Raw genomic sequence first — 71,863 nt, 5'->3', positions numbered from 1 at the left:
AGTTTGAAGGGATGTTGTTTGGTAGAGGTGGAGTAAAAGGTGTAAAACCAGGTTCAAGATCAGTGTTATCATGATATATGGTTGGGAGAGGGGGTAAGGAGTGGTGGTAATGAGTTTGTATGAAAGGGGAGGAAGTTTCTTGAAAGGTTACATTTCTATATACAAGAAAAGAATTAGTGGTAAGACCATATAAAATATAACATTTAGTACCTTCTCTGTAACCTAGAAAAACATAATTGTGAGACCTGGGTTCAAACTTAGTGTGATTGTAGGAAGGGTGGAAACATAGTCAAGACAACCAAAGCATTTGAAAATATTGTAGATGGGGGATTTGTTAGATAATAGAAAATGACGATCATTGTTATTGAGGAGACTAGAAGGTAATTTATTTATGAGATGAATAGCATGGGCAATGGAAAGGTGCCAAAAAAATTGCTTGAAAGAAAAAGATCTTGCAACATTGACTATATGTTTATGTTTTCTCTCAACAATGTCATTTTGTTGAGGACATTCAACACATGATCATTGATGCAATATGCTTTTGGATTTGTAGAAACCATTCATTAATAATTTGGGTCCATTATCAGTAAAAATGAATTTTTAAGTAGAGGAAAACTGAGTTTGAATGAAAGCAATAAAGTTTATTAGGTATTTTCTAGTTTAACTTTTGTGGATCATAAAGATAATTCAAGTAAATTTTTATTGATATTATAAAGAACACTAGGACATTGTGAAGCTAAAAGTTTGTGAACATAATGTGAGGGATGACTTAGGCATATATGCCCAAGAATAAAGTGAGTGTGAGAAATAGTATTACAGTTATGGGAGATAGGGAGTGAGGGAATGGCTTGACATGTGATGACATAGAGGTTTTCATATTGTTCCATTAAACCAATCACTTTCATAGAGTTTTTGGCAAGATTAAGCATTGTTTGTTAGTAAAAGTAAGAGTATAAGAAGAAGAATTAATAGATTTTGTAGTAGAGATTAAGTTAACATGAAATGCGAGAAGGCAATAAACATTATAAATAATTAAGGAGTTGGAAATATGTATTATGCTAGCAATGTAGTTACAATAGTAGTTCCATTAGAGAGTCTCATGTGTATGGGTGTCACAAAGAAATGAGAATGAAAATTATGTAAATTAGGAGTAATATGATGAGTAACACCTATATCGATTGCCTAATATAAATGTGGCTTACCATCGATGAAAGTAGAAACATAATTAACATGAGGAATAGAAACACCATTAAAAGGAGTGAGAGTAATGGAGGTAAATTGTTGATGTTGAAGAATTTGAAGGATTTGAATGTATTGGTTCTGAATGGTGGCAATGGAATGTTGAGAATCAACAGGAGAATCAGTGGGAACCTCAATATGGGTGGAAGAAGTGGCATTATTGATGAAAGGCTTTTGACTCTTATAGTGGTAACCTAGTAGATTTTCGTGTTTCATGAAGCAAGTCTCCACTGTGTGATTAGTGCGACCACAGTGGGTGCAAACACGATGAGAGGTAGAACCATGACCACTGTTTGAGTGCCCACAACCACGAGCACGGAAAGAATTGTGTCCTCTGGCTCCCCTAGAATTTTTGGATGGTTGAAAGTGCATGACTAGAGAATGTTCATGATAATTAGAAATGGGAATGGTGGAGGGACGTTCTTGACCTAGAACCATTGAAAAGGTTATGTCCAAAGGTGGGAGAGGATCAAGCAACAATATTTGGGAGTGAACGGTTAAAAATTGATTTGTGAGTCCCTTACGGAACTTGATGACATTGTCTTTATATTTGTATTCATGAAGATCAAAGGTAGCACCGCTTGTACAAGGCATTACACAGGTGCAATCACGAGTGGGAAGAAAGGAATCAATATGTTCCCAAATATAATTAAGATTTGTAAAGTAGGTAGAGACATCCAAAGTTACTTGGTTGAGGTTGGTGAGAACATTTTGAAAATCGGGAATTTTGAAGATATCACCTTGAAAAAAAGCGGGTCTCCATATTCTTCCAAATGCATGTGCATGATCAATCCATAAAAAAGATTGAGATATGTTGTCGGAGATGGAACGTTGGATCCATGATACCACCATGGTGTTGTGGCGAAGCCAAGGATAGTACAAGGTATGGTCGGTATGAGGTTGAGTGAAGTTCCATCAATTGAAGTTTATTTTTGTGGATCAGGGCAACTTTCATGGCATGTGACCATGAGATTTAAATGTTGTGATCAAGTGGAGAGGTGACAAGGACGAGTGAGGGATTCTCGTTTGGGTGAAGAAAATAAGGGTTTAGAGAATTTGTGGAAAAATATGTGTAGGTAGTTTTAGCCATTAACAGGGATGTAGATTTAGGGCTTTGGTATGGAAGGGGGATGGAGAATTTGAATTTGAATATTGGATGTATGAGGAAGCGGGAGGTGAGGGTGAGTTAGGGTTAGGGTTTTCTTGGTGTGAAACGATGGTAGATTTTAGTTTGGAGATGATGGTGTTGGTAATATGAATTTGGCTTAAAACAGATCATTCGTTGCATTCATGGTACTGTTGATTTTGGCTTCCACATGTATTCTTCCTCCATCGACAAGATCGTATCTTGCAAAGACGCTAGTTGGGTTGGTTGTCCAGACACAAGAAGATCTACCTCTGGCTATTGTATGTATCTTGATGACAATTTGTTGTCTTGGTCAGCAAAACGTCAACATACCTTGTCTCGATCGAATTCAGAGGCCGAATACCGAGGAGTGGCTAATGTAATGTCTGAATCATGTTGGATTCAAAATCTACTTCTAGAACTACATTGCCCTGTTATAAAAGCAACTTTAGTCTATTGTGACAACGTCTGCGCTGTGTACCTTTCTGACAATCCAGTTCAACATCAATGCACCAAACACATCGAAATGGATATACACTTTGTGCGGGAAAAAATTGTTTGCGGTCAAGTGTGTGTATTACATGTTCCCTTTCGTTACCAAATTGTCGATATATCCACGAAGGGTCTTCCAATACAACTTTTTTACGATTTTAGGAATAGTTTCAACATTCGTTCACCTTCAATTTCGACTACGAGAGTGTATTAGACTATGTAAATATAAAAAGGATATAATTAGATTTCATTAGAGTTTATTGTAAATAATTACTTAACATTTTGTTTAGAATTATTAGGGATACATTTGATATATGATACTCATATCAATGAAAAAGGCACGGTCAATACTCATCCATCTATCAGTATCCCCAAGTGTTTTCCAGTTTATCCATCTCTATGTATGAATGACACAAGTCAAAATGTTTAGAAGTGTTTCTCAATCCCCTTAGATATCTTCAAGAATTTTTCAAATTTCAAGAACACACGGTTAGAAATTTACTCTTGACTCTCTAAGATTACTATTAGAATTCTTAAACTCTTCTCTATGTCTTTAACTCTAAAATTTTAAAAATTATAAAGATAAAAATGATAGAGATACATATTTATAATTGTTGAAATCCAACGAATTTATAACAAACTTAAAACATAACTCATTAACGAATCAAAACAACAAAATCAAATACACACCAATCAAAAAAAATTAAACTCGGCCACCGACCAACTGTCGATCTCAGACCCAATGTCACACTGCGACCGCGACCATCAGTTCCACCTCCACCTCCAGGTTGGTTAATATAGAAGAATCTAAATGAAACACCACAAATATTTTGGTGTTAAAAGATAGTCTATAAATTTCTAGCTATCATCATCAGTTGGTATAGGTAGCAGCAGCCTCACATGGGGCATCATTGCTTTTGCGTAGATAATGAGTTCCTATTATTCTGCTGCCAGGTGTGTGAACTGCATTTTTCTCTATATCATCTTGATTCCTTTTTCTTCTTTTGGTAAATCAAACATGTGCTTGTCCAAGGTAATATGTGGAATGTACTTCAAATTTGGGAAATGTTGGGATTCATAAAAATTGTGTATTGGATATGTTTATGTTGAAATGTGATTATAATCTATAGTAACTTTTTTCCAACATTAATTTTGATGACATTCATTATAATAATGCAACACTGGTCAAACATTTTAGAGCTAAGTTAAACATGATTGAACTTAATTTTAAAATAGTGGTTAGTGGAAAAATTAGAAAAGAATGGATAAGATTCAAACATGTAACATGGGTGTATCTAATTTAGAAAAAACATTAGTGGAGTAACTTTATGAGGTTGAATTATTCTTGTCTTTGTGTTATTATATATTTGCATGTTCTAACAAGTTGAGGAAAATGACATGTCATGTGTGAGAGAATGAGAAGTAGACACATTAATATGTGAGCATGAGAAGGACCCCATTATGTTTCATGTTTGAGTTGAGAATCACATCATCTACATTCAAGGCCAAGTACCAACTTCAACACATTTCACTTGTCTTGGTGCAAAACACACTTCATAATTAAGAAGGGCCACATTTGTTTTAGCCTTTTAGGATGACACTAAGTATTTCTTTGATAAAAAAAAAAACAGATGGTCTAAAACATGCTACACATGATGAAGAGCTTTTTAGGATGCCATGAGCAACAACAAACAAATACAACACACCTCGTGAGTACAATGTTAGCAAGACTTTTGATACAATAACTAGAATCATGTGTTTGTAAGTATATTTATTTGTAGATGATTTTGATGGTAGATGATTCTAAAAGTTTTGATGATGATAATACGTAATGAGTTTGTCAAGTGTCTTGTGAGTAAAAAATAGTTGTGAGAGATTGATTGTACCGTTGTTCATGTTTAAGTGTTCTTCATCAAGTGTGTGATTTTCTTATTTGATTTCTTTGGTTCATGAATTTGTCATGATAAAATCTTTGTTTGACTATTGATTTTCCTCGTAAAATATCGATTTGGTTCTTGAGATTTTCAATCAAAATCTTTGTTCGATTATTGAGATTGTTTTGGTAAAATCTCTCTTTGATGATGTCATGTCCCATCCATGTCATATCCTCTATGAATTGTCAATTAATGTGTGCACATGTAAAAGCACCTGATTCTTGTGTTTTCCTCATTTCACATAAAGCTTTCTTGTATAATAAGACACATCCTATACAGCAAATCAGCACATATTTTTTCATAGTTTCAAACCACCCTCCACATATAGTCCCACCAAATCAAATAAACTTAGTGCAACCTAATATTCTACCTCCCTTGTCCTTTTCCCTTTTTCCTCTAAAATCCACATTAGTATTCCTATACTATATACTATCTTAGTGTCATTTGACTCATTTTTCTTATATACATTGTCACCTCCACTCACTCCTTTCCCCTCACATAGCCAAACAGGTTATAGTTATACAACACCCTCTTCAAATAAACACTAAAACAATGTTGTCTCTCAAAATGACAGAGATGTGGACAACCATTGGGTCAACCTTAGCAAGCTTCATGTTCATTTGGGCTATCATAAGACAATACTGTCCATACCAACTCCTACGTTTCTTCGAGAAATACAGCCATAGAATCATGGACTACTTCTACCCTTACATAAGAATCTCATTCCATGAATTCCTAGGTGACAGACTCAAAAGAAGTGATGCTTATGGAGCTGTTGAAGCATATCTCAGTGCCAACACATCAAAGAGTGCAAAGAGACTCAAAGCTGAGATAGGAAAAGACAGCACCAACTTGGTTTTAACAATGGATGAATACGAAAGAGTGACCGATGATTACAACGGCGTAAAAGTCTATTGGGTTTGCAGCAAAGTTATGGCAGCTTCAAGATCCATGCCTTATTATCAAGAACAAGAGAAGAGATTCTACAAACTCACTTTTCATAAAAAGTATAGAGACATGATAACAGGTTGTTATTTGGATCATGTGATGAAAGAAGGGAAAGAGATTCGTCTGAGGAATCGACAGAGGAAATTGTACACAAATAGTCCTGGTTATAAATGGCCTAGCTATAAGCAAACTATGTGGAGTCACATTGTTTTTGAACACCCTGCAACTTTTGAAACAATGGCTATGGAGCCAGAGAAAAAGAAAGAGATCATTGAAGATTTGGTTACTTTTAGCAAAAGTAAAGATTTTTATGCTAGGATTGGTAAAGCTTGGAAAAGGGGTTATTTGCTTTTTGGTCCTCCAGGGACTGGTAAATCAACAATGATTGCTGCTATGGCAAATTTGTTGGGCTATGATGTTTATGATTTGGAGTTAACAGCAGTGAAAGACAACACTGAATTAAGGAAGCTTTTGATTGAAACAACAAGTAAGTCAATTATTGTTATTGAAGACATAGATTGTTCACTTGATCTAACAGGTCAGAGAAAGAAAAAAGGCGAAAGTAAGTTTTTTTCTGATGATGAGAATGATAACAAGGGGAAGGAGGTGAAGGAAGAAGGAAGTGGGGGTGGGGGTGGGGGTGGGAATAGCAAGGTTACACTTTCAGGGCTATTGAATTTCATTGATGGGATATGGTCAGCATGTGGAGGTGAAAGGTTGATAGTTTTCACTACAAATTATGTGGAGAAGCTTGATCCTGCACTTATAAGGAGGGGTAGAATGGACAAACATATAGAACTTTCTTATTGTAGTTATAATGGTTTTAAAGTGCTTGCTAATAACTACTTAAGAGTTGAGAAACATGCATTGTTTGAGAGTGTTGAGAGGTTAATTGGTGAAGTGAAGATTACACCTGCTGATGTTGCTGAGAATCTTATGCCTAAGTCACCAATGGATGATGCTGATAAGTGTCTTTTGAATTTGATTGAGGCTCTTGAGGAAGTGAGAGGGAGGAGTGGTTTAGTTAAGGAACAAGTTATTAAGGAAAATGGTGAGTTTGTTGATGATGATGAGAGGTAGCAAAATTGTTTGTTATAAGGGCAAAATGTTAGGCACATGAATTGTCATTATAGTAAGTAGTATAATGTGTTTTATAGCATTTGGAATCTCTGATTTTGTACTATTTATGAGACTAGTTTTGAACTTTATTGTATGAGTAACTTGTTAAGTTTTACTCTTTTATTTTATGAAAACAATATGTAGTAGTGATACACAAATGTCCAGGGCTAAGTTCATTTTTTATTATGAGGTGAAGAAAAATAAAATAATTTTACTTAAAAGTGAGTTAAAGGTATATTAGTTTCATATATTTATGTTTATTTAAAGTGAGTTAAACAATAAATTTAAACATAAAAATTATATTTAAAATGCAAATTTTAGAATTAATTATGATCCCTTATTTTTTTACAAAGTGATATTTATTTTCTTTTTAATTTTGTTTAAGTGATATTTATTTGCTTTAGTCTCAAGTTCGGCTAAAAGAAGAGGATTGTGTTAGGCAGTTGGCAGTCAACGTAAAATTTTGTTGAATCTCTATAATATAGATCAACAACGAAATAATATAATATTATGTCGTTTCTCGTAAGCAATGTGTTGTATGGCTCGAGTACAATGTCAAAAGAGAAATGGTCGTTGCATCGCCACTTGGATGCAGTGAAAAATAAACAAGGGTTCTCAAATTTTCCCGAAGAGGTGTGGATAAAGAAGTTAGTTCATGAGATTATGATTTGTTTTGGATCATGGAATATATGGGCTTATTGAAATCTATGAAAATAGTGGACATTATGGTTATGAGGAAGATCAATTTCATGTGCCTACAAGAAAGTAAGTGGACAGGTGAAAAGGCGAAAGAATTAGAATGCTCGGGATTTAAGCCTTGGTAAGTCGGACAAATTAGATCAAAAAATGGGGTGTGGATTATTCTGGACAAGGAGTAGAAGGAGGATATTGTGAATGTGAAAAGAACATCAAATAGAATCATAGTCTTAAAATTTGTACTGAATCAAGATACATTTAATGTTATCGGTGCTTACGCGCCTCCAGTTAGGTTAGCATAACACCTTAAGATAAATTTTTGGGAGGATTTAAAAGGCTTACTTCAGAATAAGAGAGAAGTTTTTTCTTGGAGGAAATTTAAATGGGCATATAGGAAGCGTAGCAAGAGGTTCTGAGGACATGAAAGGGATATGGTCTTGGGGAGGTAAATTTGTAGAGTAAATTCATCTTGGAGTTTTCGTCAGCTTTTGATCTTATTATAGCTAATATCTGATTTAGAAAAAGATATTAGCATCTTATTTTATATAAGAGTGGGGTGACATATCAATAAAAAAAATTCTTATTAGGAAGACATGTATGAAGATTTGCTTGGATTGTAAAGTTATTTTGGGAGAGAGCTTAACTATTCAACATAGATCAAGAGGAGAGCAAAGAGAATAAGTCGCATGAGAGCGCCTTGGATCAAGTGGTGGCCTTTGAAAGATGAAAAACAAGAAAGCTTCCAACACAAGATATTGGAGGGAAGGTTTGCATAACCTTAAGAAAATGCAAATGATGTGTGAAATAAGATAGCCCAAGAGATTAAAAGGTAGGTAATGAGACATTGGGAGAATCAAGAGGTTTTGGGTCTAGAGGTAAAGAATTGTGGTCGTAGAATGTAAGTGCTCAAAGTAAAGTTAGAGTAAAAAACTTATTGTTTTAAAGAATGGTCTAAGTGTAAAAATGTTGAAACTTAAAAAAAATATAAGAAAGATAAGACCGAAACCAAGAAGATGGTGAGTGAAGGAAGAATCCAGATTTTTGATGTAATATACCAATCTTTAAAAGCAGGGGCGGTCCTGTGGGGGTGCGAGGAGTGCTACCGCACAGGGCCTCCGACTTTTTAGGGCCCCGAATTTGATAGATATGGTCAATATAAATATAAGACTAACGAATATATATCACTAATTTCATTTTAATATATAATTGTAGTGTAGCCTAGCGGTGGCCATACTATTTTGGTAGTAATACAACCTAGGTTCAATTCCTTGTTCTTACATTTTATGTATATTTTTACTTTTATAAAAAAATGTCACCATATTGTTTTTAAATTTAATTTAGTGTTGCAATTAATTTAATAAATATTTTCTTTTATTAATATATTGAAGTATATCCTATCCAGCCGCCTATAATCTAAATAAATTACATTTAAATTTATTTAAAATTTAATATCGCAATTAACCTAATTAATTTGTTTTCTTTTATTAATATATTTTATAGATCTATGAAAAATTTTAAGATGTAATTTTGAAAATATTTATATTTTTGTATCATTGTGAATCGCTATATTTATATCATATCTAGCGTGCGTGTGTATGTATGTGTGTGTGTGTGTGGGCGTGTGTGTGTGTGTGGGCGCGTGTGTGTGTGTGTGTGCATGCGCGTGTGCATGTGCGTGTGTGTGTGCGTGGGTGTGTGTGTGTGAGTGCGTGTATGTGTGCCTGTGTGTGTGTGTGTACGTGTGTGTGCGCGCGTACGTGTGTGAGGGAGATAAGAGAGAGAGAGAGAGAGAGAGAGAGAGAGAGTGTGTGTGTGTATGTATGTGTATGTTTGTGTATGGGGGTGGGGGTGGGGAGGGAGTGCGTGTTTGTGTGTGGGGGGTGTATGTGAGGGAGGGAGTGTGTGTGTGTGTGAGTGAGAGAGAGAGAGAGAGAGAGAGAGAGAAAGAGAGAGAGGGAGTGAGTGTGTGTGTGTGTGCGTGTGGGAGAGAGAGAGAGAGAGAGAGAGAGAGAGAGAGAGAGGCTCATCAAACTCTTTAACGAAATTATGAGGTCAAAGTAAATTTCGGATGAATAAAGAATAAGCATTTTAGTTTCAATCTATAAGAACAATAATAATATATAAAATTGTGCAAATTATAGGGGAATTAAAATTATGAGTCATACCATAAAGTTATGTGATAGAGTGATTAAATAGAGACTAAGAAAAATAGACTCAAGTCAGATAGAATCAATTTGATTTTATGCCTGAAAGATAGACCATGGAAGTAGTCTATCTACTATATAGTGTGATTGAGCAGTATTGAATAGACCAACAAGACTTGCACTTAACTTTCATTGACTATAAAAAGGTGTATGACGGAGTATCTATAGATATTTTATGGAAAGCCCTAGAAAAGAAAGGGTTATGAATGCATATATTAGAACTTTCAAAGATATGTATGAAGGAGTATCCGTTAATGTGCGGACACTGGATAGAGAGACTGGCGATTTCCCCATTATAATAGGTTTGTATCATGGTTCAATCCTAATCTCCTACCTTTTTACTTTAATTTGGAATGTGCTCACGGAACACATCAAATAGCTAGTACCGAGATGCATGTTTTTTAAAGATTATATAGTCTTATTTTAGAGTCGAAAGAGGATTTAAATGAGAGGTTGGAGACTACAAGACGAACTTTAGAAACGCATGATTTTCGCCTAAGCAAAAGTAAAAAGGTGTATATGTAATGCAAGTTCAGTGAAAGGAGAAGTGTTTCTAACCTAGAAGTGAAATTTGGTGATCATTTCATTCCACAAGTCACACATTTTAAATATTTTGGATCTATAATACAAAATGATGGAGAAATAGAAGTGGTTGTAAACCATCAAATTCAAGCAGGGTGGGTGAAGTGGAGGATGGCATCAGGGATTTTATGTGACACAAAGATACCGGTAAAGTTGAAGGAAAATTTTATCGGGTTACAGTAAGACATGCACTATTGTACAAGACAAAATATTGAGTAGTTAAAAATCAACACGAGAATAAACTCAATGTAGTAGAGATGAGTAAGGATGTAAATAAATATTCATCAGGGTAGATAGTATGATAATTGTGTCTGCCCCTTTGGATAAATATGATATTTGTATTCGCCCCATATATGTGCGAGTATTCGCTAAGCGGGTAGTCCGTAGGTTTTAAGATACCCACGAATATTTAAAGATATCCATGGATTACATTTTTTAATAATTAATTTTTGAAAGAAAAAAAATTAGTTTCTTTTAAAGTCCCAAAATTTATTATCAAATAACATTCATACAATTCGCTCTCAATTTAATAACAAATTTTCATCACATTAGTTTTCTTTTTGTTCACTAAAACATAATACTCCCTCCGATCTTATTTATAAGCAAAAGTCTTCTAATTTTTTTGACCTTAAATATAAACAAATGTCAACAAATCTATTTGCATTTAATGCCTTTATTCCAAAAATAACCCTACATTAATTACTTAATATTGTTAGTGAAAACAATTTAATTGAGGGTATACTAGTAATTGTGTTATCTCTCTCAAATGAAATCAAGAAAATTAAATACACTTAATTATATTTCTTAATAAGCGTGAAATTTGTCTTTTTTTTCTTATATATTAGACCGGAGTAGTAACATTCAAACAAAATATTTATACATTTAATTTTTAACAAAAACAAATGAAAGATATTGTGACCGTGAGTTATGATTGAAGAGTTGGCGATAAAAGAGTAGTAAGGGAAGCATTGGTTGGACGGAGGAACGACGATATTGGTTGGTTGGACGGTGAAATTGTGGAAGTAAGGTGGTGTGGAGTATCGAATAAGCTTAATTATGAAATTATCAAATAGGATTTGTATGGACTTTGAGATATTTTCTTCATTGACGGATACGGGTAATCGTTGGTATAATAAACAAATTATATTTAAATAATTTTTAGAATTTATTAACGAATACGGATAATCGTGGGTATAGGTATTATTAAACATGCATCCATATCCATTAAAAATGGATATTTAAATATTTATTTATTTTTATCCATAGATATTCATTAAGTTATATTATTTTATCCGCTGATACCTGCGGGAACGGATTTTTTTGTCATCCCTAAAGATGAAGATGTTGTGTTGGATACGTGGTAAGACTAAACATGATCAGATTAAAAATGACATTATTGTAGAGTGTTATGCTAGCACCTAAAGTAGAAAAAATTGTGGAAAATAGACTTAATTGGTTTGAAGAGAGAGAGAGAGAGAGAAGACTTGAAAATTTTGTGGTAAGGAAAATAGATGAGATGGAGAGCAGTCAAAGAGATAAAGGTATAGAAAGACTTTAAAAAAACATCAATAGAAGTTATTAAGAAAGATCTAAATCTTAACAATTTGAAGAGAAACATGGTCCTAGATAGAACATTATGACAAAAGTCGATTCGTATAACCACTCCATTTAGTGAGATAAGATTTAATTGTTGTTGTTATTATATATACACTCTTATGTGATCAAAGTGCATTCGAAAATGCATGTTCGAATTATGTCTAAGGTGAATCCGAAGATGAGTGTCTCGATTAAGAATATATGGGATTTTATATGAATCTGAAGATGCATCTTTAGACTAAATCTTGAAGAAAAAAAATGGGATGAGACTCATTTTAAATATATTTGGTGTGCAATTTGTTATTTATATATACATTATGACACACTAAAACACATTCAAAGTGAATCTCACCCTTTTTTTTCTTCAAAAATGTATCTTTAGAAACACCATGTCAATGGTTTCCTCCTCTTTACTTTTAGTGTTTATCTTACTAAAATAAAATAACAAGTGAAAATTGATTTCTCAACCTTATGCATAGTGAAAATGATAATTAAAATCACATTTTTTTCAAGTTGTAATATACCATTAAATTGGTTACATTTCAAAAAAATTAAGTTCAAATGCTATACAATAATTATGACAAGCTACTAGATGTTTTTTATTCAACTTAAAATATGTTTTATCTCAAAATACTAAGTATTTTTAATTTTTAATTTTTAATTTTATAAAAAAAAAATCATTTGCAAAGATTATAACATAAGTTTATTTTATTTTATTTTTGATTTAGAAGATTCCGAAAATACATTTCTGAAAATTCTCCGAAAATACATTTCTGAAAATTTATTCATAAAATTGAGACGGGACTCAAACAAATCAATTGTGAGTGGATAGAATGCAACCGGAGATGAATTTATGAATTTTAAAGATATTTTTAATTTTTCACAAGAATGGAAAAGCAATTCCCTTTTAATATACATTTGAAAGAATACAACATCAACTCTTGTTTTCTTTTCTAGTCAATACCAAATCAACTCATTGGGCATACATGATTATCACTATCATCCATCATTTCTTACTAATGTTGAGTTTTTAATAGAAACTAAAAGATCCTCAGTCCTCCCTAGCAGTTTCATTAACCAGATCAAAATATGCAGAGAAAAAATGTCAACTGAAATGTGCTTATGTTCATGCTGATCAGAGTTCAAGAAAGAGAACTACAGGGTTTTATAATCTGAAAGCCGCTTCTCTTTAAAGTTACAGTACCTGTTAACAACTATTGTACATAGATTGGATGAGCTAAATAAATAACCCGAAACAATTTCTCATTCATTTTGATGGACCCTCTGGAAGAAGAAGAAAAAAATAACTAACTAACTAATCTACATAGCTTATCATACTCACTGTTTCTGGCGGTAAATCATGCACCGGCGGCTGCTCAGATTATGCCATAGGAGGAGACCTGCTAATAACTTCCTCTGGGGCTTATAACAAAATTTATAATTCTATTATCACACACATAGGCTTCTTCCCTGATAGATAGAAAACTATAATCCCTGCACTCATACAGAAGAGGGAGAAGCTTCAGTAATCATTGTCTTCGTCTTTCATTATTGTATTTGGACCATCATCAAATCCAGGACTAGGGGCAAGCTCGTTCAAATCAAGGAAGCGTCTCTTTCCCGTGCCCTCGACTTCATCTTGACCGGGAGGACTACTTGACTTTTCAGGAGGCTGATTTGGTTCATTCTCTTCTACTGCAGGGTAAGGAACACTGACAGGCTCGTCTACTTTCATTTCCTGATCTTCGTCTTCAACGCTATCTGAATCTTCACTTTCCACCATATATTCCCCATTCTCATTATCATTCTCGTTTGCATTCTCATTTTCATTCTCACTGGGATCTGAATGATCAGCTGATGCATTAGATTTCTCGGGTTTGATGAACTCGGTTTCTGAATCTGACAACTCGTATTGTTTGTAATTTATACGATTTCTAGTTGCCCTCTTACTGCGTCTTGGACTTGATTGAATCTCACCCACAGACCTGAGTTTAGTTTCCCTCCTAGTTCGGCCAGGCAATCGTTTGGCTTTGCGGGGTTTGTCACTATCCTCACTCATGCTTGCCGAGTCGTCGTCTTCATCCTCTTCCTCTTCTTCTTCATCTTCTAAATTATCATCATCCCACTGATATTCTTCATCTCCTTCAGAGCTGCTAGAATGCTTCCTTTTCTGCTTACGTTTCTTGAGATATTCTTCATCATATACAACCTCTCCAACAATATCATCATCACTTTCAAACTCTGCCTCATAATCTGATACTTCTTCAACAAACTCATTCTCTGAATACCGCTTAGGTTTCCTTCTTCGACGACCACTGTTGTTAAAAATAAACTATTTGTCAAAATTTTGATAGAAGGCATCACAACAGATTTTGAAGAAACAAATACTACACACCTTCGGTCCAAATTGTCAGTATTATCATATTCATCATCATCATCATCATCATCATCATCAGAGTCAAGTGATTCTGGAGATGAGATAGTAAAATTCTGCTCTTGTGCAGCATGTGAAGGACCATGGTTCCCATTAGTCAAAACTTCAGGCTTTGGTACTGGTTCTCTCCTGGGCATAGGCTCTGGGGATGACTGTTTCCGCCTGACAATGGAGGAAACAAATACATATGCCATGAGTACACAATATGAGTGAATGAGTGACTGATCGACACACACACAAATACAGAGAGAAAGGGTATTAGCATATTACTTGGTTACTTTTATTGCCTCATTGATGGACCGATCATAATCATCTGCAACGACAATAGTGGCAAAAGTTAGGTTAGTGTAAACAAGCACATAGTAGATGATTCACATCCAAACAAAAACAAAAATGACACTAAATTTATTCATTTTTAATTGCCTCGCCACATATCACCACCATGATGGTAGGATGCAATCAATGTTACGTTTTTTTGTTGGATATTTAACCATCAATGTTGCGTGTTTTCTTTGTTGGATATTTAACCAACAAGATTTAAAAAAGAAAAAGGTAGCCCAACTCATTAGTCTAAGACCATTGTGATATCGTGGAGGGCAAGGCAGCACCGGAGAAGTTGTTTCTTCTACAACTAAAATCAGTGAACACCATGTCATAGGGTATCAAGTGCAACCTTACCATTACACTAAATTTCACCTTATATTACCCAAAACCAAGTATAATATAAAAAATTTATTTTTGTTTAGAAAACCTACAATGTTGAAAAGGGCTGACCGTCGTGGATAGGAAAAATTCAAGACATTTATCACATAGGCCGGTATAACCAGAAAGTTTCAGTAGATTAACCCAAAAGACATGATGTAGATATGGATTAATGGATCCAGCTCAGGTCCTTTCAAACAATATAAGGAAATGGACCCAACAACAGTAATAAAATCCAACTTTTAGGTAGGAAAAAGAGGAAATAAGGACTCCAGTCAAGACTACTATTCTATTATTTTATGGTAATGCATTACAAAAAACTGATCCAATCATCCTATTATCCTAGTAATGAGGCCATGTACTAGGCTATCATTTCCAGAACAAACCTAAAATATCAAAGATATAATTAAGATATTATGATTTTTTTAGAGACATTCCAACATTTTAAAGGAGGAGTGCAGACTAGTTTAAATGGTAAAACTGGTATAAAGAATATGAGAAAAAAAGGGAAAAGTCCCCAGTCAAATCCAAATCCTCGTGTAATATAGGCATCAACTACTACCAATACCATGAAAATGTTGGTTCAAGTTAAAATCAAACTGTTTGCTCTTACCGAAAGTGTAAGTCACAGGTTTCCTGTCACGAAGTGCACGCCCAGAAGAAAGCGCGTCAGCAACCAGGTAATTATCAAGAAGAAGAGCTTCTCTGTGCTGCTTTTTCAGCAACCTTTCTTTTTTCTGTGAGAAGATATTTTGTATCAGTTAAAAATGTGACTAAGATCCTTTAAAGAAGCACGAATCAAGAATCTTTTAATTTTCAAAAAAAACAGCACACTTTTGAGTTAAATTCTTGGAATACCAATTCTAGTTAGATTTCTCAACCCTAGAGTACCTTGTGAACTTTCTCAATTTCAGGAAGCATGTCTATCTTCAGCTTTTTCCCCACAGAAGTCTCTGTTCTGTTTTTACTTGAGAAAAGCTTCTCCTGCATAAACAGGTGAAAGAATTGATTAATTCATATAGAAAAAGCATACGCAATTTGAAATAAAAGCTGCGGAAAGGGTATCCAATTCTTTTCTTTGGTTTTTTATCCTAAGACAACAAAAAATGAAGAGAAAAAAGGGCGAAACACCATTCATCTGGATGCAAACAAATATCAGCGTGTTGAAATGTTACGTATAAAATAAAATAACAATGATCAAGTCTAGAATATCAAATAAACGAACATGACAATTGCTTCCCCATTAAACATCTGAGTTAGGTATTAGTTATGAAACATGCTGAACAAAGTTGTACAGATTTATTGTTTTTATGAGAGCAAAATATCCCAAAATTGCAAAAGATTTTGCAAGCCCTTGTTTAGAACCACTAAAACCGATAATTTTCCAGAAATCAAGCTGGCATTTATTAGGTGAGATTCTCTGATAATTTTCACAAGGTATTTTTCCCCCACAATATCAAAAAGGATAGCATCCAAAAGGGTATGCCGTCATTTTTCTTGAACTTGCCTTACTTCTGAAAGCTTTAGTAAATTTCTCTTTCTAGAGAAATATAGTTTTTTTGAGCACATAAGAAAAAGGTTTCAATCAATAATGCGAACCCATGAACAATTCTTGCAGATAATTTCTTTAATCAGGTTAAGTCAAATTCTATTCAGCCACTTTTTTCAGCATGTCCATAATAGTTTCAGTATGCTAGTAGTTTATTTGCAGCCTTGTGAAATGGCATTGACTAATGATTTATTAGCTAGCAGTTTTGAAAAATTGAATAATGAAATGAAACAAATATTAATACTACAATCTTTAAGAATCTAGGGTGATTATAAACACGATGTTGTGATTTATTAAGCAGAGTCTGACAAATAATTATGAATTTAACATATTTGTAATTCATAGACAATTCGCAATTTGGAATTCCTACTATATTACAGTTATATATTTTAATAAAGTTTGCTTTTAACATAAGTTGGGATTCCTAATAATAAAATTAGGAATAATTATGTGGTTCCCAACAAAACGAGACTAATATGTATTTACCATTAAACTTTTTAAGTGATTCATTATCTGGCTCAACAATCTATAACACCAACACCAAGCAATCAACCCAACAATTACTACATGTTCACTGTCCCATGGAAAGTTGTAACTAAGAAGAATATAGATCAACCACCTAAAGCAGCAACTTACAGAAACATCTTGAAACTCATCAAAATTGGTTGCAACTGCTTCCCACTGATATGACGTACTAGAAAGAACCTGGGAACCTCTTGATCTCCCTTTCCTTGGTTGAATCACTTCAGTTTTCCTTATTTCTCTATACAACCTATGACCAATCACGGGGTCATCTTCATACCTGCACTAATCAAATTTCAAATGAATAAAACTATAAAGACTTACAAGTACAATAACTTCATAATATAATATTCCAAATCTTGACCATGATGAAGGGAAAGCAAAAGTATATTACCAATAAGAGATTCCGTTTGAATCACCTCCAATACGCTCTTTACGGAATGTTGAAAGTGGAGCGCCATGTTTAATTGAGTTGTCAATATAATTTCGGATATCTTCTTGCTGCAAGATATTATCCAGATTTGATCATTACATCATTGGTACAGTGAAAAGGGGACAACCAGAGTAAGACCGTGTCAGGCTATGTTTCCTAAACCCTCAACCGAAAGGAAAAAAAAAGATCCTTGGAGAATAAGAAGGGCTAAACAGACAGAGACGTCATCAGCCCTTGAAAAATAAATATCACATGTCATAAGTATATGTGGATTGTATGTAATACATGACATGACATTATATTAATGCTAATCAACCTTGTTAAGTGTTAAGAGTCCCACATCGGACAATATATGGTCTGAACATGAGTTTATAAATGAGGGCAATCCTCACTCTATCAACCGGTTTTGTAGGGTTGAGTTAGGCCCAATCACACATTCTTAACATGGTATCAGAGCCTCGTCTAAGATCCGGTGGGCCACCTACTATGGTTTCCGCTATCGGGCCACCCACCATTTATTTCCACGCTCCAGATGTCCAGTCCTGGGCGTGAGGGGGTGTGTTAAGAGTCCCACATCGGACAATATATGGTCTGAACATGAGTTTATAAATGAGGGCAATCCTCACTCTATCAACCGGTTTTGTAGGGTTGAGTTAGGCCCAATCACACATTCTTAACATTAAGTATACAAGTAAGAAGAACTGCTTTAAGTGAAAGATAAGAGGAATGAAAAATAAGCCAAGACAGAGTTGTTGTAACAACAAAACAAAAACAGAGGGAAAAATAGCTAATGTCAAGCACAGAACAAAATAGCAGTTAATTCAGGGTATGGCACGAATATGCATAATCTTTCAAGGTTCACCCATTTAAGATAAAAAGATGTAATATACAGATAAATCAACATTAACAGTACCTCAACACGAATGTCACATAATGCTTTTAAGATGATAATACGGACAGCTGGATCAAGTGATTTATAAACTTCAATCTCCGTCCTGTCAAGATACGCATAATTTGAGACTTGGGAATTATAGAGTGACATTATAGGAATTTAAATATTGCAAGAATATTTACCCATGTGAAGCAACAATCGGAAGATCCCCCTCGGCAACCTGCATTTGATTTCATCCTCTTATTAGTTCTAGAAAATTTTAAACAAACTACACATTATTATTATTATTAAATATAAGCACACAGTAAAAGTATCTACTTACCCAATGCCACCAATCTCTCAATTTTCTGCATAATACAGTTATCCAAGTATCACGTGTGAGTGCCATTCGTGTAATAGGAGGGATTGCCTACCAAAAAGTATAATAAACGTTAAAATCCAACTAGTAATAGCTTTGCAAACACAAGAGAAAAAAGTACAACTTTGTAAAAGTAATAGACATTGAGAGAGATCATTGCAGTAGAAACAAATTCAAACAAGCAACCTTGACTTTACCCTACTCTAACTTAATTTTTGTCTCAACAACACAATCACCCCATTGTTATTGATAGCAGATGGCTGACCATGGCAGAAGGCCACTAAATCCACCATCCACCATCATATACAAATTGGCCATAGCGAAGCGGGGAAATTGCCACCACAATCTACCATGGCCGATATTTGATAACACTAAGAGACCAATGCCACCAATCTCTCAATTTTCTGCATAATACGGTTATCCAAGCATCAAACGTAAGTGTCAATTAATAGGAGAGATTGCCTACCAAAAGGTATATAATAGATGTTAATATCAGCAGCTTTGCATACACGGGAGAAGAAAGTGCAACTTTCTAAAGTAATATATATTGAGAGTTTATTGCAATAGAATGATAGCTGAAACAACTTCAGACACCACTTGCAAGATTTGAAAGTAAAATGAGTTTAAACATACATCCCTGACTTTACCTTCCTCTAACTCAATGTTTGCTACTCAACAGCGTATCCACCCCCTTACAAGAGACCAATATTATTGATTGCGGATGGCTGATCATGGCAGAAAGCCGAAAAATCTGTCATTTTAAGCCACTATCCTTGAAAAATTGGTCATAGAGGCTGGGGAAAAAACAGTCCCGCAATCTGCCATGGCCGCTATTTGACAAAACTAAGAGACCAATGCTAGAAAGCTGTGGTTATAATGTTCAAACTAAAAACAAACTTCTATAAAAAAAAAGGTCAGGCATCATTTGTACTGATAGGTTCATCTCGGGAAGACCAATTAAATATCCTGCCTCCATTATAATCATTTTGACACTGAAATGCAAGAATTTCATTGAAGTGCTAAATCTTCAAACATTTCAATGTATACTTTTACGTTATAGTTGAATCTTCTAGTGACAATAGTTCATGTGAAAAACCTTTAGATAATAATTCGGTATAAAGAAGACGCATGTAGCCAAAGTTTCAAGAATTTTTAAATCTTAGCCTTTTCTTTATACACTCATGATGACGAAGCATACATTTTAACCTTTGCAAGATTAATGTTGGTTACCACTGAGATAGATTTGCATCCGGAATATTAGGAACAAAGCCAAAGCCAGTCTATGGATAAAAACAGACTAAGCTTTAAAACAAGAGCAGATTGTTCACAAAATTGTAACCATTTAATACAGGCAGCACATCATTATTGTTCTTACTTCTTACAAGTTCAAACATCAAGGAATGAACGTGATAACCTCCTACTTCTCAAAGGCAAATTGGGCATTTAGATCAGAGTATCACAAACAAACCAACAAGTCCCCAACTTAACACTCACATGGATAAAAGGAATGGTGCAAGTTCATACTTATCGCTTTTACCAAATAAGTAAAGGTCTACATATAATTAATAATGAAAACCTCCCAATCAAGTACCTTATCTTGACTTATTAATTTCTTTCAAGCGTGTAATTCAGTCACAAGCAGTTAGTACCATCTCAGAATATTGTATTTGTCAAGTTCAATGCTATATCAACAATCAGTAATGTAATTAGAAGTCAATCAGCCCAACGAACAAAGCTACATCCCAAATCCCAACCGTTGGGCATTCCTTATGTTTATCGCCGGCCTTTAACCCACTCATGTAGAAAATTTAGACAAACCGTCGCCTTAGTAATAAACACGTCCTCAAACCACATGGCTGCATTTATGCTTGGAACAATAATTACCAAGAGCAATGCAAAATGTGTGTTATCCACTTGCCAACATCCAATCAATGAGCATATAAAAAAACCCACTTCACAACTCCAAAATTTCTCATATAGTCAAGTATACAATAAAACCATCTTATGAAACTAGAGCTTGCAATTCAATATGACAAAATTTAGAAAGCAGAAAAATTGCAAAGTGGCAAAACTCAACAAAGAAAGCAAAGAAGCATCCCCATAGAACATTAACAATAAGTAGTAGTACACAAACTAAATTTACAAAGTGTAAAAGCAACATTCATAGAAAAAGCACCACCAACCTTTAGCAGAGGCATGTGAATGTAAAACAAAGTGTCATTGGGATTAAGAAGAGCAGTCTCAAATTCTTCGGCAGAGAATTCAAGTGAGATATTCAACAGAGGCCTAAACAACTGCAACAACAAAGTACACCATAAAAAAAAAACCTTTTCAAAACAAACGCACACAAAAAGAAATCATGTCTTTGAAGCTCACATTCAAGAAATTGAGTACGGAAGCTAACTCCCACATGGACCGCAAGTTCCACCGCGAGAGCTGTGACTCAGACGGCGTTTCCACAAGCGGCGTAACAATCTTACTGTTACTGCATTGCGGCGGAGGAGGAGACTCCTCCGGCTCCTCCCGTCGCTGCTCTTTCTTCGGCTTCCGTTCGATTACCGGCTGGGAGGAATAGTTTCTGGAAGCGGCGCGAATCGTGCAAGCTCGGGAAGGGCGGTTGCTTCTGGTGGTCGGCGGAAGAGGAGCAACGGATGTTTCCTGTTTAGGTACATCGGCGATGTGAGTTTTGGAATCTGGTTCAGGTGACGGTGATGATCGGTGGTCGGCGGGAAGGGAGGAGGGAGATCCGTTAGACATGATGTGAAAAAGAGGGTTTATGGAAGTTATGGTGAGATCACATGTAGAGGATCACGGGGTTGTTAGCATTTGGATTGGATTAGAGAGAGAAAGAAAGAGGAAGAAGATTGGAAAAGGAAGGGACCAAAGGGTCCAATTTCATTCAAACCCTGAAATACAAAGGGAAAAAATAAAACCCTATCTATGAATAATAATAATAATAATAATAATAATAATAATATTAAAAATAATAAAAATAATAATAAAAATGAAATTGAAAAGAAAAAAAAGAAAATCTGGGAAGAGAATGGTGGTGATTGTTGAAAGAGAGAGGACAGTGGCACAACCTGAAGTTAAGTTAGATTTGCCTTCACTGGGTAAAGTTTCTCCTTTTGCTGGATCTTATGTTTTTGTTTTTGTGTTTTTTTTACCACAAAGATTTTTGACCGTTTGTGTGTATGTAATGTAAGTAAGATGTTGTGTGTATGTGGTGGGGCATAACAAAAGGCTACTTCTCATCTCATGAATCATCATGATGGGTTATGTGTTTCGATGATCATTAGTACTTGTATTATATTGAATGTTGGAAAGACAAGTTTTATTAGCAACATGAATGTGTATGTATGTGTGTTTCCTTCCACACACAGACACAAAATATGAATGTGTGTTTCAGCTTATGTATGTTTTGACAATGGAGTGTACGTGTCAGTACATGTTGAGGTTATCAGCAGCTTAATACCCTAACCGTGTCTCGTCTTTGTAAACAGGGGTTTTAAAATTCTAAATTCATTTATTCATAAGCAATAAATACTTGTACTTTCTTTTGTAGGACTACTATTTATAGATGTTTTTCAACCCCTCCTCTAGTGCTTATATATATCTCCACAAGGTAAACATGGCAACATATATAGCTCATAAGTTCACTCATAATTCATAATGGATGTCAATATTCACAAACATTCTATCTTCAAATTGGACATTTCACTAAAATAACTTTTTTTTTATTAATAAAGAGTAATTTAAGAAGTTGCTTCATATCTTACAATATTTTAAATTTAATTTATGTTTTATCAACATTTCTAATGAGCTTTTGAAATTCACCTCAACTCAAAAAACAAATCAAAAAATATATTTATACTTAAATTTGAATTGATAACGAAATTATGTATCTTGCCCTAACTTTCATTAAATGCAATGTTGACATCTTATTTTAATCCATTTGTAATTTAGATTCTCTCTTTTTAAAATGTTTGATTTTGGTTCTTCTCTTTTTAAAACTTCAAACATTTGATCTCATATTTCAATCTACCTTACTATTTTAATGATTTGGTAAAATATTTTGATGAATAGGGATTAGTTATAATCCAATCAGGATTTTCTTTAAACTTATTTTAAAAATAAATTATTAATTTAATTTTTTTTTAATAATATTTTCATGCTTCATTTGAGATCTGTAGAAATTTAAATCTAATGATTTGTTTAGTTCGAGGTAGATGGAGTAGGGTAGAAGGAATATTTTAAATCTATATGTTTGATTTAAATTTTATGAAAGAATAAGAAAGGACGGAGGGGGAATGAATGAAATTTTTTATGTTTAAAAAATTATTATATTTATAAAATTATCTTCAGTTTTATTTTAATATTTCTAAATTATTATTTTTCTTGGGTTAAATATGTTTTTAGTCCCTATAATTAGACCACAATTCAATTTTAGTCCTTATAAAAATTTCTTTCGACGAATGGTCCTCTAAATATTTTTCGTCCATATATTTGGTATATTCCATTAGTTTCCACTAATGGAGACTGACTTTGAAGAACATGTGACATAATTTTGTGACATGATTTTTATACTTTGGCAGATGATTATTTGGCCAACATAGATTTTGATGGAATAAAATTAATTTATTATTAAGTAATCAAATGTTATTTCTTAAAGGGTCATAAGAGCTCAACCATTTAAAACTCTCTTATTTCATATATGAATCTTCTATCTCTTCTTCTAGCTATACTTCATTGGTGTCTCATTTGTTTAGCTTGTTCGAATCGTTGCATCAGCAAACATTTAGTGTCTTGTGGTTTGTAGTTGTTTACGAAGAAAAGGGAAAAATGATGCTTTATTGGTACAGTGGTCCCATTGAGGTTACTGAAAGCTTGTGTTTGTCTCATTGAGACATTTTCAAATTGTATCTTATGGTCTTGTTGTGGTCTTTCACATTGCAATTCATGTTGTTCTGCTTATTTACTCAATTTGTTATTTTTTGTTGAATATTATTTCAGGGCTTCTTTATTCATCACTTTTATGTGTGTGTTGTACCACATGTTTCCCATTAGGAATGTTTGATATATAGCAATTTAAGTCATGATTGTTTAATGTGGGGCATATTTTAATTGTGTGTTAAGTGTATTTATACTGCATACCGTATAATATGGGTCGTGTTTTATCTATATTTTGACTGTATGTTTGAATATACCGTGTTTGACTTAATTTGAACAAATTTGACCTTAAGTGTAATGTACAAGACATGGGTTTATTTAAGGTGGTGTTCTACACCGTGGTTTTTGTAAAAGACTCTAACTTAAGATATGAGGGTGGGAAAGTTTGTGTATATAGTGGACAAGATCCAAATTATTGGTCATATCTTGAAGCATGTGATTTGATCAAGGGGATTGACTCTGAGTTTGATGTTGAGATTGTGATGGTATAAACATGATGGTGGTAGTTTAGACGGAGATTTAAAACACTTTAAGAATGATGGAGATGCAATTGAGTTATTTGTGTTTGCATTTGAAAATGATTATGAAGTTGAAATATTTATTAAGCTAAAACCAATTACAGGATATGACACATTTAGAGATAGGATTAGAAAGAAAATAAAGGGAAAAATATGATGAAAAGTTTGATAATTCTAGTGAATCAAGTGATGAATTTATGGAAGGGTATACGTTTTGACTATAATGAAGAGGATAGGATGAGTGGTTTTTATGAAAGCTTTGATGAAGGTTTTGGTGAAGGTGTTAATGAAGGTCAACCTAGAGTTACACATGTTGTTTATAGTGATGCCACAAGTAAACCATGCAACAATGTCTTTATCATACAAGAGATGGATATGGAACATATCATTGAAGAAAAATATATGACTATGAACTTGACAGCAGCGCAGATGACGACAGTTGTGATGATAAACCTAGTGTAATTGGGTTCAATGAAGAAGATGCTCTTTAATTTTAGGGTTGGAATGAAACTTTTCTCATTGAAATAGTTCAATAATGTTATACTAGAGCATAATATCTTGAATGATAGGGATGTCAGATTTGAAAAAATGATGCAAATAGGTGTATGGTGGTCTATAAGCACACAAAATATTGTAACTACATTGTCTTGTGCATTGGAATTTTAACCTCCAAAACATTTAGGATTGAGAAAGTGTTTCACAAACACAAATGTGGAAGACAATTCTTCAATAAAAGTGTCAAAGCATATTAGGTTATAAAAGTGATTTTTGATAGGTTAAAGAACAATACCAAGGTGAAGTTAAATGAGGTCGTAGTAAATGTGGGGCTATGGTATGCAATTGAAATCTCTGGTTGTAGAGATTTTAAGGTAAAGTATCTTACTAGACAAATTATTGAAGGGGGCTCTAGCAAGAAATATAGCTTTGTTATGGTCATATGGTGTTGAATTAAGGAGGGCTTCATCATGAAACACTTTTAAGCTCAGCATTGGTTGTCCAACACCAAGGTTGCAACCAAGGTTTGAAAGGTGTTACATATGTTTTGATGTGACAAAAAAGGCTTTGACAAAAGCATGCAAATCACTTATAGGTTTAGATGGATGTCATCTAAAGCAAAAATAAGGTAGAATATTACTAATTGATGTTGGGATAGATCCTAATAATTAATATTTGTTTGTTGCTTTTTGAGTTGTTGAGAATAATATCAAGGACTCTGAAGCTGGTTTATTAAGTTGTTTATTTGAATACATTAGCGAAACTAGATGGTGTTTCATTTCTGACTAGAAAAAGGTAAGTCTTGCTTGTACTAACTATGTTATTTACCTCATTTATTATGTTCTTAAGCTAAATGACTTTCTTATTATTAAAAGGGTTTGGTTCAAGTTTTTTAGGAGTAGTATCCAAAATTTGAACACATATTTTGTCTTAGGCATTTGTATGCTAACTTCAAGAAGGAGTTTGGGGGAGGAACTTTGTTTAAAGTGTTGGAATAAAATTGGTTGACACCATATCCCTTAAGTTTTGATGATAAAAAAGTATTTAAAGAACAATTGGGTCGTCTAACACTTGTTATAGGATGCAGGATTATATGATTAAGAATATATAAAAAGAAGATTAAGGAATTTGCATCTAAAGATCAGGCTCTGACTCTGAAGATCCCTATTGAAGACTCTGGCTCTGATGGAAGATACAGACTATGAAGAAGTCAACTCTGAAGAAAGTCAGTCTCTGGTGATCCAAACTCTGAAGCTTTAGGAGCCAAGAAGTGGATTTTGATGTGATCACCCTCTAAAGAGTGAAGTCTGAATATAGTCAATTTATAAAGTGGAGTCTCTTCAATCAAGGAAACTCTAACATACTCAGAGCCTTTTGATCATGTGAGGACCTAAGGAAAAATCTCTCTCTTGGTTGTCTGAGCTTCAACGGATAATTCCTCTTGCATAAAGGTGTTTGTTTAATGTGTATAATCAAGTACAAAGGTTATCCAATCTTTTGGTGAAAGTCTTCAACGTCTCTTTTCTCCTTCTATGTATAAGGAGCAGAAGGTCAGAAGAAGAAGACTACCAAGTTATAATACAACACATTGCTACAGACTCTGAACATTGACATTCAAAGAGAAACTACTCTGTCAAAATTGCAAGACTTAGAACATATTAACATTGTGTATATTTTAGAAGTTCTTAAGTCTTAGCGTCTTTCTAAGTTTTATTTTGTCTAGACCTATGATTGTATATCAAGTGTAGTATTTATCCAAATCTCTTAACAAATTGTTATAGATTCAGAAGTCTCTTGATTGTGTGCTTGAGCATTTGAATTATCTTACTTGTGTATTTAAGAAAAGGAACTTTTTAGCTTGAGTTCTAGAGCAATGAAGTATTAAGCTTGTTTGTTTGAGCAAGTAAGTCTTATACTTGTATGTATGAACAAAAAAGTCTATTGCTTATATGCTTGAGCATTTGTAATTAGTTTGGTTATAATGGACATTCCTTGGAAGTACAAGGGGACTGAACTACTCTCAAGTTGTAAGAGGAACCAGGATAACTGATTATGTTTCTTGTTTTACTTTACTTGTTTATGAACTATATTCTGCTGCTATCATTTGTTTACCTTTGAGTTAGATTTTGTTGTAGAGTCTGATAAAGATGGTCAAGAGTTCAGACTCTGAGTGACTCTGATTCATATTCTGAACTGAGTGTTCAGAATATGATTAAGATCAATTATAAGTAAAAGAAGAAAAAGTTTAAGAAAATCCAACACAATTCAACTCCTCTTCTTGTGTTTTTCTCACAATTAGTTGACATCAAAACAAGGTCTGTGGTACCAATATATTTTTGGTTCCTTTGTGGTTCATTCTCCCCAAGGTCTTATCAACTCAAGGTTTGTCACTCTTGATTTTTAGGGCAGAGGTTTCTTTTTCTAAACTACCGACTCTTTCTTTTAAAATGGAGTTTTTTTTCAACAGTTCATTATGGGCTTCAAAATCGACTACATGAACCTGTTTCAGATTCTTGTATCTTTGTTGAAGCTTCTGACTCTTTTCAAGAATCTCAGCTAAGGATAACTCCATAGATCATTGAATCCATATTGCTTTTATCTATGTTCTTTGCTAGGAATTTTGAAAAGATGTTTCATATCTCTTGGAAACACATTCAAAGTCCATATGAGTTTATGAAAGAATTTCTTTTTCAAGTTTTTCACTCTTACTTTTAAGGATAGAGGTTTCTTTTTCTAAACTACTGACACTTTCTTTTTAAATGGAGTTTTTTTCAACAATTCACTATGAGCTTCATAATCGACTACATGAACCTGTTTCAGATTCTTGTATTTTTGTTGAAGCTTCTGACTCTTTTTAAAAATATCAGCTAAGGATAATTCCATAGATCGTCAAAGCCATCTTGCTTCTATTTATGTTCTTTGTTGGGAATTTTTTAAAAGGTGTTTGATATCTCTTGGAAACATATTCAGAGTCCATATGAGCTTCTAAAATAATTTCTTTTTTAAGTTTTTCACTCTTTCTTTTTAGGGCATAGGTTTATTTTTCTAAACTACTGACTCTTTCTTTTAAAATGGATTTTTTCCAAAAATTCACTATGGGCTTCAAAATCGACTACATGAATCTGTTTCAGATTCTTGTATCTTTGGTGAAGCTTCTGACTCTTTTCAAGAATCTTAGCTAAGGAGAATTTTATTTCAGAACAAGTGAGATGAGAAAATACCTTGTCAGAGTCTAGGTTTGTTTCTAAATATAATCCTGATTCTGATGCTTCAGTGCTAGCTTTCAGAGCCATGTTATCCTTCTCTTCTTTATAGTCATCTTCTGAAGATTCAGAGTCATCTCAGGTTGCCATCAGAACCTTCTTCTTCTCTTTGAAGAATTTCTTTTTAAACTTGAGTTTGGGACACTCATTCTTATAATGTCCAGGATCTTTTCACTCAAATGAGGTAGCATTCTTGTCAGCTTCAGACTTCTTTTGCACAAAGGTTAACTCAGATCGTCCACCTATTCTTCTGTAGCCTCTGAACTTCGTTTGTCTTTGCCTTCAGAGTTGGTTGACCCTTTTGGAGATAAGGGACAACTCTTCCTCTTCTTTAGAGCTTTCTTTAGACTCTTCTTATTCAGCTTGAAGATCTCTAGCCTTTTCAGACTTGCCTTAAGACTTTAGAGCCACAAACTTTACTTTCTTATGGGGCTCATCTTCTTTAAGCTTAATCTCATGACTCCTTAAAGAACTTATAAGTTCTTTTAGAATCGTGTTGTTCAAATCCTTTGACATCTTAAGTGTTGTCACCATTGGACTCCATTTCTTTGGCAAACTTTTGATGATTTTCTTTATGTGATCTTAAGTGGTATAATTCTTATTCATAACTTTTAATCAAGCTACAAGAGTTTTAAATCTTGAGAACTTCTCCTAAATCATTTCATCTTCTTCCATTTTGAAGGCTTCATATTTATGGATTAAAGGCAAGACCTTCGTTTCCTTAACTTTCTTATTTTCTTCATGGGTCATTTTCAAAGAATCAAATATAGACTTAGCAGAGTCTCTATTTGTAATATTTTTATACTTTGAATAGGAAATAGAATTCAACAGTATAGTTCTGAATCTATGATGATTCTTGTGATCCTTCTTTTGTTGCTCATTCATTTTTATTCTTTCAAACTCTGTACCATTTGCACCTGCAGGATGTGTGTAACCATCTATTACCATATCTCATAGATTCACATCACAACCTATGAAGAAACTTTCGATTCTATCTTTCCAATAGTCAAACTCCTCTCCATCAAATATTGGAGGTTTGTCAGAATAATGATCTTTATCATTGTTTGCATGTGCCATTTTGTGTTTCAAAATATGGATCTTTATCTGACATGGTTAAGTGTTTGACACAAAAGAGTCAATACCATAACCAGAGATCTGATTCCAACTGAAGGTTCAGGAAACACAATAAATGGGGGATTTAATTGGGTTTCCAATATTATATATTTCGCAACCCAAAGATAATAGCAACAAAGATAAAAATGACAAGGTATTTTTATCCTGGTTCACTGTTAACTAGGTTAGTCCAGCCCACTTGTTAGAGTGTTTTTTCCTTCTCAACAAAACTTAATCTAATAATCAAACTAATTACATCTCAAAGACCACCCGTCAATGAATTCTCAAGGATTCTAACTAAACTTAGTCACTTAAATAATTACAACTCAAAGACCACTCATCAATGACTTCTTAAGGCTACAGACTAACACCCAGTCCCTCACGGAATTTTACAACTGTTAAATACAAGGCTTGTGTTTACAATATTGCTTCTAAATAAGAAGATACACACAGTGTTAAATAAACTTTACACTTAAGAGTATATGAAATAAAGTGATGAGTGTTATTCTCTATTTTCTCTTTCTCGATATTGATTTTCTCTATTGAACTTCTTTCAGCATTTGTATATATGTTTCGTCAAATCAAGTTCTTCGTATATTGATCGTTGTTTTTCATTATGTTTTCACAATTATATTGTCCTCTTTATATAGATGATGAATAATACAATTGTATGATAGAATTGGAAACTTCTTCAATTCCATAATTTTAATAGTGGTACGAGGTTGAGTCGTAGATCGTGGATAGTGGAGAGAAAATATTTGATAGTCGTTGGTAGTACAGTCCTTGAGAATATCAATGTATCTGTCCTTTTGATTCCGCTGCTCAAATTGTACTATATTCTAGAATATTCATTCATTCTTTTTTCTCTAAATCATTGGCTTCATGTTTGAGATGTTTTGAAGCTTGATCAAAGTTCCTAGCCTTGAAGATAGACTTCATAGTCTAGTAAATATGAGGCTTGAATTTATTAGAGTACATCTGGACTATTTACTTTATAAGCATTGACTTGATATCCAGAGTTGACTATTAGTTTAGAACTTCTTTGTATTCTACCTTTGGTTCAGAATCAGATGGTGTCTAGAGTCCAGAGTCTCTCTATCCAGAGTCTTTCTACCAAGAGTCTATAGTCTCTTTATCTAGAGTTTATAGTCTATTTTATTCAGCTTTCTTCAGCGTTTGGCTTGTTCATATTTTGCTTTATCCATTATCATGCTAGTTTATAGTTTGCTTTATCCAGCATCTGCCTTTTTCAGATTTTGCACACTCATCAAACTATTAGAGTGCAAAATTGATCTCTATACTTTGTTATCATAAAAACTTAAGGATTGTAGATATATAACCAAATGAGCTTCAGAATCGACTACATGAACCTGTTTCAGATTCTTGCATTTTTGTTTAAGCTTCTGACTCTTTTTAAAAATCCCAGCTAAGGATAATTCCATAGATCGTCAAAGCTATCTTGCTTCTATTTATGTTCTTTGTTGGGAATTTTTTAAAAGGTGTTTGATATCTCTTGGAAACACATTCAGAGTCCATATGAGCTTCTAAAATAATTTCTTTTTTAAGTTTTTCACTCTTTCTTTTTAGGGTAGAGGTTTATTTTTCTAAATTACTGACTCTTTCTTTTAAAATGGAGTTTTTTTCCAACAATTCACCATGGGCTTCAAAATGGACTACATGAACCTGTTTCAGATTCTTGTATCTTTGGTGAAGCTTCTGACTTTTTTCAAGAATCTTAGCTAAGGATAATTTTATTTTAGAACGAGTGAGATGAGAAAATACCTTGTCAGAGTCTAGGTTTGTTTCTAAATCTAATCCTGATTCCGATGCTTCAGTGCTAGCTTTCAGAGCCATGTTAGCCTTCTCTTCTTTATAGTCATCTTCTGAAGATTCAGAGTCATCGCAGGTTGCCATCAGAACCTTCTTCTTCTCTTTGAAGAATTTCTTTTTAAACTTGAGTTTGGGACACTCATTCTTATAATGTCCAGGATCTTTTCACTCAAATGAGGTAGCATTCTTGTCAGCTTCAGACTTCCTTTGCGCAAAGGTTAACTCAGATCGTCCACCTGTTCTTCTGTAGCCTCTGAACTTCGTCTGTCTTTGCCTTCAGAGTTGGTTGGCCCTTTTAGATATAAGGGATAACTCTTCCTCTTCTTTAGAGCTTTCTTTAGAAACTTCTTCTTCAGCTTGAAGATCTCTAGCCTTCTCAAACTTGCCTTTAGACTTTAGAGCCACAAACTTTACTTTCTTATGGGGCTCATCTTCTTTAAGCTTAATCTCATGACTCCTTAAAGAACTCATAAGTTCTTTTAGAATCGTGTTATTCAAATCCTTTGACATCTTAAGTGTTGTCACCATTGGCCTCCATTTCTTTGGCAAACTTTTGATGATTTTCTTTATGTGATCTTAAGTGGTATAATTCTTATTCATAACTTTTAATCAAGCTACAAGAGTTTTAAATCTTGAGAACTTCTCCTAAATCATTTCATCTTCTTCCATTTTGAAGGCTTCATATTTATGGATTAAAGCCAAGACCTTCGTTTCCTTAACTTTCTTATTTTCTTCATGGGTCATTTTCAATGAATCAAATATAGACTTAGCAGAGTCTCTACTTGTAATATTTTTATACTTTGAATAGGAAATAGAATTAAACAGTATAGTTCTGAATCTATGATGATTCTCGTGATCCTTCTTTTGTTACTCATTTTTATTCTTTCAAACTCTATATCGTTTGCACCTGCAAGATGTGTGTAACCATTTATTACCATATCTCATAGATTCACATCAAAAACTATGAAGAAACTTTCAATTATATCTTTCCAATAGTCAAACTTCTCTCCATCAAATATTGGAGGTTTGTCAGAATAATGATCTTTATCATTGTTTGCATGTGCCATTTTGTGTTTTAAAATATGGATCTTTATCTGGCATGGTTAAGTGTTTGACACAAAAGAGTCAATACCTTTATGTTTTATTATTTCAAGCTCATTCCACAATCCATTCCCTTTATGTATATACATCTCTCCAGTCTCCTTGTTGCTTTCAGATTGGGTTATATGGTCTACTTTGGAGTTCAGAGATGTTACCTCCTTTTCTAGACCTACGATGGTTGATGTAAGCTTCTTTATTTCCTTCCAAAGGGTGCTCACATTCTTCTTTTGTTCTTTTATTGTTATTGAAGCTTCCTCTTGATCTTGATGAAGGTCACTTATGATTTTATTTAGACTCTCTATTTCCAGGCAGACTTCTTCCATATAGGGATGCAAGATTATGGAGGATGTATCAACCTTTTCTTCAGTATGGTCTTCAATACTAGAATAAGCAATCACATTATTGGCAGTTTCTCACTCACATTCACTATCAGTATTACATCAAGTGTTGGTTAATACCTTTTTTGGGTTCCTTATAAAGCTAAGTGATTCTAGTCTAATGTGTCTATAGCCTCTATATTCAAAGCACTGAGTGCCCTTCCCATTGTTGGGATCTTCTTCATTCTCGTCTTTGTCCAGGGAATGATGTTGGGCCTCTTATCTAGGACATTGGCCCTCCACTTCCTGTCCAGATACTTCAAGGTTTTGTTGAACTTTTTCCCAAGAAGAGAAATATCATCTACCAAGCTCTCTTCTTTGACATTGTGACTTCTAGCTTCCTCAGTGTTGGATACAAAGTTTATACCTTTTTCTTCTTTTCCTACCTCTCATTTTTGGACATCTCAAAGGTTTGTATAGAACCAATGAGTTCATCAACCTTTATACTACTTAGGTAACGAGTTTCTTCAATAGCAGTCATTTTCATATCAAACCTCTTAGATAATGATTTGAGAATCTTTTTGGTAAGCTTTTCTTCTGACATCTTTTCACCTAAGGCAAATGATGTGTTGACAATGCCATGCAGTCTAATGTGAAACTCACTCACAGTTTCATCTTCATTCATCCTCAGGTTCTCAAATTTTGTTATTATAAGCTGCAACATTGATATGCAAACCTTGGATGTGCCTTCATGGCAATTTTCATAATCTCTCATGCTTCTTTAACTTCTGAACATGTGTTGATCAGTCTGAACATGTTCGTGTCCACACCATTGTAAATTGCATTCAATGCCTTGGAGTTCCATAGGGCTTCATCATCTTTAGCATCAGTCCAGTCAGTCTTTGGTTTTAGGCTGGTTGTACCATCTTCAGAGGTAATCATTGGATGTTTTTATCCCTTGATCACAACTTTCCATGCTTTTTTTCCCAAGGATTTAAGAAATGTCACCATCGTCACCTTCCAATACTCATAATTTGTGCCATCCAAAATAGGTGATTTGTTGACTGATCCTCCATCTTTAATTATCTCAATTTGAGCAAGATTTATCTTCCTTGGAGCTCATCAAAGAAGTTAGGGTGTCTGCTCTGATGCTAATTGAAATATGTTCCTCAAGGGACAGATGTCGAACACGATGCTCTGACAACAGGTATGGCAAGATACACCATAACCAATACACTAACTAGTAATAGATGATGGAGCAGAAAAGCAATAAAGAACATAATCAATTGCTTACCCAGTTCGGTGAAACAACACTTACGTCTGGGGAGTTAAGTTCACAATCCAAGAAAGGAAATTCATTACTAGTAGTTTAGTGCATTTATACTTTCAAGAAATAACAAATCTTATGTTGTTTAATGTCTTTTCCTAACACTACCCAATGAATTTTTATTTAGAGTCTCCCCTTATATATGAGAACCTACTCACTTTCTTCTCTGCCATAAAACCAGTGATAGTGGAGAACAACCATTAAGCCCTAGTAATCAACTTCAATATTCACAATATGAAATAATGTTGAATATTATAACTCAACTAGACAAAAAATTTATGCCAAGTTACTGAAACATAAAGGGTTACATAAACAATATTGATTACAACTCAATTAGACAACCCTTATATGTCAAGTTACTAAAACATAGAGGTGTACATAAAAATTCAACACTAATCCTATTAGAAAATTAGCGTGAATACACATCATAAAACCTAACACCCTAAATCTTCAATAAGAGTGTTTTCTTTCGAATGTAGGTTTGATTTCCTTATATAGCAAAGTAACTTTGAGCTTTTCTCATTGGATATTATCTTTGAATTCTTCCAGAATTAATGCAGAATTTCTTGAATATTTGATTTGTTCTTTGAATATCTCCAACAAGATATGATTTGTTTTAATTTAAATTCAAATTTAAATCTGAATTAAACTACATCCAGATGTCAAACAAAGCACATAATCATATTGTTAAATCAATAACAATAAAATATTTAACAAATTTTTTACTGAATATACTCTATAACGCAACATTATGGCGCCTGATGCACAAGGTTCAGATGTCGTACCAACATGTTGGAGCATCGCGTCCAGCATGTGTCCTTTCTACAGCTTCATACAACTTAAGTAAGTTAGACCAGTCTCGAATACTTGAACACTTCTCCAAGTTGTTATTTTTTTAAAATGCAGCTAAACCAAATAGTCAATTCAATAGGAACAACAAAATGGCTGGAGATGTAGCTAAGCCATTTGAAGACAGGAGCACCCAAACAGAGGAAAGGGAAAAAGTCAACACCGAAGCCAAGGAAGTTTGTAATTTGAAAAAGTGTTGCATTAGAAATAGCTCCAGCAAAAACCGTTGATTTCCTGGAATTCACCGTCTGACCAGAGACTAAAGCATATTTTGTAAAAAGATTTTTTAGGGTACCAAGTTAGAGAGTCATCGACATAAAGACAATGAGAGAGGATACTGACATCTCCAGAGGCCTTGATTAACTTAAAAGTAACATTGTCAACAAGCTTAGAAATATTCTTGCTAAGGACATCTTCTGCCAAACAGATAAGGAGAAAGGATAGAGGGTCACCCTGCCTAACCTCTCTTTTGCAATTGAAGTAACCCTGAAGCCTTCCATTGATGGAAATGGAAAGAGTGGCTGACTTGAGAATAATGTTGATCCAATTACAAAACTTATCATTGAAACAAAAAGCCTTAAGCACCTTTAAAAAAAAAGATCAATCAAGAGTGTCAAAAGCCTTGGTGGTATAATCTTCAAAGCCAAGATTCCACCATAAGACTTAGTATGAAGAATATTGGTGGCTTCAAATGCAAGGCAAATGCAATCCTTTATGTTTCTTCCATAGATAAACCCTTTTTATTAGGGGAAATAAGAGTATGCATGAATTGAGCCAGTTTATCGGCTAGGATCTTAGAAATGACTTTGAATTTGAAATTTGCTATTGCAATAGGCCTATATTGATCAATAGTGTCGCAGTAGGGTTTTTAGGGATAAGAATGATAGTATTAACATTATAATTAGGAAACAACCAACTTTTAACAAAAAAACTCAACGACCACCTTTGTAACATTTTGATGAACAATGTCCCAATATTTCTGGAAGAAAAAAGCTCTAAAGCCATCAGGCCCAAGGCCCAAGAGCACTATCAGAGTTGAGACCAAAAACTGCACTCGTAATACTAAGGGCCCGTTTGAATCAGTTTTGCTTTTCACTTTTTAAAATATGTTTTATAAAATTGTTTTGGAAAAGTATTTTTAAGAAGAGAACTATTAAAAAATTCATTTGGTAACATGACTTTTCAAAACTGTTTTAAAAATGAGAAAATAGAAATATTTGTTTGGTAAATTATTTTTAAAAACAGTTTTAAAAATGAGAAAATAAAAAATGATAATTCAAATGAAAACAAAAATCCAGAAATCCAAAATTAAAAATGAAAAACATGTTAAATCTGTTTTTGTTTTTCACTTTTAAAAACAATAAAAATGAAAGAGTTTTTAAAAACAGTTTTCTAAAACATTGTAATCAAACAAATTTTTAATTTTATAAATTTTGAAAACAAAAAAACTGTTTTTAATTAGTTAGTTCTCCATAATTTCTATAAAAATAATGTAATAATCATTTAGACACAACCACTCTGAATGGCAGAAAGAGCAAGGAATCAATATGGTTGATTGTAGTATGGTATTAAGGTCATGCAAAATAGAGAGAGAGCTATTTGTTATTTGTTATATAAGAGTAAAGGAATTTTTCTATTCTAAGATGAATAAATGAGATGTAGTAACAGTTAAATAATTGGAAGTTTAGAAGAGAAATGATCAGAATATAATGAATTAAGCATAAAAGAAGAATAAATGAAAATATTGTTAGAATAAGAAAGAAAACATTGTTGTGTCTTGAAGGATGACACATCAGAAATTATTTGACGTTGCTTAAAACACTGAAATGGAAAACATGTTGTTGTAGCGGCATTTTCTGCCTTTGTAGCACCGACACCAAAAGTTATGATTACCTTAATTCATACATTTTTTCAAATTATTATCAATGTCAGTGTCGATATCGTGTTCAGGGTGTCCGTGCTTCATAGTTTCCTAATGACCAATTAGTAGTGTTAATCATTAACAACATTATGACAAACTCTTTTACTATTAACAAAATGACATAAGAATTGGAATTTGCATGGTCTTATAGTTTCATAATTACTTGACTTACACAAAGAGAGAGGCAAAAGAGTAGAAAGCAAGAAATAACATGTGAACAAAATATTCTCTTCTGTATCAGTAACTAACAGTTATCATAATTAGCATATACATATATTACATAAAACTCGTCAAAAGCAACAACAAAGACGAAAGCTGCAGAAAAAGATATCCATAAGAGTTACTCCAATGGCTTGCATGAGATGGAGAAGGAGAAGGAGGAGTGGTAGTTGTCGATGTCTTTTCCTGTGAGCAAGTGTAATTGCAGCGGCTCGGAGGAACAACTCGGTAAACGCCACTACTTGCAAGAATGTAAACATCTTTCTTGTTGTCTTGCCCAAATGAAAAGATGTATCCAAGAGCTGGAAGGGAGCTGCTAGGTACTATGTCACATGGTATAGGTGAATCGTGTGCACAACCGAAAGGGATTCGGCTAGTTGTGAAATTTCCACTATTTTCAGGGTCTTCGGTTGCGGCCCATACTGCACCCGCGTAAAGATCAGCGTACAGGTACCTGAAATGCATCAAAAGGTTTAAAAATATGAGAAGCAATATCAAGGTTTTTGATGTTTATGTCGCTGCAACACGGCTCAGGTCTGTTAGTCTTCTATTTCTGTATAATCTTTATTGTATATCTCAATAATTACATTATATGAAAACAAGTTGAGGTCCATAAAAGAAAAGAAAATGCTTATGTACCTTCCAAACATGCAAGGATCGGTCATGGATCGATAAACATATCCCCCGGTGATCGACGCGGATCCTTCGTTCTTGTTTATTTGAGAATGGTTGTATCCTGCTATGGGGGCAATTGCATTTATAGATTTAATGGAGGTATTGCCTCCAGGTGACTCTGTAGTAGCGAATGGATAGGGTCCTTCGTTAACTCGCCAGCCATAGTTTCCACCTTTTGTGATGAGATCCACCTCTTCATAAAGATCCTGCAAATCAATCATATAACTAAGAATATCGCATTTCACTTTTTTCCTTGTAGAAGTTCAAGCCAGATGAATCCTAAACTTTTATACATCTATTGAAATTCAATCGATGGTTAATGAGTTACTCAATCTTGGTGGATTCGTTAAGCTTAATTATGAATGTCATTAACTTGCGATGCAAGTTTCAAAATTCTCATATGAAGAAATATCATTTCTGAAATATAATTTGGGATAAGCATTCACAAACCTGTCCAACATCTGCACAAAAGAAGTAGGAAGGTTTTTCTGAATCGAAACTGCATCGCCAAGGATTTCTTAGTCCTAAGGCCCATATTTCAGGCTGCAGATCTTTATCTTCACGGAATGGATTATCCTTAGGAATGGAATAGCTACCCCAAAGTCCAAGTTTACTAACTTCCGATGCACCTGACGGTTCATGATAGATTTAATCGTCAAGAGTAAGGTGTTAAAAAAATACTATCCGTACTTAAAAAACTTTCCAATGCTCATAGTTTACTGATAAGTAAGCATGCTCACTGACCTGCCCATTTATCAGGTCGCTAACTCGAGCGACCTGATAAATAGGTAGGTAAACTATGAGTCATATCCAAACTACGTTAGGGTGTATTACTACTCACTTGGAATGTTGTCTACATCAAGTCTCATAACCTTTCCGAGCAACGATTTCTTGTTTTGCGAAAAATTGTATGGATCACCTGTTCCTCCTCCATCTCCCATCATGAAGTATAAATACCCATCATCAGGTCCAAAGAGTATCTGACCAGCATGTTGAGATGTAAATGGAAGGCCCATGGTAAATATCCTTCTCACCTCGGTTGGTTTAGCACTTTCAGCCTGGAAAATCGATAATAATTATTAGGTAGATTTATTCTATCCACCGAACTTAACTCCATATAGAAACTATTATTACATATATGTAGCGACGTAGCGTAGAAATGCTTACTGAGGATGGTTGAGATGCGGTTCCGTTAGCAGTATATTCTGCGATAACAGTTTGATATTGACATGGCTGAGCGCCATTACTAGTACCTAGCTTTGACGGATCACAATTAACATTTGAGTTACAAGAACATACTCCATTGCATCCAGACCATTTATCTTTATCGCAATTAAACGAAGCGAAGAAACGTCCGTTGTTTGCGAAATTTGGATGAAATGTCATTCCCATCATTCCAAATTGAGTATCAAAATAAACTTGATCAGTTAGATCAACAAAAGGACTTGACTCATCAAGCTCCAATTGTCCTCCTGATCCTTCTTCCGAAATAGTTGCCAACCAAACTTTACCCATTTGACTCGAGAAAAACGCGCGGTTCGTGCCATCGGGATGAGCAACCATATTGAGATAAGAACCATTCCCAATTTTCTCAAGGCACAATCCATGAGGAGGGCTAATAGGGGTATCAGTTTTATTTAATACAACAGGTTCGCCCTCGAAGCACACTGATTCATTATTAGAGGCTCCTCCAAACGCATTGCAAAAATCAGTTTTCGACTGCCAAAGTTCATTCAGTTTTGTGGCATTGGTATTAGCTGGTAATCCTCCTCCTTGACCTTGCAAGGAAGGCGAAAACGGCGAGTTTATTATAGACACGGTTTGACACGTATTCCATACTTCAGAGCAGAAATCGCGCAGTGATGCCTTTGAACTAGAAGAATTTACCGGAACTGCAGAATCGCAAAGCACGGGAACCGATCTTTGCGTGGATTGAACCGTAAACAGCTCCCCGGAAAAAGGGTCACATTTCTGCAAACAAACAAAGTTAGCTAGCTATATGCAACGCAGAAGTTACGCGTTGAACTGAAAAACAGCTGTTACTAAAAACTAACTAGCAGATAAACAAAACGTTACCGCGCAAAGTATCGATTTCAAAAGTGAGGCACAGTCGGTATCAGATACATTCATGAGGTTGAATTGCTTCTGTATTTGTTGATCTTGTATGGAGTTGCAACAAGTACTTCCATTGTAAGGACAAAACTTGAGTGTGGAATTGAGACTAAAGGGTGCCCCTATAAACAAAACAAAAAAACATACACATCTATAACAAAAACCGAAAAACACAAAAAAAATGGAAAAAGAAGAAAAAATAGAGACATACTTGAATCAACACATAGAGGAAGTGAAGTTGAAGAGTCCAAAAGCAGGAACATAAGACAGCAACAAAACAAGAAACCTATGGAAAGAACAGTCTTCATGGCTGGCGCCAAAACAAGTTCAATCTATGCTTCACTTTCACATAAATCTCAGAACATACTCCAAATATGAAATTTCTAATTTTAGTAATAAAATCAGTAGTCACTTTCAATCATGAATTTATATTTTGATTCAACCCTATTGATATGAGTGGTGTATGTGTGTGCCCCACAGACCTGGGCTTACCTTCCCTGGTTGACTTGCTGTTCTTTAAATATAAGATAAGATGGCCAATGGTATATGACAAAGACAAACTCAGGTTCAAAAAACACAAGTGGGTGTGTATGGTAATGGGAATACATGTGATGTTGGTTGGTTCATCAAAGCTTTATGATATATTAATTAATGGTGCGCTATTGTTAGGTGCAATGAGTTATTATTATTATATGTTTGTAGTACTGTTTTTGTTTTAGCTGAGTTTCTAACTTCTAACCAGGCACTAGAAAAGCATATTCGTGTTCATATTCAATATTCAACTCTGATAGAAGAAAGAATCATCCACTTGGGATTATTATCATAAAGTCAAATTACCATAAGTCAAATAAATATTGGAAAAATATGTTTTATAAAAACTAATCAGACAAAGATATAATGAGTGATATGTGTGCACGTTAGCAGTGACGCACGTTTTGTGTATTATTGGCGAATATTGGTCTGCCAATGCTGGAAGTCAAAAATGTTTTCATATATTAATTTCTCAATTATAGAATGGATAAGCACTTATGAACAATCTCTTTTGTTGCTTATATCAGCTTATAAATATGCAAAGCTGCAATCCAAACAGGACTCACTGAAACACACTGTCCAGCTTTGAATCTAAATATTCTCAAGGAGTTGTATCATTTTTGGAATGAAATGATGTTACAAATATTAAAGAAATTGGAAATAGCACGTAATTATTTAACTTTATTAACAATGCAGTTTTTATAAGTACAAGTGGAATTGTTTCACATGTTATAGAAACCAAGACTCGTCAAATAGTATACTTGTTAAAGATAAAAAGAATTATTTATTTAATGTCAAAAATCAAATTTCTATTTTAGAAATATGTAAAGACTAGTTTGCCACACTCAATGTTTTAAGAATTCTTGTTATGTCAATGTCAATACCATCTATTTGTGAAATTTAATAAATGGCCTAAAAACTGTGTCACAAAAATAGGATACCCTAAAAACAATAGGCATAAAACTCTAAACCATAAACCCAAAAGCCTAAAAACAATGGTAACATTTACAGTGGCAACCCGGTAAGAAGTTCATCCATCACAAGTTCACAACCAATATAAAACTACAATTACGATGAACCAATTTAAATTAAAGAGAGAAGATATGAATTAGAATCACATGAGCTTTCAAGGTATTAAATACTTTTATCATTAAAAAAGTTGTCAAATGAGTAATTCCTTGAATACAAACTACTGTCCACATCCTCCCCGTTTTGTGACTCTGCCACTTACAGTGATCTCAACCATCAAGGGCACCAAGTGCTTTCATGTCCTCTAAGAAAGCCGAGTATGAGTCATCAATGCTCGGTGCTTTGGGAGCAGATGACGAGCTCACTGAGTCTGGTTTTACAATAGTTGGCCCTGGTGGTGCAAAGACTGTCCTAGATGTTGATGTTGACACAGACGGTTTTGGTTTTGTTTTCGTCATTGCAGTCTCCCTTCTCACCCGCACAGACGCAGGAACCTAGTAAAAAAACATGATCCAAACTAAATTAGAAGAATTACATAAACAAAAAAATTAACAAAAGCTGTCAGTTTGAGTTGTCGTGAACAATTTAGGACATCTGTTAATTTATTAAACTGATGAGAGATACTCAGATAACATCTCATTAAGACATTTTATCCTCTAGGAGGATTCAATTTTGTCCTCAGATAATATCTCATATTCTGAACTTCTGATACAAACCAGAACCAATAGAGAAATAAGAGTATAAAACAATGGCTAATGCTAGCCTATGCCCCAAGGGCACAAGTTAATGATACATTTATAGAAATATTCTCTTGGAATGTGTGCATTTGATTTCTTCAAACTTAAAATTTTGTTTCATTCCACACAAAATTTATAATAGTAGTAACCTTAACTTGTGCCCCAAGGGCATAAGTTAGCAAGACCCTAAAACAATTGCTAATTTAAGGAATCAGTCGGTATTATTCCTACTGCTATAGAGCTAAGTTCCTTCAGAGAGCTACTGATCTCCATTCATAATAAAACAACAGAACCCTCATAAGAATCATCCCATTATGCATTAGGACTCTTCAAACAATAACCCTCAAAATCATGTAACCACCCATCTCGCTTATCTTCTTTCACTGCCAACATCGCATCTTACTCTTTTAGAATAAACTTTCCAAATCTTAAGCCTACGTGATACATGATGACAAAATGCTCCGGCCACTCTTTTGGGCTCAATAGCTCACCATATGCCCTAACAACTGTCAAGTGCATAAGCCATTGTTCAGTCTATCCAATTTTCTTTGCCATTAATGAAACCCTTTTACTCAGCAGCAAATTAAACAACTACCGGTTTAAATTTTGTGTACTTGATAACGTATCTGGAGATAGAAAGGCTTGAAAATCTAGCATGGAAGCTACATTTCCCTAATATTGTGATTGTTTCTATAATTTTTAATAGATCTTTATAAATACAAGTCTACTAATGATTTAATAGTCTCCTAACTACGGCAAGAGCATGACTCTTATAGATAGATCTAGTACAAAAAACTGTTGTTTTCATGCATTACTACAAACAACGAAATTATTTTATTCTGGACTCAAATATTAGCATCAGAATGACATAAAGTATGTTGCCATTAGCTTATTGAGCAGTCAGAAATATTAATATACACTACTGCAAGAAACTTTACATGAAAAGGGATTATGTTTTAAAGGCATGAAAGAAGAATACAATTCGAGGGCTAATATAAAAGCAAAGTTAAAAGTAAGAAAACAAATTGAATCAACTTACCATTGATGTGAGTTCTGGAGTGTGCTGAGCTAATGGTCGTTTCACAACAGTAGAAGCAGCGGATTTGACATATGATGGTTTCTGAGGAGGTGGCCTACTTGCCATATGATCCTCTTCATGAAAGTTTGGAGGAGGGCCGGGTGGAAGCGGCGGTCTCATCATTGGAGGAGGCCCAGGTGGAAGACCATATGGTGGCCTTGGGATTAGGGGGACCATCATTCCAGGAGGAGGTGCCTGACCAGGAAGTCCGGCCACGGGTAGAGGAGGCCTCATATCAGGTGGGGGTGGGGGTGGTGGGAACCGGGATATTCCAGGAGGCAATACATCAGGCTGTAAAGTTGGGATTAATGTGGGTCCTGGAACAGGAGGTTGTTGCCTTGGAGGAGGAGGAGGAGGCCCAGGAACCATTTTCTGGATCTCCTGGTTTGACAAAGAATTCTTGTTGTCAGTAGAAACCACAGCACCATCAGACTGTATGGCACCAGAATTTTGGGGCATACGACTTGGTGGGGGAGGAGGCGGAGGAAGCTGCACCTACATTTCAGAAAGAAAAAAAGTTATTTCCAAAGAAGGCTGCGTTAAGTATAATGATACAAGCCTGAGTTTCAAACTAGGAGCAATCAAATGTAATGTGTTCCCATTTGGGCATTTGGCAACCATGACAAGTGTCTAGTAGCCATCTATGAAGTATGAACCCTGGGGCATATGGTACCCTTGAATGTGACATCAGATATCAGATAGTCATATACAAACTAGAGAGAGAACAGCATTCGTTACATATCTATCCTTTTTCAACTTGAACATACTTTTTAATGTTTAAAACACTGAAACTTGGTTCTGAAACAGACCAGCACATAAAGAAATAGACTTAAATTTGTCTGCAACCCTATATTAACATTTAAATGTTTTTAGTGCTTCTAAAAAACTGATAACATACTAATAGTACTCCCTATTATTATAAATTTGGTAAGCATAACAATACTTTCAAAAACATTTGTTAAATATTCCCTGCCATACTCACATCCTAAATTTAAAAAAATACCAGCATCCTCATGCTGAATCATTTTGGATTGAAAAATGCCCACGACAGCACCAACAATGTTCTAAACATTCAATATATCTACAATTCCAAGTCCTTCCATACTTATACAACCAGATCATGTCTTAAGTCCTTCCATGCTTATACAACCAGATCATGTCTTGAAAGATAAAGTCTAAGTCATTTAACTAAAAATGAGCCTACCTGACCAGGCTCCTTGGAAGATAGATTATCTGGCAATGCAGACTGATTTCTCTCTTCACCTTCATGGGTGCCAGGTGGAGGCGGCTGAGACTGTTGTAGAGGTGGAGGAGGAGGGGGTAAAGGCCGATTTACAGCTTGTTCTTTAGGCGGAGGACCAGGAGGTGGAGGTGGCAAAGGAGGCAGAGGTAATGATGCAGGCACCCCAGCAGCAGGCTTTGGAGGCATAGGAGGTGGTGGAGGCAGTGGCAAAGATGCCGGTAAAACAGCATCATCAGCTGAACTAGCATCAGGCAGTGGTGGTGGTGGGGGAGGTGGAGGTACGGATAATAGACCATCCTCAGACTCTATTCCTGAGGACGATGCAGCAGTGCTTGACGAAGCATCAAACAAGGGAATTCTAGGTCCTGCAGTTCAATGAAAATATAAGCGATATTTTTTATTTAAACATAATTTTTTTTAAAAACAGCATGTGGAAGTTAATAAGAATGGTTTCAATGAAAGTTATTAAGTAAATTACAGAATAAAATAAGGGTAGAAATGATAGAAAAATAGGCTACACCGAAACAAAGTATTCCTTTTATATATTGTTATAGATTATAGATTATTTTACCAGTCAAATATGAAAAAGAAGTTCAGCATACCTATAGACGATTTGAACATAGGAGGTTTCCCTGGCGGTGGAGCCCCAGTAGGATTTAAGGTAGGATGGTAATAAACAGAGTCCTATAGCAAATATCAGTAAGTTCAAAATCCATTTACAACGCCTAGACAAACATGCAGACAGAAGAACAAATCAAATCATACCTCTGGTTTTGGGTGATTGACTCTCTCTTCCTCTTCTGCGCTTGTTCTCCTTCGAGGAGGACCCAAATGACTGCTCAAAATACATCCAAGGATTTGTAAACTACAGAGAAAAAAATTGGGTATAAATTTGTACTTGAAAGTTGCACTAAATTTTTACCTGAACATAACAGGAGCCTCACCCTTGTCCCGCATTTTTTCTTCATATTCCTGTCCAAAAGATATCAGATTTAGACCATCAATAGAAACTATTTAATAAAATCATGCATACAGTTGACTGGAAGTGTTCGAAAACAAAGGCTGAATTCTGCATCCTCGGCTAAACAAAAAGATGAATATAAATGCACAACACAAGCTGCTTCAGCTACTAAAGCAATATGAAACCAAGTTCATGAATTATTTCTATAAAGTTATGGTTTTTCCTTTTACCAATCAAGATTTAAATGTAAACCACAAAACTACATGGGTCTCTCTGAAGTCAAAACTAACAGCAACACATTACAAGTTACTCATTACAGCCTACGACTACAAACGCGCAACCTTTTACATTGGACCAAGAAAAGATCAACAACACTACCACTTACAGTTTGTGATAAACCCAAAAGGTCCCTTCAGCTACAGTTAGTGGTACTTGCCTACTGAGAAGAAGAATGGTACATCAACCAAAGTGCTTGTTACAGCTGGTTTTCAGAGTCATGTAATTGGCAACCACTCTATACGTGATAAAAAGAAGTTTCTTAATTATGTTGATGAGATAAACAGGCATAGACAATAAGAAACAAATAAAGTTTTTGCATCATTACATGTGCTTGGTAATAGGCTTCTCTTGGCTAGAAGGTTGTGATTATTTTCATTCATCAATAAGATCCCATTTCTGTCATACTCTGATAAACCAAACAGTGTTATCAATTGCCGATGGCGGAAGACAAAAAAAAACTGTCATTTAAAGCCCACCAATTTCACCATAAAACGCCATGGCCTTGGCCATAGTGATTGGCGAAAAATCCGCCATGGCCACTATTTGACAGCACTGACAAACTACCATTTAGAAGAAATGATAAACCTAAGAAGCGGTGTTCCAGAGGCATAAAAGTAGCAACAACTTGATATGTGATAACATTACGACAAAGAAAAATGAGACTACAGAGAGAAAAATTGCATCATAACAGAGTGATCAAGTACTCTCTGAATTGTGATGTAATCAGCTAATGACAATTTTCATATATAAACGCACCAGGTTTTCCTTTACTTCTTCGGATATGGGAAAGAAGTTTGATAGGAAACCTTCTGCAAAGTTGATAGGATCAGGTAATTGAAAAGTTATTGAAAAGTGCCATAGTTTCATCGACAAAAAACAGTTTGGATATTGGCTTCAACAATGCAGAGATCAGTACTCACTATTATCTTTTTTACATTCAAGAAATAACATAATATTGCACACAAACTACAGAAAAATCTGCAAAGTGTAGAGGAGAATAAACAAAGTGGCCCAACAAAACAGACATGTATGAATTGTTACCTTCCTCTTCTTCATGACAAGATTAAGTGTATCTTGAAGTTGCCTCTTCTTGTGCTTTCTTGCTTTATCCAAGGCACCATCAGCCTCTGCCACAACCAACAATGTGCAGTGGTTATCAATAGGCAAATACTAGGGTAGGGATTAGGAGCGGAATAAGAATACAAAATGAACTAGCAGGTTTTCTCTAATCATACAGTTGTTAACATGGCTAATAGAAACTGCTTGATTCACACTCTGGTTTGTGCAAATTGACACAAGTCAGACACCCAACAATGTGAAGTGGAGAACCATTAGATAATGACTAGATTTGCCACTTGAATAAGAATTAAATTTGACTAGAAAACAAATTCAATTCAATTATTTATTATACTTAAAAGACATCAGGTGTTAATTTTAGACTAGTGAGTTATTGAATTTGAGTTTATAGAAAACAAAACCTCTGCTGTTTTATTTAAATTTAGTTTTTATTAAACTCTTTAATCCAATTGCTGATCTTGCTATTTGTTAAACCAGTCAAAGAGAGTATCTCAAGATTTACCATTATTACAAGTTATGTTACTTATTATTATGTTTCTCATAATTAGCTATTGATAGGATTTATGATTCTCTAATATTAGACTAGTAGCTTTATATTTCATTCATACGATTGCTTGCTTCTACTGTCTGTAAATTAGTTCTCACAAGTTCACAGATGAAAGAGACTGTTCAAACCGTGACAACTACTACATACATGATGGAGCAATCCTTTTCAATGCTCAAAAAACATTTTACCAAAAGCAATAAAGTAGTTTGGTGGTGTAAGGAGAGGAACATAAGGGTTTACAAATTCAAACGCTGCAGTGACATTTCCACCAACTAATTACTAGCATTTGGTTTAAAACAGAAGTTGCAAACATAATGCTGACGGCGATGCAAAAGAGATGAAACTGAAATTCCATTTCCTTACAAGAAAAAGCATGACTTACTCATCATTTCCAAGTTATCAATCTGCTTCTTCAGCTGATCAGGATCCTTCTTCAAGATCCCCACCTCCCTCACCTTCTTTCTTTCTTTCTTATTCTATAAAAGCAAAACAACAAAAAAAAACCAACTTTAAGTAGAGCAGAAAACTCAATGATTAAAGCTTGCTTCATTCCATCATAATAACTTCTGTAATACAAAAATTGAGAAAAAAGAAACCTATTTGAATATTTCAAATTAACAATATACACACTGACATTCACAATTTCAATTAATTGATTGAAACATACTAAGCGTAAATTAGGTCATAGAGTAGAGAAAATTATGAACAGAAGGAATGAAATTGTAAAAAAACATACCCTTTTCAATTCCTTCTTGCGAATCTCCTTCCGATAAGCATCGGTAGGGTTCATAACCTTACCACCCTTCGTCGTCTTCATTTTGGAAGACCGAAAACCCTATTTCTCTCTCCCTTTCAAAAGCTTCTTTAATAATTGCTCCTCTTGGAAAATTGAAAGCTTTACCTTTTATGTATATTTGTTAGCGATTTGAAATTGAGAGTGAAAAAACGGGAGAGAGTCACGAAGAAGATAACAGTGGTGAAATTGAATTGTTTTCCTATACGTTCTACACTGGAATGTATTGATTCTTGGTGTTCATCCGTGGAGGTGGAGAAAAACCACCCAGATGATACTCGGAATGAGATCCGGCCCAATAACTTTTCGGGCATTTTGTTGTTGGGCTTCATTGGGCCAGGGTTGCTCTTTCCAATGGGTTTTAACCTGCCACCACTTGTTATACCTGACGCGTTTTTATCGATATATTTTTTAAAAGTTATCGATTTTTCACAATATGTTAAAAAATACACCAAAAGAAAATTTAAATTGAACAAATCATATCGGCGAAAATTTTATTTTTGTTATGCAAAAATATCAAAAGTTTCATGATTTTCGATATGTTTTGGTATTGCAGTTCGAAAATTTAAAAATTCCGTTATGCATCAAAAAATTCCGAAAATAATGGAAATTCTGATATGACTAGGGTATTTAAATTATTATTTTTTTATTAATTTGTTAAGTAAATAATCTGATAAAATAACTACCCAATAAAATATATTACATAAAATTCCAAGATGTGCTACATATATAAATACAAAACAACCTGTAATAACTTTATAACTTCGTCTTCCTAGTGCTTAATGTGTCCATCAAATGACATTTTTCATATTTTTATCTTTTCAGTACAATTCTCTCTCCAATGGTCAGTGGCGGATGGCAATGGACAATAATGTTTCAACTTTACATGAACCTGATGATTTTTATTGACAAAACCAACAATAATGATTTTCTGCCTACTTGTATACATAGGTGGAGCAACTACAAACGGGGAGAAATGATATTTTGAGTCATGGACAGTGAGACAAATACGTATTGTATATGCAAGCAATGGGGTGACTCATATCAGGAATCGTCATCCATTTATCTACACCATGCACACCTAAGGTAAATACTCGCAACGCACTCCTACTTTATTTATTGTGTCATAGAACAATTTGGAATATAGTTTATGATGTTGATGAACCTGAGTCTCTAAGTGCGTCCAGACCAAATCCCCGTCCAAGTTGAGCAGTAATAACACGAAAACAACAATTTCCATCATTGTCCACGTCGACAATGTCATCAATGCATGAAGGAAATCGAAAAAATGAGACAAGTAAACATTTCTTGAAGATTTAATGGACGGTTGACTTATAGGAGGCATAGTTTCCCATTGACTTGGAATTGGTTTTATGCATGATCTTTTGGCAGTCTGACTACCCTGCGACCTTGCAGCATACTCCCATTATGAAGGATCACAGTGTATATCATTCTCTTGACCCTTTATGCTCTTCTTGCCCCCCACCCCCACCCCCTGTTTTGGTTTGTATTTCATCGGCGATAGGCATATGGAAGTTGTAGATGGATGTGCTAGTTTAAGAACCTTATTCTTCAACACCGTCTGGTCGACAATATCCAAAGTACTAAAATATTTCTTTAACACTTCACACTCAGCCTCTAAATCCATTTGGGTACCACTATCTTCAACCGGGACCTCATGTTATTCAATGTCTATTTTTTTTACAAAATGCATGCATTAATTCTAAAAGAACAACATTGCATTGTACTTCGAAACCGACAAGTTAACACACACATGGTAACCCCATGTGTTGTTCTAATGAAACAACCACATGCATCTTGGTTGCCACCAACAAATTTTACCCGTTCAAGCTTCTTTCTAATGTGTTATATACATTGTCAATAAACAAATTTGTGCATTCTGGAGTAGAATAAAGTGTGATATTGATGCTCAATGTTGATAATACTCTTTTGAAACGACACCCGGATTGAACCTAGCTATGACTTCAACATGTCATTCACAACATCAAAGTTTTGTCACAAATCTCCCCGGCTCGTAGACAACATGTTTTTAAGTGTCCAATGAGCAGACTCCACCCTTAAAGGAAAAATACGTTAAATTATGTTTAGTACTGTAATAACATCAAACAAACATTAATATGAAGTGTAAAGAACATGTACCTATTTGTTGTTGTGTTCCTTAATGAGTGACGTGATTAGTCCAAGCAGCTGATCGCTCGACTTTATGAGTCGAATTTGGGGTACAAACTGCAAGTGCACAGTTCTATCGCGTAGTTTTAAAAGATATCGATCCCACAGGGACTTATGAATCGATATACCGTTATCTAAGGTTACTTCGTAAAGCTAAGGTGGATAATGTTTGATTGTTTGGGGAAAAACTAAAAACTAAACTAAGATCTAGATTAAATATTAATAAAGCGGATATCGGTATGCAGTTCGTCGTAATTAAGGAATCAATTCTTTGTCGGTCCCTTGGTTTTAAAACAAATCTTTTCAGTTGACTTTATTGATTAAAAGTTTTATCTCAAACTCTCGCTCTGTTGAATAAACCATGATTTTATGTTAACGTAGCTGTCACTTATAATTAAGTCAAAAACCATTTTTTTGAAAGCAATAAAGTCCGTAGAAACTCTTTTTAAGAAAACACTAACCGTTTAAACACCCTTATCTCAAACTCTCGCTCGGTTGATTTAGGTTATATAATTAAATTCGAATGCTTAACTCTCGTCCTCACATTCAATCTTTAAAAATACTTTTTGGAAAAGATTAGAATTTAATTAACTCTAAAAATTGCTCTCGCCCTGATCTAGAATTAATGTCCAATTTACACTGTCCAGTTAAAACCTCAAACTCTCGCTCTATTGATTTTAACTTCTTTATGTCTTTTACTTTCGTACAAAAACCTTGTTATTAAACCTGCAAATTGAGACCGTAAAAAGAGTAATTTTAATTTTAAACTTTAGATAAACCAACTTAATTTTGATTCCTTCATTCCGCTTACTTTACATACCGATACCTAGATAAATTAGTCAGACATGCTAAACAGACTTAAATAAATATCATGCATAAACAGACTCATCTCAAGCAAATAATATAAATAAATAATAAAACAAAGCACTAAACAATAATTAAAGAACCTGAATAATTTAAACAGTAGTCTTGAACACTCCACCACAAGCCGGTAGGATTTGTTCTTGAATTCTTCAATTAACCAACAAATTAAAACGAAGGAATAAAAAAAACTAGATTCTAACGTAATGTTAGATCCGGTGAAAAGGTACACAATAGTTTCCGGTGTAGAAACTATTATGTGAAAAACTAATTAAGTGCTAGAGAAGAAAATAGAATTGCCAAAAGAAAATAATAAAAGTTTCAAAAGTAGTATGTAAAAGGTATGCCTAAGCTGCTGAGAAAAAGAAAATTGGAAACTGCCGAAATCTGAAAAAAAGCGTGTGCTCTGCAGGTTTTGAAAGTAGCTATTTATATTGGTGCCTTCCGTAACGGTTTTCAAAACGTTTTCCGTAAATATAGCCATTACTTTGAAAAAGAGTCAAGCGTGCAGATAGGTTCAACGCGTTCCTGGTGCCAAAAATGTAGGAATGGTGTGACGTTCGTCACACCATGTGTGACGTTCGTTACAGGAGTGTGCAAGGCGTGACGCTCGTCACAGCCTCTGTGACGCTCGTCACAGGCACAACGCCTGTGTCTTCTTTGGGTTGGGCTTGGCTTTTGCTATTTGTTTCTTTTCATTCCTTTTTGCACCTCCTTTTCTTCCTTTTTTTACTTTTGCTTCAAATAGATCACCTGAGACAAATAGAAAGGAAATACCGCGTAATATCTAATAAAATGAAGTAAATTGAAATAAATAATAATATAATTTAATTGAATTAAGTCCTAAAATATGATATAATTTCACGTTATCAAACTCCCCCATACTTAGATCTTTGCTTGTCCTCAAGCAAAATACAGTATAGAACTCGTTAAAGGTTTTAGCCAGATGAAATTTCAAAACACACATCAATTCGTACTAGGTTGCATGTAAACCTTGTTTAGAAGTAACTTGAGTTTAATCTTGACATCAACAACCACCGTCACAACCTCAGATAACCCCACCTTATGCAAACCAGTTCGAGTAATGCCATTATAGCTATCCTAGTTCCTTTACTCTTATTTCACCCGTTTTCATTCTAGCGAATAACATTAAGCCCTTTATCTTTTCGCGCACATAGTGGAGTAACCGGTTAGTGATTCTGATCCCCTTTTAGCTAGAAGTTCTGGTACATAAGTCGGATAACTTCGTTATTCAGTCCATTGCAAATTGCGGGGGATCGGACCGTAGTCCGCCCTACCAAGTTCAGTACCAGATACCTGCTGAACCAACTCATAATGGATCTTTCATATTATGCTTTTGTATGATCTGCAACCTTTAGATTAAATGATCTGGTAAGGATCACCTAACTTAATTAGTGCATTTCTTGATATTTTTTTTTTATGTTACTCTGGGAATCATTCACTTATTTTCATCGGCCCTCCACGTAGTTTGCTATTAAGATGGTGCTGACTTCTTGTATAAACTACTCGGGGTTACTATAAAACTAAAAGTTCAAGGGATTGGTATAATAGGTACTTATCCTGATCTAACGTGTTGAGGTTTGTTTAGAGTGTTTGGCGGTAGTAGTTTTTGTCTTAATTCGTCTCAAGTTCGATAAAATGAGCAACCTTTATACTTATTGGGTGTTGAATTTTTGTTGTGGCTCATGAAAATTTGAGGGAATAGATAATAGAAATTGTTCACACTCGGGACTTAACTTAAAATAAATCTAAATATTTTTTTTTTTATTAAAAGGGAAATAACAATGAAAGGAAAGGTACATACTTGAAAAAAATGGAAATAGAAAGAACAAGTTTTCCCCCCATACTTAAATTAAACATTGTCCCCAATGTTTTAAGGAAATGAAATACAATAGGGAAAGGGAAAAGAAACTACAACTAAGGCTGCCTTCCGCCTCTGGTTCTTGGACCTGGTGATCGTTGATGTACCTCTAAGTTGTCAAACCTGCTAAGCAAATCAGCGAACCGCTGATCAGTAATTGTATTCCTCGCTTCCTGTTGTTCTTGCATTTGGCGTATCATTTGCATCATTTCGAGATTCTGTGCTTGCATACCATCAATTGCATCCATGATGTCGTCGTTGGTTGCAGGCCTTCGTCGTCGACGACGTGAGGATGGGCCAGCTGCAGCATCAGAGTGGTTGAGCGGGACAGATTGTTGTGCAGGAGCATGATCACCTTGCTCCATGTCTTCAAACTCGTCTGCGGGCGGGTTTGCTTGTGAAGGCTCGGTGGCTTCGGGAGCATTTAGATCATAGAGGTGGCGGTTGGGGTTTGTGACATCGGTCAGGGCGATGTTGGGTAGAACAACGCTTGGGATTGCCTGGTTGTTCACCATAAGATAATATCCTCCGCCTACTCTGTTCTTAATCATGCGGCTGGATCGACAGTAGCTGATATCCATAAATAGGGGAGGTAGAGATTCTAAGGTTTGGAGTCGGTCCCCTAAGTTTAAGCCAAGTGCTATGGTGGTGATTAATCCACCAATTACAAAGGGTTGGCGGCCTCTAGCACATAAGGTGCGGATATGATGAAATAGAAAAGAGGCAGCGTTTACCTTAGCATTCGGTTCGAAGACGCATTCGAGGAAGAATAGTTCCTTCGCGTTGACCTTGCTGTTGTTTGGTCTTCCAAAAACTGTGTTTTGTAGGATGCGGATAAAATATCGGATGGTTGGGTTATGTATGTGGGAAAGAAGGAGCTCTTCCCAGTTGTAGGCATGTAGACCGGATATTTTCTTAAAAAGGGTGAAAACGGCAACTGTGTTCCAGTTTAGGTCGGGAGGGATTCTGGGGTAGACTTGGCCTTCTGTGGAGAATTGTAGCATGGTACTCAACTGGTTTTGGGTTAAGGAGTACTCGGTGTTGAACATACGGAAGGTTGCGGTACCGGTTAAGAATTCGTCTTCACCGGCGGGAGTGGTGTATGCGTATGAACTTAAGAATTCTAAGGTTAGGGAGGGGTAAGTGGGTTGATTATGCGTGCATAGAAAGGTTAAGTCGGCTTGACGGAGCATCTATTCGATACCTTGGAGTAATCCTAATTGTTGTAAACAAGTAAAATCAGGATACCTGGTGGAGACGACGCCTCTCTGTTGGAAACGCTCGTATTGCTCCCTTTGATAATTTTCATCTTCGGTTCGGAAGATGATATTTCTGAAATTCTGGTTACCCGCCATACTGATGAATAAACTGAAAGAGGTAAATTGGAAAGAAAAGAAATGTATTTGATAGAAGAAAATGGTTTGTGGTGAATGAAGGAAGATTTGGTGGGTATTTATAGGAAAAAAATTTGGAAGTTGGAAAAATAGGTGGTTGAAAAGTGAATAATTGTGGGTAAATGTGAATAAATGGGGAAGGTAAAAAGTTGAAAGGGTGTAACGTTCGTCTCCAATGGCTCCTTAACGTTCACCTAGTCTGAAGGGCGTTACGCCCGTTACAGCTGCATGACGGGCGTCACAGGTACTTAGCGCGACGTCCGTGACAGACCTTGTGACGCTCGTCACGTTGTCTGTTTGGCAATGGCTACAGCTAGCGTCCTTCAGAGTGACTTGGTAATGTATTATTTTTGTTTTGCTATGGATTGATTTATTCTGCTATTTAATTTCTCCTGCATGCTATTCTACTTTGTATAGTAGTGCATATATAATTCAATAGGTCATAGGTAGCAACAGTAGAGAACATAATAGCTATTGCATAATAAAATTAAATAAGTAGCTTCAATAAAATGATCATGATGTAATATTGGAAAGAAAAACAAAAATGCGAAAGGGAAACAAATGCGAACATGAATTTAAATAACATTAATGAATAATTTAACTTAAAACTAAATAACTAAGAAAAATAATTTCTATCCATCTGCACGATCTCTGGCCGGAGGAGCAAAAGAGTTAACACGGTTTAGCAACTCGTGAAACTGATTTGTCATACTGTTCATGTATCCTAGAACTTCGTGTCTCATGTCAGTAAACTCTTCTCTGAGGGCGTCTTGTTCGGACATCAAAGCTTCAATGGCGGTGTTATAATCGGTTCTGGGCATATGATGTCAGAGGTCGGATATTGCTGATTCTTCGGTCTGAACAGGCTGAGGAGGAGGGTCAATATCATAATAGCCAGATGGTGTCTGAGGGTCAGATTCAGCATAAGGGATCTGGTCATCACAAATCTCATAGTCCTGGATGGATTCAGTGGATCTAGCAGGAGTGGGGGTTTCGTTCAGATTGTAGAGCCAGTTACTGCGGTTGTGAACATTAGTCCTAGGATCGGGTAAGGTAAATAGGCAAAGAACTTGGTTATTATTTATAAGCTCGAACTCGTCAGATCCTAGGTTTGCTATAAACAAGGTGTTGAAGAGGAAGGGTATACTCATAATGGTAATGCCACAAAAAGGGCTTAAGTCAAGCATAGGCTGACGTAATCCAATAGCATTACCTATCATAGTTATCAAACCGCCTACTCTAATTGGTGCTCGCTCATCTTGGATAAGGTGGTCTAAATTTGCTAGCATAAAGGTGGCACCGTTTACTGGACGGTTCTGGGAAGCACAGAATATGATGAAAAGTTCATCACGTGAAACTGAAGTGCTGTTTGGCTTCTCTCCAAATAAGGTGTGGGTCAGGATCCCATGGAAGTAACGGAAAGTCGGGTTATGAATGTTTCCAGAGAGAAACTCATGTTCCTCGGGCTCATCATTTCCAGTTAAACTACCCCAAAAGTGTTCAAGTTCTCTATATTCAAAATGTTCTTCCTGGCTTACTGTGAATGTATTAAGGGAGGTAGGGAAACCCAAAAGGTTGGTAAAGTCTCTAATATTAAATTGGTACTCCATGTTGAACATTCTGAACTGGATAAAACCTCTGCTAATTCCTTTCCCATGGCTGGGTAGATAGATTAGTGAGCTAAGGAATTCTAGTGTTAGTCTCCGGTAGGTGGCGAAATGTCTTAGGATAGGGGATGTTTCCCATCCTATCTGATTCAGCAAATACAAGACACTTTCTCTTAGTCCAAGGACAGTCATAGCCCAGTCATCAGCATATAAACTAGGTAGCATCTCTCTAGTGGCTAGTTCCTCAAATTTTAGTTTGTGAGCCATTCCTCTGAATTTGATACCCATACGATCAATATGTCCCATCTGGTTAGTGTTAGCTAGAGAAAAGAAAACATGAGTTTTAGTCAGGATTTGGCCAAATGCCGAAAGAAGAAAGAAGTTTTTAATAAATTAAAATAAATTAAGAATGAATACTAAAAAAAAATAGGAAATAATAATAATAAAATAAGGAAATAATAAAATAATTTTGGGTTGTCTCCCACTAAGCGCTTTGTTTAATGTCGCAAGCTCGACATAAAAACAATCAATTACAATCTATAATTTTTGGAGGCATTTCGTCTAAGTGTAGGATTTGCGAATCTTCGTTGGTTTCCGCATAGTGATAGTGTTTTAGACGTTGCCCGTTTACGGTGAACGGTTCTGTGGATTTTCCTTTAATTTCTACCGCTCCACTGGGAAAGATGTTAGTGATATGAAAAGGACCTGACCATCTGGATCGTAGTTTTCCCGGAAATAACTTTAGCCTAGAGTTAAATAAAAGGACTGTATCGCCTTGCTTGAAGATTTTCCTTGATATGCGCTTGTCATGCCATTCTTTTGTTCTTTCTTTGTAGATTCTGGCATTTTCATAGGCGTCTCTTCTGAGTTCCTCTAATTCGTTTATGTCAAGGATTCTCTTTTCGCCGGCGGCCTTATAGTTTAGATTCAGATTTCTAATAGCCCAATAGGCTTTATGTTCTAATTCTACCGGGAGGTGGCAGGATTTTCCATAAATGAGCTTAAATGGGGTCGTCCCTATGGGGGTTTTATAAGCAGTTCGATAAGCCCATAAAGCTTCTGGTAATTTTAATGACCAATCTTTCCTTGAAGTGGCGACTGTTTTTTCTAATATTTGTTTAATCTCTCTGTTGGACACTTCCACTTGCCCACTGGTCTGAGGGTGGTAAGGTGTCGCTACTCTATGCCTTACGCCATACTTAAACAGTAGTTTTTTGAGTACCTTGGATATGAAATGTGATCCACCATCACTGACTACTATTCTTGGGACACCAAACCTTGGAAATATTATATTCTTAAAGAGTCTAGTAACTACTCGGGTGTCATTTGTTGGGGAAGTTATAGCTTCGATCCATTTTGAAACGTAGTATACTGCCACGAGTATGTATTTGTTACCGAAAGAGGATGGAAAAGGTCCCATGAAGTCTATTCCCCACACGTCGAAAATCTCTACTTCCAAAATACCTTTTTGTGGCATCTCGTCACGTCTAGATATGTTTCCTGTGCGTTGACATCTGTCACATTCCTTAATAGCCGCATGTACGTCCTTCCATATATTTGGCCAATAAAAGCCGGATTGTAGGATTTTAGCGCAGGTCTTGGATGTACTTGCGTGTCCACCATAAGGAGCGGAGTGGCAGTGTTGGATTATATTTTCTACCTCTTCTTCGGGTATACATCGACGTAAAATACCATCGGGGCCTCTTTTGAAAAGTAAGGGATCATCCCAATAATAGTGTTTTATGTCGTAGAAGAATCGTTTCTTCTGCTGGTAGGATAAAGTAGGTGGAACTATTCCGGCAGCTAAATAGTTGACGAGATCAGCGTACCATGGTGTAACAGATATAGCTAAGGTGGTTTCTACTTGCTTGTCAGAGTTATTCTCTTCCAAAGTAGCTATAAGTTTATCGTACGAGAAATCATCATTAATTGATGTTCTTTCCGGTTCAAGGTTCTCAAGTCTAGAGAGGTGGTCTGCTACTACGTTTTCAGTCCCTTTCTTGTCTTTGATTTCCAAATCGAACTCTTGTAGCAACAAGATCCATCTTAGGAGTCTAGGTTTAGCATCCTTTTTTGTTAAGAGGTATTTGATAGCAGCGTGGTTAGTGTAAACTATTATTTTGGCTCCGACCAAGTAAGAACGAAATTTATCTAGCGCAAACACGACTGCTAGAAGTTCTTTCTCGGTTGTGGCGTAATTCATTTGTGCTTCATCTAGAGTTCTATTTGCGTAATATATAACATGAAGCTTTTTATCTTTTCGTTGTCTTAAAACAGCACCTACAGCGTAATCGCTGGCATCACACATTATTTCGAATGGTTCATTCCAGTCGGGTGTCTGCATTATGGGTGCGGAGATCAATGCTTGCTTAAGCGTTTGAAATGCTTCTAAACAGTTATTGTCGAATATGAATTCAGCATCTTTCATCAATAGTCCGGTTAAAGGTTTAGTTATTTTAGAGAAGTCTTTGATGAATCGTCGGTAAAAACCGGCGTGTCCTAAGAAGCTTCGTACTTCTCTCACGGTTCTTGGGGGTTGAAGGTTTTCGATTACCTCTATTTTGGCTTTGTCTACTTCAATTCCTCTATTTGATATAATGTGTCCTAAAACAATTCCTTCTTGTACCATAAAGTGGCATTTCTCCCAGTTAAGTACTAAGTTTACTTTTACACATCGCTCAAGAACTCTTTCTAGGTTCTCAAGGCATTCTTCAAAACTTTTTCCGCATACGGAAAAGTCATCCATAAATACTTCCATGATGTTTTTGAGAAAATCGGCGAAAATTGCCATCATGCATCTTTGAAAGGTTGCAGGAGCATTACACAAGCCAAACGGCATTCGTCTATAAGCGAAGGTACCAAAAGCGCATGTGAACGTCGTCTTTTCTTGGTCATCAGGATGAATTGGTATTTGAAAGAAGCCTGAATAACCGTCCAGATAGCAGAAATGTGAATGTTTTGCTAATCGTTCTAACATCTGGTCAATGAATGGTAAAGGGAAATGATCTTTTCGGGTTGCTTTGTTTAGTTTCCTATAGTCAATGCACATTCTCCATCCCGATTCGATTCGTTTGGTTATAGTTTCCCCTTTTTCGTTTTCAATAACGGTTATGCCTCCTTTCTTTGGTACTACGTGTACAGGACTAACCCATTTGCTATCAGATATAGGATATATGATACCTGCCTCTAATAACTTGGTTATTTCCTTCTTCACCACCTCACTCAGGATCGGGTTTAGTCTCCTCTGGTGTTCCCTAGAGGTTTTACAGTCTTCTTCTAGCATGATGCGGTGCATACAAATAGAAGGACTTATTCCTTTAAGATCGGTGATGTTGTAACCTAGTGCGGTCGGATACTTTCTTAAGATATGTAGGAGTTTTTCTGTTTCGAGTCTTCCTAGGTCTGCATTAACTATCACTGGTCGTTCAAGTTCTAAGTCTAGGAATTCATATCTCAGATTTTTGGGAAGTGTTTTCAGATCTAGGGTTGGTTTATTAAGACACTGCGTAGGGTCCGGTGTTATTGCCAAACATTGGTTGAGTTTGTCTTCTACAGGACAGTCGGATGATTTGTCTTCTCCTAACTCTGTTTCTTTTATGCATTCATCGATGATATCCATGAAGTAACATGTATCTTCTATTGCAGGTGCTTTCAAAAATTGGGAAAGAATGAACTCAATTTTCTCTTCTCCTACTTCGAAGGTGAGTCGTCCTCGTTTTACGTCTATGATTGCACCAACAGTTGCTAAAAATGGTCTTCCCAGTATAATGGGTGTAACTTCATCTTCTCTAATATCCATACTTATAAAATCAGTTGGAATGTAGAACTGACCTATGCGTACGGGAACGTTTTCAAGAATTCCTACAGGATATTTGACAGAACGATCTGCTAGTTGCACAGACATTTTAGTTGGTCTTAATTCTCCCATTTCAAGTCTCTTGCATATGGATAAAGGCATAACACTAATTCCGGCTCCTAAATCGCATAAGGCTTTGTCGATGACAAATTTTCCTATATGACAGGGTATAGAGAAACTACCCGAATCTTTTAGTTTAGGAGGCATGTTCTGGATTATAGCGCTACATTCGGCAGGGAGTGTAACGGTTTCGCTATCTTCAAGTTTTCTTTTATTAGAAAGAATTTCTTTTAAAAACTTGGCATATGAGGGCATTTGCGTAATAGCTTCTGTAAACGGAATAATGACGTTTAATTGTTTCAGGAGGTCAACAAATTTTTTAAATTGGCCCGCATCTTTGGTTTTAATAAGCCTTTGAGGGTAAGGGATAGGTGGTTTATAAGGTGGTGGAGGTACATAAGGTTCCTTCTTTTCTACAGTTTCCTTATTACTCTCTGCCTTTTCCTTAGGTTCACTTTCCTCAGTTGACTTTTGAGAGTTTTGGTTTTCCATCCTTGGATCAGACGGTCCTTCCACTTCCGTTCCACTTCTTAATATGATTGCATGAGCGTGGCTTCTCGGGTTAGGTTGGGGCTGTCCAGGAAATGTACCAGTTGGGGCAGCAGTAGGCGCTTGTTATTGAGCTACTTGTGATATTTGTGTTTCCAGCATTTTGTTATGGGTAGCCAGGGCATCTACTTTACTTGCTAGTTGTTTAATTTGTTCACCAGTGTGTACATTCTGGTTTAAGAAATCTTTATTGGTTTGTTGTTGGGAAGCTATAAAGTTTTCCATCATGATTTCCAAGTTGGATTTCCTAGGGGCGTTATTGTTGTGTGTAGATGGGTTCGGTTTCTGATATCCCGGAGGTATAACTGGGGCTTGATTTGGAGACTGTCCAGGTGCGTACAAAGCATTGTTACTCTTATATGAAAAGTTTGGATGGTTCTTCCAATTTGAGTTATAGGTATTCGAGTAGGGGCTTCCTTGAGCATAGTTCACTTGCTCTGCTTGGATTCCTGTCAAGAGTTAACAATCCGTAGGAGTGTGACCTTGGATTCCACAGACTTCGCAATTCTGAGTTATAGCAACCACGGCGGTTGGAGGTGATACATTTAAACTTTCAATTTTCTGGACCAGAGCATCCACTTTTGCATTAACATGATCAAGGTTACTTATCTCGTACATGCCGGTTTTCGTTTGAGGTTTTTCCACCATTGTTCGTTCGGTTCCCCACTGGTAGTGGTTTTGGGCCATGCTCTCGATAAGCTGGTAAGCATCAGCATAAGGTTTGTTCATAAGTGCACCACCTGCAGCAGCGTCTATTGTTAACCTTGTGTTGTACAAGAGACCATTATAGAATGTGTGAATTACTAACCAGTCTTCTAAACCATGGTGTGGGCAAAGTCTCATCATGTCTTTGTATCTTTCCCATGCTTCGAAAAGAGACTCGTTATCTTTCTGTTTAAATCCATTTATCTGGGCTCTTAACATAGCTGTTTTGCTTGGCGGAAAATATCGGGCAAGAAAAACTTTCTTCAACTCGTTCCATGTGGTGACAGAGTTGGAAGGGAGAGATTGAAGCCATCTTCTAGCGCTATCTCTTAATGAGAAAGGAAAAAGACGAAGTCGAATTGCCTCTGAAGTGACACCATTAGCTTTAACAGTATCAGCGTATTGGACAAATACGGATAAATGAAGGTTAGGATCCTCGGTAGGATTCCCAGAGAATTGGTTCTATTGTACTGCCTGCAACAACGAAGGTTTAAGTTCGAAGTTGTTTGCTTCGATTGCGGGTGGAGCAATACTTGAATGCGGCTCATCTTGTGATGGAGCGGCGTAATCTCTAAGAGCACGAGCTGGTTCTGCCATCTCGGGTATCGAAGGAAAAATGTTTTTGAAATCAGAAAGTTCTACAGGAGGGAGATTGTTTGCAGCACGATATTCCTGAATTCGTCGTAAGACTCGGAGATATAGTTCGATATCGTTGATTCGTAAGTAGAACGGCTCGCCTTGTGAGCGAGTATGTGGCATACAAATCGACGATAGAAAGAAAAGAAAAAAAGAAACCTTAGTCTCTACAGCGTAACGGAAGAGTTACGATATCGACTAAATAAAAGTCCCCGGCAACGGCGCCAAAAACTTGATCGCTCGACTTTATGAGTCGAATTTGGGGTACAAACTGCAAGTGCACAGTTCTATCGTGTAGTTTTAAAAGATATCGATCCCACAGGGACTTATGAATCGATATACCGTTATCTAAGGTTACTTTGTAAAACTAAGGTGGATAATGTTTGATTGTTTGGGGAAAAACTAAAAACTAAACTAAGATCTAGATTAAATATTAATAAATCGGATATCGGTATGCAGTTCGTCGTAATTAAGGAATCAATTCTTTGTCGGTCCCTTGGTTTTAAAACAAATCTTTTCAGTTGACTTTATTGATTAAAAGTTTTATCTCAAACTCTCGCTCTGTTGAATAAACCATGATTTTATGTTAACGTAGCTGTCACTTATAATTAAGTCAAAAACCATTTTTTTGAAAGCAATAAAGTCCGTAGAAACTCTTTTTAAGAAAACACTAACCGTTTAAACACCCTTATCTCAAACTCTCGCTCTGTTGATTTAGGTTATATAATTAAATTCGAATGCTTAACTCTCGTCCTCACATTCAATCTTTAAAAATACTTTTTGGAAAAGATTAGAATTTAATTAACTCTAAAAATTGCTCTCGCCCTGATCTAGAATTAATGTCCAATTTACACTGTCCAGTTAAAACCTCAAACTCTCGCTCTATTGATTTTAACTTCTTTATGTCTTTTACTTTCGTACAAAAACCTTGTTATTAAACCTGTAAATTGAGACCGTAAAAAGAGTGATTTTAATTTTAAACTTTAGATAAACCAACTTAATTTTGATTCCTTCATTCCGCTTACTTTACATACCGATACCTAGATAAATTAGCCAGACATGCTAAACAGACTTAAATAAATATCATGCATAAACAGACTCATCTCAAGCAAATAATAAATAAATAATAAAAAAACAAAGCATTAAACAATAATTAAAGAACCTGAATAATTTAAACAGTAGTCTTGAACACTCCACCACAAGCCGGTAGGATTTGTTCTTGAATTCTTCAATTAACCAACAAATTAAAACGAAGGAATAAAAAAAACTAGATTCTAACGTAAGGTTAGATCCGGTGAAAAGGTACACAATAGTTTCCGGTGTAGAAACTATTATGTGAAAAACTAATTAAGTGCTAGAGAAGAAAATAGAATTGCCAAAAGAAAATAATAAAAGTTTCAAAAGTAGTATGTAAAAGGTATGCCTAAGCTGCTGAGAAAAAGAAAATTGGAAACTGCCGAAATCTGAAAAAAAGCGTGTGCTCTGCAGGTTTTGAAAGTAGCTATTTATATTGGTGCCTTCCGTAACGGTTTTCAAAACGTCTTCCGTAAATATAGCCATTACTTTGAAAAAGAGTCAAGCGTGCAGATAGGTTCAACGCGTTCCTGGTGCCAAAAATATAGGTTCAACGCGTTACAGGAGTGTGCAAGGCGTGACGCTCGTCACAGCCTCTATGACGCTCGTCACAGGCACAACGCATGTGTCTTCTTTGGGTTGGGCTTGGCTTTTGCTATTTGTTTCTTTTCATTCCTTTTTGCACCTCCTTTTCTTTCTTTTTTTACTTTTGCTTCAAATAGATCACCTGAGACAAATAGAAAGGAAATACCGCGTAATATCTAATAAAATGAAGTAAATTGAAATAAATAATAATATAATTTAATTGAATTAAGTCCTAAAATATGATATAATTTCACGTTATCAGCAGCGAGAAACCTTTCTTTATATGATGTCAACCACGTGTCATTGACATAGTTAACAAATAAATGACTATCAGCACAAACTACCTGAAAGTGCTTCAAGTGTTCCTCAAACTCAGTCTCCCTATTTGGATACATGATCTTATTCTATAGATCCATTATATGCTTTTGCCTTTCAGACTTAACATATTGGGTACATTTCAGTTTAACATTTTTTGAAATATGGAACACACCCAATAGTTGAGTTGATTTTAGGAACACAACATCCATGGCATACATTCATGCTAGATCCTGATCTGTCACCGCAACCTGTGGTAGTAAATTTTCGAAAAAGAACAACTCTTTGAGCTTCTCTAATGCCCATGTGAAATTCTCCTCCCTTTCATGTTCCCGATAGGAAAAGTCAACCGAAAACGTCAACTTCGTTGACGTAACACCGACAATTTCAAGTAGGGGTAGTTGGTACATGTAGGATACGATGCACAATCGTTAATCAACAACTGGCCAAAGATCAAATAAAACAAAATGAAACATATTCAACATTCATTACCTATTTATTTTGTATGTGCAACCAAAAATCAACACCAAATGAAACATATTGAACAACTTCACTGGATTAGGATGTGTCTAAAAGATATCAACAACAACATTTGACTTGTCATTGCTTCTAGTCCAGTACGTGTATTTCTCTTCATGAATAAAACTCAACAACATTTTCATTTTCGTCAACGGACCTCTCTTGGTCATATGGTATGTTTGTCTAAACTTATACATTCGGATAATACTCATGAGATTTTCTAGATCTTTGTCTTTCAACGCATAAATTATGTACCTTAGAGTCATATCGTACTTTGTCATGTCATTCACAAACTATTTTTCATGATCTTTTAAACGACACAATATGTCATGTCATCTAAATTCTTAGATAGTTGATGATTATGAAACCCACACCTAGCAATCACCTTCCAACCACCACCATTTGGCACATATCTCAGCCTAAAAGGACATTTAATTTTCATACTACAAATGTCAATGCTTTCATATTTATTCTTCATTTTGTAGTTCTCACCTCTCTCACAACCCATAATCAATTTAACTTTCCTCCCTTGCACCCCATTTGTGGTATCAGAGTGAACTGTGACAACAATAGTACCATGTTGTTTACCAATAGAATGTGTCCATGCTAATACTTTAAATCGGAACTGAAATATTTGTCATTTACATCAAATGAAGACTAAATTATCAATAACATACAAAACAAAAGACATTTAAATCTAGAACATGTTGAAATGTAAACTTACAGCACATGTGGTGAAGAACCGCGTATAATCTTCACAGGAATCCGTTGACGAGCCTTCTGGTTCGGGACCACACAATGGAAGTATTATTCTGTACTACCAGAAATTTTGAAGAAAGGTGAAAATTCTGATATCCCATAAATTTGGCAATTTTCGGTAAATTTTGAAATTTTCCAGAAATTATCAAAATTGTCGGTATTTATCTTGGTGAAGTACTGGAAATTTCACAAATTCAAGTATAATTGCATATATTTTCCCATATTATACCGAAAATTCTAGTATTTTCGGTATAAATGCAAACTTTCAACAATTTGCGGAAAAAAGCCATACAGGAAATTCCATTTTAACTATCGAAAATTTAGATTTTTTCGATTTAGTGAAAGTAAAAATTCCTGACAAAATAAATATTTTTTGTGGGTAAATATAACCAGGAACATTTTTGAAAATATAGAAAAATGGGGGTGTCAGGTTAAAAATTAGTGATTGCAAGTTAAATCCTCTCTTTCCACCCTTATGTTGTGCGTTCTTCCCCACCACCGTGAGAAGTATCAAATGTCCCTAGCATCTGGAAATGCATCTCCGAACACATATTTTTCACATACATCTCAGCGAATTTGTTGAGAAACTCTTGTTTTGTTTAAATTTGGTCTGAATATGTATCTCTGTATGCATAAAAGATTGATTTAGAAATGCATCTTTGTAACTCCCCTTAGTTCATTAGTTTATGAGTTTTCTGAAGATGCATCTTCGGAATATGTTTTGTTAGTTCAAAAACATAAATTGTCATAAATAATGGCAGAATGGAAAGCCAATATAAATTAACATCAAAATAAACATTATATAGATAAATATTACATAAATTTAACATTACGTGTCATTAAAAAACGGGTGGTTCAAGACGTTGCAACATCCTTATAATATCTTCGACCGATCTTTGAATCATCGCATCCACTTCAATCGGATCCTTGTCGAGTAACGATAAAAGGCACTCCACATAACCTTCAAATCATCATCTGTCTTCAGTTCAATCATGGTGAACTATATCTTCTCTTTGTTGTCAATTAAAGGTGAACAATACTTGAACTTGACAACTCTTCAATTTTTTTAATATCGCAGGAGAGTATTCAGTTTGGATTTCATATCGACCTAAAATATGTCCTCAAAGGTCCTAAACTGAAGAGGAAGATTTGCTCAATTGAAATACACAAATGTAAGATGGGGATATTGTAACACCTTATCCCCAAATACTATTAATTAAAATAAAAATATTAAACCAACAAGAATGTCACACATCTCACTCAAATAATTCTACTTTCAAAAAAAACTTTTTATTAACAACGCAGCAAAAATCAACTCAAACATGCTTTATAATGTCTCAACAAAATAAAACATCCGATTAATGAAATTAATCCAACAACTCTAAAATATCAAATAAAACGTCTCAATCTAATATTAGAGATCAATATGGGCTAAGAAGTGAAGTCATGACAAAGAATTTTTGCAATAATGACTAGTATTTTGGAATGAATTCTCCCTTTAAGTTTATACTCATAATACTACGCCAAACAAGACCTTAGACAGCGCTTTTTTTAGCCTTAGACAGCGCTTTAAAGCGCTGTCTAAACCTCCGCTGCTAAAGGTTTAGACAGCGCTTTTTTAAATCTTAAAAGCGCTGTCTAAGCCCCCCCCCCCCTTAGACAGCGCTTTGGCCAAAAGCGCTTTCTAAGACCCTCCTATTTTAATTTTTTTAGGTATACCTTAGACAGCGCTTTTGGCCAAAGCGCTGTCTAGGGGGGGGGGGGCTTAGACAACGCTTTTCAAAAAGCGCTGTCTAAGCCCCCCCTATTTTAATTTTTTTAGGTATACCTTAGACAGCGCTTTTGCCTAAAGCGCTTTCTAATCCCCCCCTTAGACAGCGCTTTTTACAAAAGCGCTGTCTAATGTATACGAAAATTTTTGAAGCTTTTGTTTTAAACCACATTTTTTTTCAGGTTTATAAACCAGAATTTCTACCTGTTTTCAACCAGATTTTGACAGACAGTTATCACATTTTATACATGCCATTTTGGCCTTTTTTCTACCAATTTTTGGCTAACAAATATATATATATACCAATTCAAACCAATTTTGCCTTAAATGTATCAAAAATATATACAAATTTATGTACACATTTACAAGTCATTACATATACTACAAATGTACACATTAATTAGACAAATTTATGAAAAAACTTTGAGCTCTATCATGAATTGACACCACTCCTCTTTGATTTCGTCCACTTGATCCTTTGTATAAAATGCACACTTGAATTCCTCAAAGTACTACATAATAATATAACATATTTTGAATTAATTCCAACTATTTAATTATATGAGATATGTGTAAATATAAAAATAACTCATAAGTTAGAAATACATACATCGGTGGGAATCACTAATCGGCCCAAAGCAAGAGTATCTCGCATAAACTTCAACACGAAATACCCGCAATCTATTTGATTACGTTGTTGAGGACACTACATGAAAAAAAATATGGATTATAAATCCTAAGTTTTATCAAGTGTCATCACTAATATAATAAAAAATGTGGTAATTAAAAATATACCCCCACTTTAATCCATGTAATGCAGTTGGCGCCCCTCCTTGAGGTTTAGATATCTCGTTGGGCCCGAAAAGCTTGTAGGACGCTAATAAAATAAAAATGAAGCAATTAGAACAATTCACATAAACTAAGAAAAATTTTGAACATTCTCACTTACGTGTCAATTAGGACCTTCATATCCGGGTATGTTGTCCAATCATTTCCTAACGAGTCAAGATAATACACAATTTCTCGGATAGGATTGATTGCGAGCAACAACCAATGTCCACTGTAATGATTAGGCAAATGTTAGATGGTAACTTGGAAAATAATTATAATAGATGAATTTAGAATGAAATGCTAACCCGGTATTAAACGGTATAAAAAACAACTTCTCCGCATCTTTATTGTCCATGAGGATCCGAAGAACATACTCCGTCACGGTATGCGGTCTACTTAAGATTAAACCTAAGTTGACGGTCGCGGGTGCTAAGAATCCGAATGACTCGTCCAAATCATTGGGGCGCATCAATTTGTCATACAAAAACCTAATATAAAAACATCATTAACACCTCTTTTGAAACATAAAGTAAACCGGATTAACATAAAGTAAACATCATTAACATAAGTTGTTTAATTAATAAAACAAAGTAGACCGGATTTACCTAATATATGTATTGACAACGTTGACGCCGATTTCTTCATGACCAAAAACTTGCATGAAGTCTTCATTACCAATCATTTGGTCGTAATCAAAGCCGAAAATCCCTACCTCCATATGTACATTCCGAACACCTCCGGTCGGTATATCGGTCATCTCTAGAAATGTCCTGAGGCACGACCTATACTTGGTGGTAGGTATTTTCCTAGCTACGGTCTTCTTAGCACCAGAACTTTTTACCCGTGCGGAGGCGTTGCTAACCTCCTTTTTTTGTTGTGCGGAGGCATTGCTAACCTCATTTTCTTTTGATTTGGATTTTGTGGGAGTCTATTTAACATAACCAAGGAAAATATGTAAGTAAAATTTTAAGCATAAATTTTAAACTTTGAATATACACATTAAAGTTAACATAAGTTTTAAGCATACCTCATATCCTACGCATATGAGGTTTGTCGGCCATGCAACAAACGAACCTACTGCTTCGTGCACCGTTGTTGCATCCGAATCATCGCTAGGATATGGTAATGCTGCATTCGGCTCAACTGCAATATCAACTGATACCTTCAAACATCCAGCAGGGAGCTCTCTAGTGTGGAGTAATACTCCGCTAACGTTATGCACTTTTCCCTTGCCAACCATCCGATAGTATGGTGACGACAAATACAGCTGACAATGGGAAATGCCCTAAAACCAATAATAACAAGAAATCGTTAATGTGTATATATGTCAAATACATAATTTAAGCAAATAGTTCAATTTAAGACAATTATATGTAATTACCTCTGGAATGTTCGGCTGAAAGGTACAGTTGATACTGTTTTTGTCCGAAGCATCTCTGTATACTGTTGAGGCACTAGCCTCTCTTTCTCTCCTCAATGCATCAAGCTCAGCTTGCATGGCTTCCAGTCTTGCATGAAGCTCCCGATTACTAGGAGCCTTTCCTTTTTTAACACTCAGGGAGGTCGGAGTGACTCCAAATCCCTTACCCCTCACCCGACCAGAATACTCAGGGACATCTAATGCCCGACTAAGTATGCCCTTAGTATCATTGGGAGATATAGACTGAGATAGCTCCTCCTGAAAAATCAGATGAATACCGTATACTTGTCAAATATTTGTGTATAAAAATGTTATTCAATTATTGAAAAAATGTTATACTTACACATTTCTGGTATACGTGTAAAACTTCTTCTTGAGGAACTCCAGATTTGCCCACACGGGCTTCCTTCCACAAAACATGTGCAGGAAGAGATGTTTCTGAACTTTCCTCCTTCTGCAGCTACACATTAAGTCATACAATTTGATCAGATAAAACTAATATATGATGAACAAATTTGTTATCGCAATTTATAAATACTTACCATGGATTGTTCTAAGCGTCCATATCCGACACGTCCTTTTCGGTACGGATATGCGGGACTTGATGCTCTTTCCCGATTTGTAGCACTTATTCTTTGAAAAAACCGGGTCTTGTCTTTTGGATTTGAAAGCTTCCCATTCTTCAGCCGATATCAAACTTTCATATTTTTTAGGAAGCTCCGCATCCACAAAATTACCATCCGCATCCTTAAGGAACTTGGATGATAAAAATGTCTGAAACCCTCTTAGAAGCTTTCCGGCCAACTTCATACAAAAACCTCTTCTTTCTTCTTCGATGTTAAAACATCGCTAAGAAAAACATACAGATTGATAGTTAGTATCGGTAATTGAAAAAACATAATTGATACCGTATAATTAAGGGCCAAATGATTGTACCTTTATCTCACTCCAAATTTTTTCTTTCGACTCATTTAGCTCTTTGTTTCTCCAATCATCACATGTAATGGGAATTTCATTCCTTACTAGTGCACCGATAAAACTAGTTAAGGTATGCCCATTAGGTTCTATAAGCTGTCCCTGGTTGTTCCAACAGACATCTAGTATGATGCCTCGAGATCTTCCTTAGACCACCCTCCTCATTACTGTGATGCCTCTTCGAATTTCTTCTTCCGCGGATACTTTTTTACTAACTTCCTCCTGTTGGTTATCAGCCATGTCTAACCTGTAATAAACCAAGGAAACCATCAAATATCAAATATAACTTATAATCAGATGAATTGAAAACAAAAAAATAAAGAAATCATGCATTATCAGATATAACTTATAATCAAAGCAATTGAAAACAAAAATATAATGAAATCATGCATTATCACATATAACTTATAATCAAAACAATTGGAAAAAAAAATAAAGAAACCATGGATAATTTACCTAAGTCACTAACATCTCTTTCTTTTCTTTGTTGGAATATTAATCACTTGTTTCTTAGCAATGCGTACGGATGAATTGATCCAAATTCCCTCATTATGATCGTTTCTTATATATGACTCATCCGGTATAAGATCCTCAACTTCATCATTTCTATTCAACTCATTCCGTCTAATGCATGACTCATTCTCAACATCAATATCACATTGATCGACACCGCTATCATCAGTCACTTTGTTAGAGAAAAGCACTATAGACCATTTTGTACTCTTCGGGTCATTCACATAGAACACTTGTTTAGCTTGAGATGCTAGAATAAAAGGTTCATCTTTGTACCCCACCCTAGTAAGATCAACTTGCAAAAATCCAGACTTATCCATTCGTATGCCACTACTATTCACCCACTTGCAACCAAAGATGGGAATCTAAAACTTCTCGTAATCAAACACCCAAATGTGCTCAATAACTCCAAAATATGACAAATTTGCATATTTGGGGTTTAAGTCCTTCATACTTGATATATGCATTGCTTCAGCTAGCACGGTGACACCACTATTTTGCATAGTACTCTTATCATCTTGTTCTTTGGTATAAAATGTGTATCCATTAATTGAATATGCGCTATGAGAAAACACATGCAAACTTGGACCATATGCCAAACATCTCAACATTTCTGTTACCGAAGAAGGATCTGAAGAGCGCTTCAAATAAATATGATCCTTCAACCATTATATGAAACTTTGATTGTGCTCTATAACTATCCAATTTTCATTTCTGTTCGGATTTAACCTTCGGAGTACATCCTTGTGCATTTCAACATATGGCTCAACCTCATTATTATTGTGCAGAACATACAAATGAACTTGATCCCGTTCATCCCTTGATATTGTCACAATTTTATTCCCAATTAATTTTTTACCTTCCATTTTGTCGAAAATCTGAGCTCTGGGGAGTCCAATCGATTGAACGTTAGACAAATATTCAGTACAAAACTCAACAGCTTCTTCAACAATGTATCGTTCAACAATACAACCCTCTGGTCGACTTCGGGATTTCACGTACCCTTTTAATATTTTCATATACCGTTCAGCAGGGTACATCCATCTCATATATGCTGGTCCACACAACTGTGTCTCTTTCACAAGATGAACAACTAAATGAACCATTATGTCAAAAAAAGACGGAGGAAAATACATTTCAAGCTCACACAAGGTAATTACAATCTCTTTTTGTAGTGTTGGTAAGATCTCGGGATCGATCACCTTACTACAAATTGACCTAAAGAAAAAACACAATTTAGTTATGGCACTTCTTACTTTTTCTGGCAAAATAGAACGTATACCTATCGGTAGAAAATGTTCCATTATAACATGGCAATCATGTGTCTTCAAATTCTTCAACTTGAGGTCTTTCATAGAAACAAGTCTTCTGATATCAGATGAGTATCCTTCTGGAACCTTAACTTCACTCAGAGACTTACACAATTTTTTTTTCTCCTTTCTAGATAAAGTAAAAGCAGCAGGTGGTAGATATGTTCGTCTTCCTTTCTTCACGGGTGCTAATTCAGTTCTCATTCCCATTTTTAACATGTCCTCCCTTGCTTTAAGGCCATCCTTAGACTTGCCTTTTATATTGAGTAATGTACCGATAACACTTTCAAATACGTTTTTTTCAATATGCATAACATCGA

General features: G+C 35.3%; 5 protein-coding genes and 1 non-coding gene across 8 annotated transcripts; 2 read left to right on the top strand and 4 right to left on the bottom strand.

Annotated features, from left to right (window-relative positions):
- Positions 1-1,182: 1,182 nt before the first annotated feature.
- LOC127136275 (uncharacterized) lies at positions 1,183-2,091 on the bottom strand. Its single transcript, XM_051062857.1, has one exon. It carries the CDS (start codon positions 2,089-2,091, stop codon positions 1,183-1,185), a length of 909 nt encoding a protein of 302 aa, XP_050918814.1.
- A 2,994-nt stretch (positions 2,092-5,085) lies between these two features.
- On the top strand, positions 5,086-6,955 carry LOC127073860 (AAA-ATPase ASD, mitochondrial). Its single transcript, XM_051015100.1, has one exon. It carries the CDS (start codon positions 5,344-5,346, stop codon positions 6,817-6,819), a length of 1,476 nt encoding a protein of 491 aa, XP_050871057.1. The 5' UTR covers positions 5,086-5,343; the 3' UTR covers positions 6,820-6,955.
- A 6,086-nt stretch (positions 6,956-13,041) lies between these two features.
- On the bottom strand, positions 13,042-22,156 carry LOC127073859 (DDT domain-containing protein DDR4). Of its 2 annotated transcripts, XM_051015098.1 has the most exons (13): positions 21,910-22,156; positions 21,203-21,732; positions 21,010-21,120; positions 18,791-18,877; positions 18,651-18,688; positions 18,490-18,571; positions 17,538-17,644; positions 17,258-17,423; positions 15,964-16,056; positions 15,686-15,809; positions 14,641-14,683; positions 14,332-14,532; positions 13,042-14,251 (listed from the first exon to the last, which is right to left on the bottom strand). In XM_051015098.1, the coding sequence occupies exons 2-13, from the start codon at positions 21,581-21,583 to the stop codon at positions 13,459-13,461; spliced, it is 2,226 nt and encodes a 741-aa protein (XP_050871055.1). In that variant the 5' UTR covers positions 21,584-21,732; positions 21,910-22,156; the 3' UTR covers positions 13,042-13,458. The 2 variants fall into 2 exon arrangements, with proteins under 2 accessions (XP_050871055.1, XP_050871056.1); XM_051015099.1 differs by lacking the exon at positions 21,910-22,156 and having other exon boundaries at positions 21,203-21,852.
- A 14,545-nt stretch (positions 22,157-36,701) lies between these two features.
- LOC127073858 (HIPL1 protein) lies at positions 36,702-40,278 on the bottom strand. Its single transcript, XM_051015097.1, has 7 exons — positions 39,728-40,278; positions 39,481-39,638; positions 38,572-39,375; positions 38,246-38,462; positions 37,855-38,033; positions 37,369-37,610; positions 36,702-37,183 (listed from the first exon to the last, which is right to left on the bottom strand). The coding sequence occupies exons 1-7, from the start codon at positions 39,822-39,824 to the stop codon at positions 36,787-36,789; spliced, it is 2,094 nt and encodes a 697-aa protein (XP_050871054.1). The 5' UTR covers positions 39,825-40,278; the 3' UTR covers positions 36,702-36,786.
- Positions 40,279-41,104: 826 nt separating this feature from the next.
- Positions 41,105-47,983, bottom strand: LOC127073857 (protein EARLY FLOWERING 5). Of its 2 annotated transcripts, XM_051015095.1 has the most exons (10): positions 47,321-47,338; positions 46,356-46,441; positions 45,640-45,720; positions 45,421-45,549; positions 44,997-45,046; positions 44,840-44,909; positions 44,677-44,758; positions 44,036-44,439; positions 42,793-43,326; positions 41,105-41,510 (listed from the first exon to the last, which is right to left on the bottom strand). In XM_051015095.1, the coding sequence occupies exons 5-10, from the start codon at positions 45,029-45,031 to the stop codon at positions 41,286-41,288; spliced, it is 1,350 nt and encodes a 449-aa protein (XP_050871052.1). In that variant the 5' UTR covers positions 45,032-45,046; positions 45,421-45,549; positions 45,640-45,720; positions 46,356-46,441; positions 47,321-47,338; the 3' UTR covers positions 41,105-41,285. The 2 variants fall into 2 exon arrangements, with proteins under 2 accessions (XP_050871052.1, XP_050871051.1); XM_051015094.1 differs by lacking the exons at positions 45,421-45,549; positions 45,640-45,720 and adding an exon at positions 47,675-47,983 and having other exon boundaries at positions 47,321-47,414.
- Positions 47,984-60,947: 12,964 nt separating this feature from the next.
- Positions 60,948-61,054, top strand: LOC127077800 (small nucleolar RNA R71). The gene has a single exon (XR_007787572.1). It is a non-coding gene; the product is annotated as a small nucleolar RNA R71 (small nucleolar RNA).
- The last annotated feature ends 10,809 nt before the right edge of the window (positions 61,055-71,863 follow it).

Source organism: Lathyrus oleraceus, chromosome 4 (assembly GCF_024323335.1).
Source record: "Lathyrus oleraceus cultivar Zhongwan6 chromosome 4, CAAS_Psat_ZW6_1.0, whole genome shotgun sequence".
Lineage (NCBI taxonomy): Eukaryota > Viridiplantae > Streptophyta > Magnoliopsida > Fabales > Fabaceae > Lathyrus > Lathyrus oleraceus.
This window is presented reverse-complemented; position numbering and strand designations above follow the sequence as displayed.

Excerpts from the sequence above, each read along its gene's own strand:
- LOC127073858 (XM_051015097.1), bottom strand. The coding sequence starts at position 39,824 with ATGAAGACTGTTCTTTCCATAGGTTTCTTGTTTTGTTGCTGTCTTATG. Across the intron at positions 38,463-38,571 it reads CCGCATCTCAACCATCCTCA|GCTGAAAGTGCTAAACCAAC; the intron begins GTAAGCATTTCT and ends TCGATTTTCCAG. Across the intron at positions 37,184-37,368 it reads GATCCTTGCATGTTTGGAAG|GTACCTGTACGCTGATCTTT; the intron begins GTACATAAGCAT and ends GATGCATTTCAG.
- LOC127073860 (XM_051015100.1), top strand. The coding sequence starts at position 5,344 with ATGTTGTCTCTCAAAATGACAGAGATGTGGACAACCATTGGGTCAACC.
- LOC127073859 (XM_051015098.1), bottom strand. The coding sequence starts at position 21,583 with ATGTCTAACGGATCTCCCTCCTCCCTTCCCGCCGACCACCGATCATCA. Across the intron at positions 17,424-17,537 it reads TCAAACGGAATCTCTTATTG|GTATGAAGATGACCCCGTGA; the intron begins GTAATATACTTT and ends TGATTAGTGCAG. Across the intron at positions 14,533-14,640 it reads GAGGCAATAAAAGTAACCAA|GCGGAAACAGTCATCCCCAG; the intron begins GTAATATGCTAA and ends CTCCATTGTCAG.
- LOC127073857 (XM_051015094.1), bottom strand. The coding sequence starts at position 47,755 with ATGAAGACGACGAAGGGTGGTAAGGTTATGAACCCTACCGATGCTTAT. Across the intron at positions 47,415-47,674 it reads GCAAGAAGGAATTGAAAAGG|AATAAGAAAGAAAGAAAGAA; the intron begins GTATGTTTTTTT and ends TTGCTTTTATAG. Across the intron at positions 41,511-42,792 it reads CTCCAGAACTCACATCAATG|GTTCCTGCGTCTGTGCGGGT; the intron begins GTAAGTTGATTC and ends TTTTTTTACTAG.
- LOC127136275 (XM_051062857.1), bottom strand. The coding sequence starts at position 2,091 with ATGGTGGTATCATGGATCCAACGTTCCATCTCCGACAACATATCTCAA.